The 72,089-nt window shown below is 38.3% G+C and overlaps 1 long non-coding RNA gene across 1 annotated transcript; it reads left to right on the forward strand.

Moving 5' to 3' along the window:
* The first annotated feature begins 30,460 nt into the window (after positions 1 to 30,460).
* Positions 30,461 to 42,627, forward strand: LOC112647588 (uncharacterized). The gene is made up of 3 exons (XR_003128359.3): positions 30,461 to 30,568; positions 30,881 to 30,979; positions 39,632 to 42,627. It is a non-coding gene; the product is annotated as an uncharacterized LOC112647588 (long non-coding RNA).
* The last annotated feature ends 29,462 nt before the right edge of the window (positions 42,628 to 72,089 follow it).

Below are 72,089 nucleotides of genomic sequence, written 5' to 3' on the forward strand. Positions count from 1 at the left end.
AAAAGGGTACCATGCACTGAAATGAAAATACTGAGTAAAAAGTAATTATCACTTTTTTAAAAAGTGACTTGAGTATCAACACTTCTGTTCAATTCTATGGGGGAGGAGGCTATAGCTAAGGAAATAAGGCAAAAAAAAAAAAAAAAAAAACCTCAAAAGGCATAAGGACTGGAAATGATAAAATAAAACTGTCACTTTTCACAAATACCATATATAATTTGTGTGTATATAACATATATATTTGTTTCACAAATAACGCCTATAATTTATGGGAGAAATATAAGTGAATGTTACAAAATTAGTGAATGTTAAAAAATAAAGTGGATGTAGCAAAATGGTGGTTAATAAGGTCAATACATAAAAATCAGACAGTAACAAAAATAGAAAAATGAATTTGTACAATGATATGATTTATAATTGCTTCAAAAATAATAAATACCTAAAGATAAATCTAACAAAAGATGTATAAGATCATCACACTAAAATATTATTGAGAGAAATTAGAGAAAATATAAAGAAATTGCAGATAAGCAATGTTCAGGGACTAGAGTTTTCAATACTATTAAGACAAAATTCTCCCCAGATAAATTTATGAATTGATTCTAATCCCAAATAAAATTCAAGGTGTGTTTGTATGTGTGTATGAAAGAGAGAGAGAGGGAGGATGTGCGTGGAAATTGACAAAGGACAGTGCTGGAGGATTTATCAATTTACCAGAACGGAGAGGTTTTGCATATCAAAATCTATGATATAGTCATTAAAACAATGCTGTACTGGTACAAAATTAGACAAATTAACCAATGGAATAGAATATCAAAAAACAGACCTACACATCATCATTTGTTTTCTGGGCATGTTTATATAATACAGTGGGAAAAGAAGAGCCAATGATTCATGCTGGACCACTTAGATATCCATAAAGGAAAAAAATTAACTTTAGCTCCTACCTCATACCATAACAAAAGCTGATTCCAACTAGAGTGTAGGCATCCATATACATGAAAAAAAAATCAATAAACCTTTAGTAAAAAAATACAAGGAAAACTTCATTACTTTGGGAAAAGCATGTATTTCTTTAAAAAAAAAAAACCCATATTCCTCATCATAAAGGGAAAAAAAGACATTAAATTAAAATTAAGAAGTTTGGTTCACCAAGAGACACCACATGAATGTAACAAGGCAAGCCACAGACTGAATAAAATATTTATAATACATACATGATAGATTGAACAATATGCCTCAAAAAATATGTACAAATTCTTACCCCTGATACTATGAATATAATGTTATTTGGAAATAGAATATTTGATGATAAAATTACATTAAGGATCTTGAGATGAGATCATCCTGAATTTAGAGTCCAGCATCCAAAGCCCCGTACTAGATCTATGACCAGTGTCCACGTACGAGAAGTGAGAGGGAGATTCCAGACAAAGACACTCAGGGGAGAAGCCCATGTGAAGTGTTACGTGCAGATGGAGCCAGAGATTGGAGTCGTGGAGCCCTAGGCCAAGGAATGCCCCCGGCCACCAGAAACTGCAAGAGGCAAGGAAGGAACCTCCACCTAGAGCCTCCAGAGGGAGCACAGGTCTGCCGATACAGATGCCCGCCCTCTACTACTGAGAGAAAAATTTTCTGTTGTTTTAAGATATAGAGTTTGTGTGATTTGTTACAGCAGCCCTGTAACAATATGACTTGCAAAGGACTTCTATTCAAAGTATATGTTCTGTTAGATGTATCCTTAAGAGGCAAAGAACCAATAAAAAAAAAAAAATGGGCAAAATACTTGAACAAGAAATTCACCTAAGATGGTATTCAAGTGGCCAGTAAACATATAAAAAGATGCTCAACTGGGACGCCTGGTTGCCTCACTCAGTTAAGCATTTGACTTTTGATTTTGGCCCAGGTCAGGATCTCAGGGTTGTGAGGTGAGACAGAGCTCAGGGAATCTGCTTGGGATTCCCTCTCTCTATCCCTCTGCCCCTCCCCCGGCTCATGCCTTCGAGCTCACTCCCCCTCTCAAATAAAGAAATAGATCTTAAAAAAAAAAAAAAAAAAAAAAAAGATGCTTAAGTTCTTTTGTCAAAGGAAAAATTAAAATTACAATTGAAATGTGATAAAACTACACTGGACCAGAATGGCACAAATTAAAATGGCAGGCAATAGAAATGCTCAATACGTACCTACTCTATCACTTGGCAATCCCACTCTACTGGGCATTTCACATCACTTCTCTATCCTCGTGGTAATCCTGTGAGGTATGTGCATCCACTTTGCATATATAGATAAAGGGGGTTCAGATGATGTGAAGGCCTAGGACCCATGCCCATGTCCTTCTCACTTGACCAGGCCTGTACTGTACACAAGATTCTTTCTCAGAGAACACACGAGACGTTTGGGACCACAGATCTGGAGAAAGTAAAAAGTCCCAGAGGTGGAAGAAATAAAGCCAGAAAAATACACAGTGTATGAAGTGAGAATAAAAATCATAAAAATTCTTTTTTCCTGGAGGAAATCTCTAGAATTACATTGCCCATGCCCCTACTTCACAAAACACTCACATCACTCACGTGGCTAACTAGCAGAAAAGCCAGGCTAAATTCCAGATTCTCTGGTTCCCACCCCATGCGTTTGCTTTCAGTCTATATGCTCTTCCAATCCTCTTTCTCCCCAACATCTGTACCTTGATTAAGTACCTACTTACACAGAATTGTCATAAAAATTTCCCCGTGCATTTGTCAAGATGGACGCTGACAGGAAGCCAGTGTTCTAATTCCATCAGCCACTCAGCAATCAAATTTGATAGATTATATGTGGAGGTGATTGTTTGCTAGTTACTCAGTAGTGGTTATAGTATAATGATTCCATCTGACCAAAGGGCTTTGTTCTTCCCTGCCTGGGATGCCTCTCTGTCTTGTACACTTTTCCTATAACAAGTAGTATCACCGGATCTCGGAGTGCTTTTAAAACATCACACTACTCTGAGGCATTTTCATTGCATTTCTGTGGACTATTTAAATCTCTTCTAAGTTTGTCATAAATTGAGGTGATCCAACAGTTCCAACTAGAAGGATAAAGTCTAGCCCAGTGGGGGAGCCATTAAACCTCCTTGCAAGTCAGCAAAAGCAAAAGTGACAGACTGGTAGCAATTTAAAATTACTCTGAGACCACAACTGCCAATTAAAATAGACTTTCATGGTAACAGATGAACATCTGGTATCTTCCATTTGGAAAGAAAAATTAAAAAGAGTTTACATTTCTTAGTAGTGAGAAACCGAGATATAAGCCCGCAATGTTTTAGTTTGGGCTTTGCTTAAATTATATATTCTTTCATTATGACTGCCAACAGTACAATGTTTCCTTTTTTGTTGTTTTTTTTTTTTAATAGCCACAAAACATTCATAACAAAACAAACTAGGCAAAAGTCAGAATCCATGATTCATTCATAGTCATTCTAAAAGCTGCACATTATCCTCCTCTCATCCCCTGCAAAAATAGATTTGGAGGAGATTATCCGAAAGATGCTATTTTGATGGAATGTATGTGATCTGAATTCTACAAAGGCATTCCTGGAAAAGGACTCTCAGATAGGAGATGAAAAGAAAGAGAGAGAGAGAGAGGAGGGGAAGTAGGGAGGGAAGAAGAGGAAGGAGAGTTGGAGGAAGGGAGGAGAAGGCAGAGAGCGAGGAGAAGACACACTTGTGTAAGCACACGTGCACACACACACCTAGACTCCTCATGATTGGAGCTTGACCCTTACTTTATGCTCGTAACTCCTTATACGCGACCAAACTTTTATCAACATGGAGATTCTTTAGTAAGTTGTACTTGATTAGAGGAAACCACACCAAGAATTATCTTACCTTTTCAGCTGAGGATTCCAGGATAACTAATAACCCACTTAGAGAAGTATGTCTATGTTCAAATGTTACATCTTTTGAGAAATCTGCTGTTACTGCCTCAATTCACCCATGGCATCCATGCAGGAAGTACCACTCACCCATGCCTCCAGTGTAGTAATTCGTACTGAATCATATAACTTATTGTCATGTGTTCCCAAACAAGCTTTGACGTATTTCTACTTCTTATCCATGACCCCAACTAGTACCCAAGACAGAAATGACACCAAATAAAATTTCAATGACCGAATGAATAAATGCTATCATGAAAATCCAGTGGAAATATTACCCGGAAGTGAACTTCGGTCATTTCTGCCAATCAGTTACTAGTTGATTTCTCTGATTTTACACGTAAAACTCAATTTCTCCTCATGCTCAAAAACCTCTATTTTCCAGATTGTAATAATGTCGCTCTGCGACAGATGGTGACTACACCTATTGTGGTGAGTACTGAGTAATATACAGAATCGTCGAATCACTGTTATAACACCCAAAACTAATATAACCCTGTATGTTAGTTATAGTTCAATAAGTAAGTAATAACCTATTTCCTATTTTTCCACTTCTTTAATGACGTGTGGCCTAGGTAAGTTCGGTAGTACTCGTAGGAAGCATTACTGACACGTCCTCGTCACACGTGTAATTTACGATGGACTCCTCTCCTCCAGAGAAGCTAGACTTCACCCATCTTAGGGAGAGACAATCTCCCCTACACCTTTTGCTCACCCTCTGGTCCACAACACTTTCTGATGTCATTTCCTTCCCAGACACACAATCCACCTGTCTTTATTTTGCTCCGTAGGCTCACACTGGTTTGCAAGCCCGTGTTGAGATGAGGAGACAAGCTCTGTGAACTAGAGGAAGGAAAAGCAGAACTTCTGTGATGTGAAAGTCCGTGTGGCTGGCCCCGTGCAGCCAGTCTATGAAGTTAAATTACATCCCATCACTCTTATCTTTGTGTATGGTGATATGAAAATGTGGAGAGTGTAGGTAATTTTTCTACACATGAAGGTCTTGAAGATCTGTCTTTTAGTGAAGAGAAAATAGGTACGAAAACTATCTGCCTCTATCCAGACCGTAAGCTTATTTACTTCATATCAAATCACATCAGATTGTCCGCTCATGATTGTTATGTGCCCAGTACAGGATTTTTCTAAGCTGACCCACCTATAAACTTTACCTTCCCATCACCTCCTTCAAGAAAAACACAAAATTATGATGTCAATAGGTATGATCATATATTATCAATTTCTCCATTTTTTTTTTTTTTTTTTTTTTAGGTAAGAAAGCTGAAGACCAGAGAACGTCTGCAACTTGCCTGGTGTCACACAGCTAGTAAATGGCCAAGAGATGACTCAATCACCAGTTCCATCTGAGCTCCATAAGACACGCTCTAACCATTACGCCTTTTCTCTTTATTATCTGAACCACTCATGCAAGATATTTTTTATTTTTTTAATAAATTCATTTTTTATTGGTGTTCAATTTGCCAACATATAGAATAACACCCAGTACTCATCCCGTCAAGTGCCCCCCTCACTGCCCGTCACCCAGTCACCCCCACCCCCCGCCCACCTCCCCTTCCACCACCCCTAGTTTGTTTCCATGCAAGATATTTATAGCGCCAAAAATTGCCCAACACGGACAGACCCTACCTTCAGGAATATACTGTAGGGATCTGTTATACAAAACACACACAGTTAAAGGTTTAGCCATTCTACATCACTAATTGGTAGGTAGCCAACAAAACACTGGAGGTAAAACTAGTCCAATCTCTTGGTTTTACCCAAAAAGAAATCAGGGTCCTGAAAGAGCGAGTGATTTCCTCGTCTTTCCAGCAAGTGGTGCTAGAAACAAAACACAGCCTGGTGTCTGTCAACAGGTCCGGTCCTCATGCTGCCACCCTACTCTGCCTCTCAATAATTGCTGCCCCTATCATTATTTTGTCGATATCAGAATGGCCTTCATTTAATCATTTGACAAAGCTTCTATGGTGCCTTATATGCCAGGCCTTGGGATCACTTCTAGGGGAGGCAGACATAAGACACGTTCCCAATTCATATTCAACAACACCCACCCCTCTCCCCCCCCGCCCCACAAACGGAGAAGAGGTCAGCCTTTGTGAATTAGGCAAACGATACGCACACTCACTTCTTGGTTGTTAAAGAGACTTCCCATTTTTGATTTGGCCTCTTGCCTCCTGCCTATTGCCTTCCTTTTCATTCTCTCTGGCCAGCGTGATTAGGTTATATGAAGCTGAGCTAATCCTGTTAGTGCTGGGATGACTTTTCTCACACTTACGTGTCCCATAGCTCTTAGAAAGTCAAAAGGAATTACTGGGCATTGAATTCACCTTGCCAGAAAGATGACAAACGGGGGGAGGGAGGAAATGGAAGCGTGGATGCCCAGCTGACCTGTTCTTTAACCTCCCCCCCTGGAAGCCATTCGTCCCTCTGTGTGTGTCGGTGAAGGCCAGAGGCTTATGCCCTTGAGACACAAAGAGAGCAAAGTTGACGTCAGCTGTTTCTTCCTGAGCAAACATTCCACTAATTCCACAGCCAGACAGCTTGCAAAATTGCCTTTGTAGGACTGCTGAGGTCTCCTTTCCCGTCAAGTTCACTTTGTATTCATTCAGCAAAGATGCACCTACCACAGAGTGCACCGGGAGACACGGTGTCAGAGTCGTGGTGAGCCCACTTCATGGATGATTAGCATTCTCTGACCCAGCCACCATTTTCAATCACTTGCAACTACAGACTTCTGGCTGCAGCAATTACTTCTATCCTTCAAAACCTTCTCCTTCTCAACAACATCAGAGTAACTTTGTTAAAGCGTCTGCTTCAGAGGGCGCCTTGCCTGGAGCAGCTCTCTTTGACCATGGTCTAATCGAAATATGCATATCCTACATACAGTCCCCAGAAATCTGGATTCTGCACCTACCAGCATCTGTCCAATTAAGAATCGCTGAATGAGATGAGTGCCCTTGTCTGTTTGATTCCCAATCTAAAGTAGAATTCAACAAATTAATTCATTTGATTTTTATTGAGCATCTACCATGTCCCAGGCGTTGTGTTAGACCAGGGCTCCTCAAAGCAGAGTCAACAACACCTGACACTTGCTAGAAATGTAAGCTCTCAGACATCGCCCCAGACCTACTGAATCAGAGCCTCCTGGAGCAGACATCCAGGATTCTGTGGTTTAATGGGCCCTGCAGGTGATTCACGTCAACAGTCGAGGCGTAATGCGGTAAACTACATGTAGCCCAATGCCAGTGGGAAGGCTGTGTGGCCCCTGAGATGTCAATACAACTGTTGAAGCCTGGAGTCCATGGCACGCATATGCTAGCTTGCTAGAGTTGCCGGGATTATCAGACTAAGTGGCTTAAACAACACAAGTTTACTGTCTTGAAGTTCCCGAGGCTGGAATCCCGAGATCAAAATGTCACCAAGGTTGCCTCCTGATAACTTCACGGGAAAGCTCCGTTCTCATCCTCACTCCTTGGTTTGTAGATGACTGTCTTCTTCCCATATCTCTCCAGATCCCCTTCCCTCTCTGCATATCACTACCTAAATTTCCCCTTTCCATAAGGACACCCGTCACATCCGATTAGGGCCCACTTACCCTAATGACTCCATTTTACTTGAATACCTCTGTGAAGACCCTAGTTCCAGGTAAGGTCACTTTCTGAATTACTAGAAGTTATAGGACCTCAACATATGAATCTGGGGAGCAGGAGGTAGGGTGCAATTCAACCCATAGCACTGGGGCATTCCTGTATTATTTTACGGATAGTCAGCTTTGGGGTAACACTGGCTTTTGCTATCACACACAGCCCCGTCATGCTGGGCATGATACTAATCCATCTCTCTGGGTCCCATGTGAACTCTAACAACGCCAAGTTTTCAGTGGGTTTTGGTAGATTTTACTGTATCCTCAAGGTCATTGTCATGGGGAGAGAAGTGTTACTCGTGGCTGATCATCTGCCCCTACTTTCCTCTTCTCACTCCCTCTTCCATTCTTGACCCAATTCTTTACGCACAAACTCTTTGCCAGCTGCTGTACTAACTACGGATGATGGTAGAGAGGGAAGAGAAACTGCCGTGTCCCCTCTCATGTGCGTTGAAAGGCTGTGCTCTAATGATATCTGCCCCCCAGTTTAAGATAATATGGTTATAATCAGTATAACATTTGCTTCTGATTTCCTTTAAAATTCTTGGTGCAGACGTTGTTCATTATGTCACTCATTCCAAAAACCACATTGTTCCTGATGCAATTGGTTTGTGGGCTTCTGACTTTTAGAGGCTCAAATGTTGTGAATGATCATGAGTTTCTTTATGAGTAGCTGAGATGTAAATCACATAATCTATCACAGCTCTATTAATCTCTATTGTCAGGGGCTGACTTTCATCTTTTTTGGACATTGATCTTTTATTACTAGTTCATTAGATGCATTGCCAATGTTAATATCAGCTTTTGGGGAGGCAGGGATTGTGATATAAGAAAATACATAGAGCACACTAAACACTCATTCATTTACTAATCAAGCAGCATCTTGTATCAAGCATAACACCTCGAACTTTAAATGCCCCAACAAGACTCAAGTCACCCCTTTGAACCCTACCCTCATCCTTGCCTTTCCCAATAAATGGCACCACCAACCTGCAGGCATTAGTACAAGTTTCTCACCTTCGCTGCCCACATCCAATCCATCAGCACACGTGTCCAATATTACCTCAAAAATAGATCCTAAATCAAGTCACTCTCTCAGCCTGCGTATTCTTGGCAGCCACATTTATTGACCAAGTATCTGAAACATCTCCTGGCTGTTCCAACTCAACTTGCAATCCTCATCTTATTTTATTTTTTAAATATTTTATTTATTTATTAATGAGAGAGAGAGGGAGGCAGAGACACAGGCAGAGGGAGAAACAGGCTCCGTGCCGGGAGCCCGATGCGGGACTTGATCCCGGGACTCCAGGATCACGCCCTGGGCCAAAGGCAGGCGCCAATCCACTGAGCCACCCAGGGATCCCCTCATCTTTCCATTGTCAAGCACAACTGCTAAAGTAGACTTTTTAAAGTTTAAAACACGTCACTTTTCTAGGTAAAGTCTTCCAATGCTTTCTTAGTGTATTTCAAATAAAATCCAAACTCTGTACCTTAATTTACAAAACTACACACATTTTTTCGCATCCTGACTTCATCTTGGGCAATGTTCATTAGGCCAGATACAGTGTCCAATTCCTCAACAAGGAATGTCACCTCTGCTCGTCATATTAGTGCTTTGGCATAGTGGTTGATAGACAAAACACTAGGGATGAGGATTTAATAAAATGAAAGAATTTTCCCAAGAGCACGTAGCTGGCAAATTCTACAACTGGGACTCATACCCGGTTTATGGTACATACTACATTCCAGACGCTGGACCGAGTCCTTAGACATATTTACTTATTTGGTATTGATATTAGCTCTGTGGGGTAAGTATTACCACCTTCATTGGTGAGTAAGGAAACTGAGACTCAAAGAAGTTTAGTAACTAGCTTATGGCCACACAGCCAGTAAATGGCGGGGATTTGAACCTAAGCAGGTGGCCCCTAGTTCATGCTGTTAGAACTTTACATACTGTCACTGTCTCACTACCACTTGGATTCTCTACACTCCAGCCTCCTTATCTTTAAAATGAAGTCAAGCTACCTCCCTTACAAAGTTGTTTAAGGATTAAAGGAAAGATGTATACATGAAATTCAAAAAAATTAAAAACAAGTTCCATTTAATCACTATAGTGAGAGGGAGTCTGGCCCAGGGCTCAAGTGTGTGAGATAAAATAAGAAATAGAAGCTTCCATGCTTGACAGTAGATTAAGACGGGGTGAAGGAAATAGAAATAACATCATCAAGAAGATAAATACAGATTCATGAAAAATGCATTTGCATCAATAACCCTGGGGATCAGGGTAGTCAAACTGAAGACACAGATGACGTAAAGTCCAATTTCTTAAATATACTGAGCCCAAAACAATTTGGTGGAAGTGAGATCATAATTCCACAATGTTCATTTTCACCCCTTCTGTGTCCTTTTCCACTGCATTCAAAACCCAGCCTTCTCAACACAAGCCTAGCAGCCAGAAGAGTGGTGTGATCCCCAGAGGAGGCCACTTGGCATCTGACTCCGAACGGTGCAAAGTCCATGTCCTGCTGTCTTTCACAGTTTTATTTGGAGATGATTCACAGGATGGCTCCTGTGGTTCCTGGTGCAGCCAGGGGACACAAAAGTGGCAATCTGACTTACGAGAAAATTAATTTTTCTAAGTCGGCAACTCCCATGACCAGTCAGGGTTCTACACCCCCATCCTCAGCTGCACTCCATGAACTACAGACCGGAAAAGACAAAACTATTTTAACGATTTCTGTTCCTCAAAACGTCCTGCAGCAGGTGTTAGTAGCAAAAATGAATGAAGTATTCGTGTCAATGTTTTTGTAGTTGCCAAAGGGTCCCCCCCTCTCTTGGTCTCCCTTGCCCACTCTATACCGACCTTCCATTTCTCTAACTCTCCAGGTTCCATTCTAGCCTAGGGACTTGAACACGTGTTTCTCCTCCCTGGAATGATGCCTGTCTTGCTTGTTAGGGGGTGAATTGTGCCCCCCTCCTTCCCAGGCAAATTCATATATTGAAGTCCTAACCCCACTCCTTGAGAATGCAACCTCATTGGAGAGAAGGCCATCGCAGAGGTAATCAAATTAACAGGAGGTCATTAGGTGGCTCCTAATCCCAAATGACTAATGTCTATATAAAAGAAGGAAATGTGGGCAGAGGCAGACACACACACAGAAGACAAGGTGAAGAGACACAGGACGAAGTGGCCATCCACAAACCAAGGAATGCCGGCAGCTGCCAAAAGCTAGGAAGCCCGGAACAGATCCTTCTCCAGGGCCTTCAGACGGAGTGAGGCCCAGCCGACACCTTGATCATAGACGCCTGGCCTTCAGAACTATGACACAATAAAGTCCAGTTGTTCTAAGCCACCCCGTTGGGGGTACTTTGTTACAGCAGCCCTAGCCAACCCATTTACTGATCTTTAAATAGCTGCCTTCTTCTAATCCGTCAGCCTAAGTGTGGCATCCTCTGGCCGTCCTCCCCGAGGTACCTCTGATGTTCTTACGCCTCCACCTCTTTGTCTACTTCAAAGTGCTGAGCACAGTGGATACCTATTCAACCTCCCTCAGGTGCTCTCTCCCTCTCCGTGTGTGTATCTGCGTCTGTGTGCGTCTTCCACGTGTAATATAAATCTCATCAGAGAAGGAACCATAATTACCCTGTTAACATTTATATTCCAACCATCTGGCATAGGGTCTGGCACATAGTAGTTGCTAAAGAAATAAACATAAATATGTTTCTTAAATATTAAATATTTCCATAAATAAAATAAATGGAGAAGAACCTGGAAACAAAAACTCAATCTAAAAAAAATAAAAGCGTAAATGCAAGTCATACCTTGTAAGACATGCCCTACAAGGTTGGTGAGTTTGTCCCATCAGAATGTTATTTAAAAATATGGCGCCTGCAGAAAGCCGCCCCAAACTCTTGGTAAGATATAAGATCCTTCCTCTTCTCTTGCCATTAAGCATTTCAGGACTTTTTGACTCCTGTTACATTTTACCAGACTAGCAAGTTTGTAGGGAGCCGCTCAATATTCATTTGGAGCCTCTGGGAAGCCTTGCTAAGGCAGGCCCCATAGGCTTCTTCCTTCCTAGGTGGAAAAGAATTGATCAAACAGGAGAGTGCTTCATGAGATGTCCAGGAGGTGAAGGGAATAGGAGAAAAGCTTGGCTGTGTTATTTGCCAGCCCCTGCTGGCACCTTCATGCCTGGAAAATCACCATTAGGGAAGAAAAACTTATAAAAACGGCCTCTCGTTGCCTATAGCTCAAAGGTCAGAATTGAATAAATGTTAATACCGCACAGAAAATTGCCTCTGAAAACTTCTCTCCTCCCAGATCTATATCCAACATGCAAATGCACTAGTGCCTTATTTTTCCATCTTAGCTCCTGAGGGTTATAGATGTCTCACTTTCGTGCCAACAATGGTGAGAATCTTGATCTTAGACTACAACTCTGGATCCCACAGTTTAAAAGGCACGTGACCCAAACGGGACGCAATCAGAGGAAGGGCATAGGTAAGGTTACAGAAGCAAAGGTAGGGAAACGAACTAGGGGTGGGAGAGGGGAGGGGGGTGGGGGTGACTGGATGAGGGGCACTGAGGGGGGCACTTGACGGGATGAGCCCTGGGTGTTATTCTATAAGTTGGCAAATTGAACACCAATAAAAAATAAATTTACAAAAAAAAAAAAGAAACAAAGGTAGAAGGAAGATATAAAACCATGAAATGCCATTAGGTTGAAGGACCTAGTGGTACTTATCCAGGAAAATGCAATGCATTGGGATCTGTGGGGTTTGGGAGGAAAGGACTAGGACAATTACATTAGACAATTATATTAGACAGAACTTTGGCTCACCCTTAGAACTTTCTAAATTCTAAAAAGATCTTATACTGGATGTACTGGATGTAAAAACAGCTGAGCTACGTGTGTAGGAAGAGCCCACGCCTTGGCCTGTTTATAGACGCGTCTTACAGAGGAGTTGCACAGAGCAGGCTCAGGTTCCTTCAGTGCTAATAGTGGTGATTTCATAAAACTTGCCCCTAAGTCCATCCTGTGTCACTTAATCAGTTTTGACCTGGGAGGAGCCACCAATATCTGTGGACCTTCTTGTTTGTAGAATCCCAAAGAGGTCGATCTGAATTAATGAGGGAAATTCGAGGTCTGGGCATCTCATTCTTTTCACATTAAGATTCACTTTGCCCCAAAGACTTGCCAATTAGCATAAAGAAGTAGCTGCTTCATCAAGTTTTCCTTTGTCTCTCCTGTAATTACCAATCTCTAGGCAGCCGATGAGGCTCCAAGCAATTTGGTCACCTCTTCTCTGGCTCCTCATCATCTGCAGCGTAAAGCCCAAGCTTGGTACATGGAATCTTCCGTGATCTGGCATCTGCCTCCCTCTTGAGGCACATCCACTTTTCTTTCTCCCTTCTCTACACTCTATTACCACACTACCAAGATGTCATTTCCTCTCTAAAGCTCCTGGGATACTCCTGAAGAGTCTCCTCTGAGGTTTTTGCACAATATACAGGCTTGTACAATAGAAATCTGTATAAATCTACTTATCACACTATGCCCTGAATATCCTATTCCACCGTGTCCTTCTGGGGACCAGAGCTTGAATTGTTCACAGCTAAATGTCCACTATCTAATATATTACCATGCACAGAGCAGACCTTCAATAGATATTTTAAGTGAATTATATCTACCGATTGTATCAAGAAATTGAACTCACAGCCAGTGAAAACGGTTGTTCTATAAATTTTACTACAATATACCAAGTAGATTTTTTCTAAGTACTGTTTGTAATTTAGTAAATGAATATACTGTCCCTGGCATAAATACTTAGTTCTTCTCAAAATATATTAATACATTTAACTGGAACAATAGTGTTCAGTCAACAATAACAATATTATTTCTATTCACATATTTTGTCTTTCAGCTTTTCTTCTCCTCTCTCCTTGATTTTTTTTAATCAAGATTTTATTTATTTATTTATTTATTTATTTATTTATTTATTTATTTATGAGAGACACAGAGAGAGATGGAGACATAGGCAGAGAGAGAAGCAGGCTCCCTGCGGGGAGCCCAAAGCAGGACTCGATCCCAAGACCTTGAGATCACAACCTGAGCCAAAGGCAGATACTCAACCACTGAACCACCCAGCCATCCCTCCTCTCCTTGATTTTTGCTCTTTCTTCAACCTTCACTTTCAATACACTGCCCATCTCTAATAACGAAGCTAAGCTGTTCACCTCTTCAAGTCTTCCTTTCTCTTCTAAGACAATTTTAAAGTATATATTATATATTGGAAATTGTGGCTTTTGTGCTGGAAACCCAGAAATTAAGGAAACATACTTTTCATGTAATGATTTTATTGTCTGGTGGAAAGAACAGACAAGTGGAACAATACTAAAATAAAGCATGTTAAGTGTGACAGTAAGGAGTGGTAAGGACAGACAGCTACAGGAGCTCAGATATGGGGTACCTTACTTAATTAACAAAGATCGCTTGGAATGCTTCCCAGAGGAGGTGATGCTCAATTCTGTTTTAATATCCTACCATAAAATTTTTTTTAAATTTAAAAAAATATCCTACCATAAATGGACTTGCCCAACACCCAAAACTGGAATCAATATATTCTATAAGCAGAAGACTAGGGAAAAGTCACCTTTTATGTTTTGAATTGAAAAAACCCTAAAACATTGGTTATCAAAGTCCTAATTAATTTCTATTTCTATAATAGTTGTCTTTTCTTTCAAGTCATCTTCATAATGGGTACTAATTGCTGAAGGGCCATATTGATCTTCTGGGATTCATATCAGCTGTTAGGAATGGCTGCAGAGAGTGAGAGTAGATAAAAACCACAGACCGATTTCCATAACTTAAATGTTCAATAATTGACAAATGGCCTAACTAAATAGCAATGTATCCATATGATGAAATATTCAAAATTCAATAAAAATAATGGCATAGATCTATGTTTATTGACTTGGAAATAGGCCCATGACATATATCTGAGTGGAAAGGCAGTACACTCTACATACTGTTTTATTTGGGTAAAATATTCACAATCATTGATGTCCATAAAGAGACATAGAAAGGTATACAAGTGAAATATTAATCAAAATGCATCACTTTTTTTGCACACCCTGAATGAGGAATTTGTGTTGATTTTTATCTTTCTTCTTTGTATAGTTGTAGGTTTATTTATTTTTTTAAAAGATCAGCATGTCATGGGAAGAGCAGCAAGAGCATTTAAGAGCAGGACTGCAGAAGACATCCAGACGGCTAAAATGACACATGAAAAGATGCTCAACATCACTCAGCATCAGGGAAATACAAATCAAAAATCACAATGAGACACCACCTTATACCTGTCAGAATGGCTAAAATTAACAACTCAGGAAACAACAGGTGTTGGCAAGGGTATGGAAAAAGGGGAACCTTTTGCACTGTTGGTGGGAGTACAAACCAGTGCAGCAGCTCTGGAAAACACTATGGAGGTTCCTCAAAAACTTAAAAGTAGAACTACCCTATGACCCAGAAATTACACTAGTAGGTATTTATCCGAAGGATATAAACATAGCAATTCAAAGGAGCAGATGCACCCCCAAAGTGTATGGCAGCAATACCCATAATAGCCAAAATATGGAAAGAGCCCAAATGTCCACTGACTGATGAGTGGATAAAGAAGATGTGGTGTATATATACATATACATGTGAACACACACACACACACACACACACACACACACTGGAATATTACTCTGTGATCAAAAAGAATGAAATCTTGCCCTTTGCAACAACATGAATGGAACCGGAATCTGACTATTGATTCTTTTGCTTACTGACTTAAAGACCACAGGCAAGCAGCCGATCCTGCTTTGTGCTTCAATTTCTTATCTGCGAATGGAAGAGTAAGATGAGTACCTAACTCAAATAGGTTGTCTGAGGACTGAGAAATAGGCACAAAATCCTTGGTCATTTTGGTCATTTTGGGCCACAGAATAGAATGGTCCCTGGAACATTCACTTTTAATGAATTTTAATAATTATTGCAAAGATTAACAAAAGCAATACAAATATAGTTTAAATTATAGGGCCGACTCCTTTACCTTCTTCAGATCTTGAGTCAAGTTTCATCTCACAGAGCACTTGTCTGGCCAACCGAAAAAAATGACAAAAACCCCCTCCTCCTTCACTGCCAACACAGGGACTCTCTCTCCCTCTTTTTTTTTTTTTTTCTCCATAATGTCTTTCCCTATCTTATTTTTCTCATTGGCACTTATTATCCGACATGCTATGTTATTCATCTAACACACTTTGTTATTCATTCAATCATTCTGTTTACTGTTAATATCTGCCCAACAGATAACAGTGCCCAGGAAGAGAAGGATCCTTGTCTAGTTTGTTTATCAATGTATCCTCAGCACCTACAGCAGTGTTGGCACATGGTAGACCATAAATATCTGTTGAATGAATGAATGTTAATAAAGAGTTTACATCGACATGGTAAATGGTATACGCTGGGCATTTCTATTCAACTTGTCCTTTCAGTAGAAAGTAATTTGCCCAGAAATGCCAACTTAGTGAAATCAAGTAAGGCTGTTGTACATACACTGCACTGAACAAACTAGAGGTGGAACCCGATCCAAGAGGGGCTCATGAGCCAGCTAAGGAGTGAAAGACAACTGATCTCTCTCTTATTCAATAACGGTAATGGTAAACAATTATGCCAAATTAAACTGGCTTCTTCTGGAGCTTCTTCTAGAAGCTACAGCAAGGATGAGCCAGATGATGAAGGAAAGAGAGAAGATTTACAGAAGGAAGGAGAGAGTCCATAAAGCAGTCGAGAGGGAGAGAGAAAAGCAGACCGGAGCTACCTCCCCCTCCAACAGTTCTCAGTTCCTAATCCAGGTCAGCGCTGCCATTCAAGAATACACAGCCTCCTGTGGTTTTTTTCGTTGGTTGGTTTATTTCCCTTAAGTGAACTAAAATAGTTTGTCTTTATAATCCAAAGATCTAAGGTAGCAACTGAAAACTGGTTAACTAGAGTAAGCAATATACAAATTATGCACTGAGGTAAATCACTATTATTTTTTTAACATGTTCACCAAAACAAGACTAAAAGGAAATGTTCATTATGTCATGTCACAAATGTTTTCTTCTGATAGTGGGATTAAATTATTAAATTATTAAATTATTTTTGTTTTATAATATATTTATATATTATATTAAATATTATTATTAAATATATTAAAATATATTATGAATTATATATTTATATAATATATTTAGATACTATTTATTTAATATTTAATATAATATTTATATTATATATTTATATATTTTATATATTATACATATTATATTATATATTTATTATATATTTATTATATATTTTAATATTTACCTTCCAAATTTGCTATAAACAGTATGCTAAGAGCAAACATTTTAGGTACTTAAATACCACTATTAGTAAATATTCAATATTTATATCATTTTTCCATTTATTCATCAAGAAAACTCAAATGAAGTACCTATTATTTGCCACCTATCTCTATGGAATAGTAAGTAGGATAATGTCATTGGTTAAGTTTCAAATGTTATTTTAAATCATTGGCTAGAATATCCCTGCAAATTAATATTATAGTTTAAAACTATTTGAATTCTAATAACACTTTCTTATGTGGAAATTAATTGCTTTTGAGAACGACAGCAATTCGTCGTAGAAAAGCCTTTTCTCAGCTACACTTTCAGGGATGATGCTCAGATTTTGATGTTTTTACCTGTGGAAGAAGATGAAGGTCAAAGTGTTAATTCCACTATCATTAATATTATGATTCTAATTATTATCATTATACGTTTTTATAGCACCTTTCATCTTAGAGATTTGCAGTAACTAACTGCTTTGTCTATGAGATGATTAACTCTTCACTGTGTCTGATGAAAATTTCTAGATGAAAAATAAAGTAGATCGTCATAATGGGGTTCAGATATCTCCCCATGAAGTGGAATGAAACTACTGTGGTTGGTTTCACCTTCTTTTAAATCTTATATAATTTGAGTTGAACAGAGACTAACTGAAAAGTCCTGAAATTATCTTCCCCAGAATGTGAGGAGTGACAGTATCTGATCCGGCGGTTCCAGCAAGCGCATCCAATTTTGAGAGGCCAGTTTGATAAAAGAATATTGGCACAACTCTCCAGATATCTGTTCCCCCAATTAACAATGTAATTTTCTGTTTTTTTTTTTTTTTTTTAATGGAGTCTGGGAAATTTGTCTTGGCAATACCAGTCTCTGCCTGGAACTTATACTTGTCACAGATGATGACTGCTCCAATTCCACAGCGGGTGTAGGTGATGGAAGGTGATGGAGAAAATGAGAATAATAATATATAAACTCCAGAGCCATACTTCCCCTTCATGCCCTCTTGTAGCCAGGTTTCTACGTTACAGAAACCCATATTTTTGCAAGAAGACAGACCCCTGTCTAGACACCCTAATAGAAGTTAGCTACATGGGTTTGACTTTGCATGGCACAATGAATGGACATCTGAGGAAACAAAGAGATAATGGATCAAAAACAAACTGTTTCTATTGAGGAATTTTAGATTTGGGACAGACTTCAGCAATCCTGTTGCTCACTTCACTGTGGTGGATCACAGATGTGTTCAGATACTTGGCAAATTTTGAACTTAACATTTGTTTATCCGTGTGTGGTACAGGAAATATATGGATATATGTGCTGCACACTTACACGTGTAAAGAATTTAGGACGGCATATCCGCCCTACTCTTTTTCCCAACCAACTTATTTATAACCATGGGTAGGAATGAGTTCCTAGTGTGGAAGATATTTGAGAAATACCTCAAGAAAAAAAAAAATGAAAACAAGGGAAGGTCATTCCTGCAGGTGATACCTTAATATTAAATCCCAATTATCTGCTTTCTTGTTTCACCAATCAATAGTTCAGACATGTGCCTACCTCAAAGCTTACCAGCCATTTGAATTCTAGCCAAGAGTCTACTTTTCCATTCCCTCTTTTCCTAGTATTTATTGGAGGAATGATTGTATTTTGCACCTAGACTGATCTACGAGTACATGGCCAGCGGCCATTTTTGGTGACACAGGTTTTCTATTCTGTAGTAAGCCTTGAACAAAGCAACTGTTGCGAGGGCCCATTGCCAGAAACTCTGGCACCAATTTGCATGTACCCATCGGACACCAGCCACTGAGCCTACTTGTGGCTCTTCCAAGAAGGTCAAATACAGAGCCATCGATACCTGGCAAGACTGACAAAGAGACAGAGCTATCAAACAAGGACTCAGGAGAACTAGTCACAGAAAAGAGCTTATCTCTGCTCAACACATGCAGTATTTCTCTTGTAAAATATGCCTTTTGAGTGAAAAGTAACCATGTCCACTTGTTTAATTGATGGAGGGTCCATGTATTCAAACTTTATCTGGACAAACATAAAAAAAAGGAAAATACATGGTCTGTATGTTTGTATGGCAACGAGGATGGGGGTAAATATGTCTAATATCAAACTGAACAAACTTTTAGAAGCTGGACAAAAGTAAATTGAGGAGGCACTTAATGACTTGCACAGAAATACTCAGAACAGTTTTATCCACAACAGCTAAGAAGTGGGAGCAGCCCAAATGCTCATCAAGAGGAGTATGGCATATTCATTCATACACGAATACACATTGTATGAATTACTTATTGATTCGTACATTGTATGAATGGTATATTCCTACAGCATGATATATTTGGAGTCTATTAATACAGAATAAGACACTGTTCTGCAATTTAGGAAGTAGCAAACCATCAATGTAACAGCAACACAGATGAATCTCAAAAATTTTATTTTGAGAAAAAAAGTCAGAACCGAAGGAATACAGACTGTATTTACACTGAGCTCCAAGAATAGGCAAAACTAAGGCAAGAAAATTGTGAGTAGTGATTTTACTTGGGGCACACAGCGGTGCCCCCTCATTCTACACATGACGAAAACCGAAGCTGCCAGAGCAGATTGGCAAGGTTATGAGAATAATTAGCAACAAAACTGAGATATAAATTCCCAGACATAGGCTGTCTCCTCTTGGCTCATATTTATTCAGTCAACACATGCTTATGCACCCTACCTTTTGTTCCAGGTGCTAGGCTAGGCATGAAAATCAAATGATAAAAATAAACTTGGTCTATGCCCTAAGTGGCAATAAAGCATAGAGGATAGGAATGCGTTTATTGCAAACCGAATATTTTGGATTCATAGTGCATAGAAGAAAACTTCTTAATAGAATATAGGTTGTTCATCTCACACTTCCAAGCTCTCATCCTTACCCTACCTGGGAAGAGAGGAATCTGCTAAGCAACAACGTCAGTCCTTGGGTCCCAATCTTCTCTAAGGAGGATACAGAGGCTGCAGCTCTGTTCTTAAATGCAGCCATGTGAAAGGATCCTGCCATTTTCTGCCACATTTCCAAATACTTCCTCTATTCCTCGAAGTAAAGGCCCCTCTCCTTTACTACTATACTAAAGCTATAGCTATTTTAGATCTACTTGCTTCCTTCACAATGTTGTGAATTCCTTAAAAGTACAATATTATTACATTCATCTCAATATCCACTGAGCATACACCCCCATAGGCCAATTGTCTGCCTAGCAGTCTGGACCCTTTCCATCATCCACTGCCCTATTCCTACTCCAGGGACTGTGGGTCTATCTAATATATAGGTTGTACGGCCCCATGTCACCTATGCTCTGGAAGGAAAATGGCTCCACCAAAGGCCTTTAAGCTCTAACGTAGGACATGTATATATCGATCTTGAATTAGAACAGAATCCCCAAACTTCGGATGTTTTCCCATGACCTCAGCATCATTCATTCTAGCTTATCATCAGCCCCACCTCATCCAACCAAAAGGTCCAGTCAAGCCTCGGGCTTTGAAATAAGGAGGCAGGGCACCCCAGGTGGCTTAGGGGTTAGTGCCTGCCTTCAGCCCAGGGCATGATCCTGGAGACCCGGGATTGAGCCCCACGTTGGGTTCCCTGTGTGGAGCCTGCTTCTCCCTCTGCCTGTGTCTCTGCCTCTCTCTCTCTCTCTCTCTGTCTCTCATGAATAAATAAATTAATTAAATTTAAAAAAATAAATAAAATAACATAAAAGTAAGGGCAGCCCGGGTGGCTCAGTGGTTTAGCACCTGCCTTCAGCCCAGGCCCTGATCCTGGAGACCTGGGATCAAGTCTCAGGTTGGACTCCCTGTGTGGAGCCTGCTTCTCCCTCTGCCTGTGTCTCTGCCTCTCTCTCTGTGTGTCTCTCATTTTAAATAAATCGAATTTTAAAAACAAACAAAAAAATGAAATGAGGTAACACGGGAAGGATAAAACTTTATCCGATTCAGCACATTGCCCTTGGCCTCCTGGAACCCCAAACCTGAACAAACAAGGAAGTGAGTACCTGTCAGGGCTAAATTCTAAAGTTCTCATGTGAAACAGCAAAATAAAAATGGAAGATAATTCTTAGAGCATAGAACTTGGAAGATAATTCTCATACAAGATGCCAAGCACTGAATACACAACGACAAAATACCCAATGGAGAAATAGACAACTCAAACTGGCTGCTATCAGAAAGACAAAGAAAAGCCTCATACTTATTTTTTTTTTTCTGTTCAACAATGTTGAATGTGTAAATATTAGTTCAGATAGAAAGAAGAGAAAGAGCGTATCTACCTACCTAGCACCACCAACTTCATTTGATGGGAAAGAATATCTGACAAGTTGACCCAAGCCCTGCCTGGCTAGAGACCCTCCTCCCATCTACATCCCCGCTTCTATGATTATTTAACCAAAACTTTGGATGCCACATAGACAACCTACATTGGAGCCTCAAGCATGATAAAAATAAATAAGGTTTTGGGACACGTGGGTGCCTCAGTGGTTGAGCGTCTGCCTTGGGCTCAGGGCGTGATCCCTGGGCCGGGGGATCGAGTCCCACATCAGGCTCCCTGCATGGAGCCTGCTTCTCCCTCTGCCTGTGTCTCTGCCTCTCTCACTGTGTCTCTCATGAATAAATAAATAAAATCTTTAAAAAAAATAAAAGCAAAAAATAAATAAGCTTTTAATATCTTCTTCTTATTTATTTTTTGTTTGTAATTTCTTCAAAAGCATATCATTGAGAGTCTATATGGGTTCCAGGATAACAGTTGAGACAAACTTTTAAACCAAAATGTATTATTGCTCTTTTGCCATGAGCACGTATTCAGTTTAAGAATATTTATTCAGGACCCAAGAAATAGCTCTAGGCTTTTCTTTTTTTCAAGTTCAGTCACGAGTTACAAAGAGCCTTCATTATGAAAATTTAATTGAGCCACGTGGTTTTGTGTCAATGCGCACTGTGAAATATTTTGCTTCTGCCGGTGGGAAAGATATTATTCTTAGTTAGGTTTGTAAAATCCTACAGCTTTAATTCTTCTCTACCATTCTGAAATAGATCTGGTTTCTGGCAAATTGAGTCAGTAAGTAGAATTTATTTTTTTTCCTTATAATTGCTTTATTTTCCTAAAAAAAAAATATGTGCAACATGAAAAATGAAGCAGGACCGGAATAAATGGCTGTCAACTCAACAAACCTTAAGTAAATTTTATGCCTGGTGCTGCCATTGGTATTCAATATCACTAGATATTTTACCTTGAATAATCACTGATGGACATTGATTTTGTCTTTGCTCTTCACAGCACAGCAAAATTAATGTGAAAGTCAGACTCAAATGAGTCCCAATGGTGTCCTCCGATCTCTGCTGAGAAGCACATTTCAAATACAGAAGAAATGGCAACCAGCTGAGACCCGGCGTATCTTGTATTGTAACAATTAATGGATATGAATAGCCCTCACGGGAGAGCTCGGGTTACCTTTATATCAACTTTGGAGGTGAGCGTCTGAAACAGTTCATCGAGGTTAATATGTAGTGGTTTTATGATTTGATTAATCCTCACCAATTAAAATGATGATGTTTCTCTTTTTTTTTTCACATTATAGTTTTGTAATTATTCTTTGGGGCATGTGGATAGAATAGTGAAATGCCAACAAGGGGGTAATAATTTCATAGGGGTTTAGAGTCAGGGAAAAAATGCTTTCCTGAATGTAGGGGTTTTTTGTTTTGTTTTGTTTTGTTTTAAGAGAAGAAGAGAAAGATAAGAGCGTAACGTAGTAGTGTTAAGTGGGAAAGTAGCTATGAACATAGGGCGTAGAGTATAGGTCTCTACCCGTGATTCAAGGTGTGTGGTGATCTGTCGATGGTGCCGAACCCTCCACCCTCCCATTTGTCTGCCCCAGACTAATTCGGATTACGTGATAGAAGACTGAAGGAAACACAAGCAGCTGCCTTCGGTGAGCTTGGGTCTATAAAGATGGTGAATCCTCATAAATAGAGGATGCTTGTTCCTTGCTTTTACATCTCTCAGCACCTAACTCGGTTCACAGGGCAGAGAAGGTAAGCAGGTGCTTAGAAAATGTCGAAGTGTAACAAATAAAAGACCGCCTGATAGTCTCTTTGTGTAGCAGCTACACCTGGCGCTCCATTCCTCAATGCTTGGCTCTCACTGCTGAGCTTGTACTCACCGACCGCATTTTATGGCAAAAACAGTCAACTCTCTGCCTAAAGATTGTTCTCATTAGCCAAGCATTCGCAGCCCACGAAGGGCAAGCCCTTGGGGCGAGGTATTAAGCAGCACTAGAAACAGCCCTCCAGGAACAAGAGCAGGAGCTGGGGACACATCATCTTCAGATCTTGGGTAGAACAACCCAGGGATATTCCTCAATGTCTCCCAGAGTTCCTTAGTGGGATTGACTCCAGGGCTCACAGAAGTCATTGTCTGATTCATGCACCCTATATTTTCTGCCTTTCCTTCCCCATCTTGCTTTTGCCACACACACCCCCTTCTAGCACTTCTTTAAATCACTTTCCAGGTGCTCCATCTTGCCATAAGTCTACTTCTAGGGAAATTCAAATCAAGACACTTTGTTTGGCAACATTCCTCAGCATGTTAAAAAAAAAAATAGATGATAGCACATGGCATCCTTTGCCACAAAGTGTTTTAAAAGGCAATGCAAAGAGGCAGCTGTCAAGCTCAATTCCAGTAGCTGCAACTTAACACCTTTTCGTTACACTGACACGCTTCAAGCATGTATGTTAACTGCACAGCGTTTGTAGGTGTCGGCATTATACCTCGAGCACCTACTCTGATATTAAGGCAGTGATCACAGAAGCAAAAACATTCTACACAGTTAATCAGATCCCTTCGTGGACAAGAAAAAAAATCCAATCATTTCTCTTCAGTGCTTTTCTAGTTCAACGTTACCCTTGCAGCTGTCTGTGCAACATACACTGAAGAGAAGATTTGGCAATTATTTGGTATAATTTAATCAAAATAGACAGCAAATCAGATAATGCAAGGCAGAGTTACCTGGGGACTAGATTTCATCTGTGTTGATGATACAACTGCCAAATTACCATTTTAATCTCTCCTGAATCTTTACCTCCCTTAATGGAACCAGTTGTAATATCATTGGATTTTCGTTTTACCATTTTCACATTCAACAGTTTTGATCAATTGGATTGATTTTCTCGTTCTCAGTCTATCTCAACATTTTGAAATATTTTACGTCAAATATTAAGACTAGATTATCTCTATGTTCAAAGTGAGTGTTCCCCTTGATAACCAAGCACAGGAGATAGTAAAGAATCCTCAAAGCTATATACTGCTAATTAAATTTATTATCAATTATGTGACCTTGAACAAAGTTCTTGATCCCTCTAGGCCATTTATCATTTATATGATAAGAATAACAATGCCTAATTTTCAGGGACTTTATGAAAATTAACAATAACATATTTGATGCTGCTAGCACAATGCAAGTGCTCAGAGCTATCATTTTTGTTTTGGTATTGCTCAATTTTTTCCAGGCTAATTTCTTGTCCAATTGTATTAATTGCCTCTGAAATTGATTATGCTTCTTTGGAAAGCTCTGCATTTCATGTTTCCCACAATTCACATAGGACCAGTTTTAGCCAAGGCTTTCATATGCTTACAATTTCAATCAAGTCAACAAATAAAACTTTGCATGGACAGCTCATGAGCTAGAATTAGAAGTGCCTGTTTAGATAGTTTCCATGGAAAGGAAATACAATTTTAAGATAAGCCTAACAATGTAATTAAGTGTAATGTGTCCCTAAGCTAGGAAGAAAAGTAAATTTGAAATTATTACTTTGGAGTTAACGTTTTAGAATTTAGCCTGCTGAATTGCCAGCTATAACAAATAGCAATTACAGGATGGCAAAGATTAAATGAGATAACGTAATCAGATCACCTAGCACAGTAGTCGGCACAAAAGGTTAACAAAAGAAAAACGTGAAATTGCATTACCCTTCTTGCTATATCATGGTCCAAGATCATGTGGTTTGGGATATACTACTTTATCTTAATGTCAGACATCAGAGATGTTAAATATGTAACATTTCCTTATGCATTTAAGACCCAGAGACATCATTTATAATGAAGCAGAATTTTAAATGACTTCTTCACTTTTTTGCCCATAAACTGCACTTCCTTTCTGTCTTGAAACTAAACAGCTGGGAAATATTCCCAAACACTCATTTGCAGTGATTTAAATTTAAGATTTTTGGTTTTAGGAAGAATAAAATATGCCGGTCTTGGGCTTGTTTCTTCCTCTGAACTCAGATTGTTAGGATATGATGCATCCTATGGCACAGGGCCCAATTTGTAAAAATGATCCAGGTTTACAAAAAAAAGTTTATGTCTAGAAAGCATTCTTAAACTTTCCATTTGGGATCTGTATTCTCAAGAGGGATGTAATCCGACTAAGGTAAGAGATTCATTCTATCCTATGAAATATCCAAAAGATCATGATATTTTAGATGTATGCCACAACAATGCAATGCACACGCCAGGTGGATAGCCAGCACTTTCGTTAATATGCCTTTCATTTCATTTTAATTTTCAAGCTTTCTACCAAACAACCAATTAGAAAGTTAGTTCTATGTACAAAGAACCTTTTCTTTCTTTCTTTTTTAAAGTAAAACATATGCATCTTTCTTTGGATCTTTTCATGCACACTCTTGAACTGCTTCTGCAAAACAACAGAAAATTGGGTGCAGTGTGATGGCACCACTAAAGTCTCTTTAGTTTCTGTAAGCATACATTGCTCACGAAGCGAACCAATTAAATCAGGTAAGTTCTGCCGCAATTTTGTAAAGAGAGGTCTATAAGCTATGAAAAATTTTCACTATGTTGAGCCTGACAACTAACGAGGAAAAGCAGAGCTTGCATAAGAGTTTCCTGAATATCTATGTATTTGCATGGTTTGTTTAAAACTTTACCCACATGGTTATTTTTCAAAACATAATTTTCTCTTCTTCAGGCCTCCCCCTTTTCAGTTTTAGTGTAACTGGACATTTATGCATATTACAATAGTGATGCTGTCCTAATACACACTGTTGATAACAGTCGAGAACCTTTACATGGAGAACTTTTTATTTTCAGTAAGGCAGGCCCATTAAATAAATGAATGTGAAGGTCTGAGTCCTCCCCACCTTCAAATTAGCAGATATGTTAACTAAATTTGGATGGTAAGCCATTGAATAATTCATAAGAAAATAAATATGACATAAAAGATCATTGCAAATTTGTACTGTTTGCTTTCCTCTTAATTATAACTGAAGAAGAGAGCTGGCCCTGTGGGCTGCTAATTGGGGTGGAAATGGGAGTGGGGAGCTCATTTTCTGGAAGCATAATTCCCAGACTTGGTCAGCTTGAACTTCAACACTGGAAATAATCCCAACAATCATGATCCTAAAATGCTCCATCCTGGAACCGGGGTAACAGTCAGGACTCCTTTCCTATTACAGTAATAACCTATTGCCTGGCACAAACCAATAGGCACCAAAGCCAAGTTCTTTGCAAGAAAATGTATATTAGCTCTCACTGCTTGAATAATAATTAAATTTGGACAGTTAACTACACTAGATATGACAGTCTGTTAGGGAATGTTCCATTAGAGAACTAGAGTATTTGGATATATTACAGTCACAATGGATTTGAAAGCCCTTTCTATATGAAAATGCAGAAACAATCTCAGAATTATCTTTGCAAAGACAGGCTTCATGGACATGCCTAAAGGTCCAAAGTGCCTGCAAATAAAATGGATTTTGTGATCCCAAATAATTGTATCAATGGTCCAACTTTTCAGAGAAAAATGTTTAGCAAACATGTACCTATCTATTGGATTGCCATGAAATTCCCTACAAATTATCACCATTCTAGGGATGAGGAAACTGAGACTCAAAATGCATCAGCACTTTAATCAAAGTCATAGGGTATGGCATATTGCATTTTCTAAAGATAGTCACAACAACGCCTCCATATGTTTTTCTACAATGAAACCTTGAGGTGGAGTCTATGTTTCCTCCTCTTTTTTTCTGAGAAATCTTTTACCAGCTCTACCCAACAGAGGATGACAGAAGTGATGCTATTGGACTTACAATGGTAGGTTCCATGCACCTTCTGACTTGCTCTCTTGCGACACTAACCTTGGGGATACAATGTAAGAGTTCCAACCTCGCCAGGACTGCCACACTGGAGAGGTCACACATAGGTGCTCCTTGGATATGCTGAGCTGAGCTTCCAGCCAGCAGCCAACATCCACTGTCAGTCATGCGAGTGCACCATCCAGAACATCCAGCCCAGCTGAGCCTTCAGATGACCATGGCCCCCAACAACATCCAACTGCAACTGCATGAGGGATCCCAGGTGAGAACCTCTCAGCCAGACCCTACTTAAATTTCTGATCCACAGAATCAAGAGCAAAATGAAATAGTGGTTTTAAGCCACTAAGGTTTGGGGCAATAATAACTGATACATGCATCATCAAGCTAGGCTTTGAAGCTGAATGTATCTGATCCAGGGGCACTATTTTTCCCAATTATATATTCTCAGGGGTATATAATTCCCATTATTTTTCATAATAAGGGTGTAGGGTTTCAGTGAAGAGAACATAGGGCTTTCAGATCTACCTTTAATGAATTGAGTGGTCAGATAGGTAGATTCAATAAAGACTGAGTTACAACAAAGATAAAAGAAAATATGAGGTAGGATGCTGACATTCATTAAGCCATTAAGCTAAACCAAAAGCATAAAAGTCTCTAAGGCACTGGAATCTAGCTCAGTTCTTGTGGTTTAGTGGTTAGTTAGGAGACAAAAAAAATGTACCAGAATAAAGGTCTCTATCTTATCCCCACCCTCAAAAACATCCTCTGTTCTATCTCTCAGAAATCAAATACAGCAACTATTAAGAGTTTAGCTTCAACACAACTCACAGAAGGGAAGGGACAGCTAATGGATGCAGAATTCCAGTGGAGGCAAGCATCTTTCATAAAGGTGAAGCGGAGCAATTGAATTTGTTCTTGTCAATCACCATCAAACAAGATATATTGAGTATCTGCGCAGTGCAAAGAATCCTGAGATAGAAAAAAAAAAAAAAAAGGAACAGAACATAATTTCCATCCCCAGAGAGCTTCGGCAAGCTCCCTAGGGATAAGACAAGCATATGTGAAATGATGGCACAATTTACTTACTTTTTGCTTAAACACATGTAATACTTTCACAAAGGCCCTGAGGGCATTATGGAAACAAGAAGAGAAGAATTCTGATAAAAGAGAAGTAACCTAACATTTGAGGGTCTGAAGTGAAACTGTAAGATAATTCATATTTTTCTCATTTGGAAATAAAAGGATAGGATTAGAGGAGGTAGGTGATTTGCCCAAAGTCATCCAACAGAGTCAAGTTTATTTTTGGAGCCTGTTAATTTAGAAGCCTGCTTTCTGCTCATTGTGCAATGAAGGTGAAGGGTAGAGTACAAACAGAATGCTAGGCTCAGGACAGCTCTCAAAATGCGCAATTAAAGAGAATAATAAACAAACAAAAACATGCATCCGTGTTAGTCCATCTCCTTATTTCCTGCATCACTTGATTTGCTGCATTCTTTAGTTTTTTTCTTGCCTTTGTGTTGGGTTGAAACCAGAATCTCAGCAACTCGCCTCCTGATTCCTGGAAGCATTGTTATACATGCTACCCTTTTGGTCTCTAACTTGCCTCCAACACCCACGTATAACCAAATCAACTGCATTTTTGAAAACTTCTTGCAACTGTTTGTCTTAACTCCTTGATGACAGCCAAGCCCTCTATTTCATATTTGCATTTGTTTATGCTTCACAGCAGCTTCCCCCGTTAAATGGAGACATGCAGGCCTAAAATGGAGTCAGTGGTGCTAAACCCAGAGTCAACAAACCAAGACTGAATACCGACCTGAACTGCGGTTTCTACCCCTAGGAATATTTTAACCAGTCAACATGGAATCACCTGGTCAGCACTAGTGAAGATATCCCACCCAAAAGACCCCCCTATTGCCCTTAGGAAGGGGATCTTGCCCAAAACAATGCATTCCTTGCTGATAATTTCCCTCTTTTTCATACTCTTTGGATCCCTTTCTGCAACTCGGAAGAGCTCATGAATCATTTAGTAAAACCAATTTGATCTTTTCTTTTTTTTTTAAGATTTTATTTATTTATTCATGAGAGACACAGAGAGAGAGAGAGGCAGAGACACAGGCAGAGGGAGAAGCAGGCTCCATGCAGGGAGCCTGATGTGGGACTCGATCCCAAGTCTCCAGGATCAGGCCCTGGGCTGAAGGCAGGTGCTAAGCCACTGAGCCACCCAGGCTGCCCGAAACCAATTTGATCTTCAAATTTACTCGGATAAATTATGTTTTTTAGCACTCCCCATTAGACTTGCTCATCTGGTTGTTAAGAAATCTAGACAATCATACAAAAAGAGTTCAAAGAAGAAACTGTACCTGGACCTGAGCTTGTTGGGGATGTTTTCCTTGACTAAGCCAGTTTTAAGCGTGACATATAAAATGATGGAGTGATAAATATGCAATAAATATGAAGACGCTGGTGCAAAGTAAAGGTATGGGATGGTGGGGAAAGGAAATTAAGTCATACTACAATAAAATTTATTTCTAGTTTTTTTAAAATAATGGAATAACTTACATTGGCAGGGAAGATGGGAAGAACATAATTTTGGAAATGGATTTAAATACAACTATTATAAAATGTGATGGCTTTGTCTTTCACTAAAATGTTATTTTTATCTAGAATTTGCCTAAAATAAAAATATAAGATAAACTTATATCAAGCACCTAATCCACCCCAGGCATTCTGCTGTGTATGTGTATGTGATTCACATTGATAAATATTAAGGTTTGCACAGAAATAAAAGATGGAGACTCCATTGTGGGCTAAATCCCATCTTTGCAGTTTGGAGGCTTTTTTCATCACAGGCAGATGATGTCACCAGTACAGATGAAGCAAGAAGACAATTGTGTATTGAAAACCTTTTCTCAGATGCAAATTGACGTCTGGGCATTTACCTTAATGGCCTCCTCAATTCTCACAGGGTAGTTAGTGCTTTCTGGAGAGGTTTTCTACCCTTTTAAAAATAACATTATTGGGATTTTATTTTAACTGTCTTTCAGAGGCACTGAAGAAAGAGCCTAGATGTTTATGGCTCTTTCGTTTTTTTAAAGCCAAGTACTCTCTAGCCATCTTGATTATAAGGGCTTTTTTCTTCTTTCAATTCTCTATTCAGTTACCCTTTGGTATCAAATTGATGACGGTCAACATTAGTTAAGCAAAAAGCTGTCCTATTTTCCCCCTTATTTGCCTTTTCAGCAAATCTCACTACCTGAAACTCATTTACATAGAATAAGAGCATAAAAGCATGGCTCTGGAACCAAACTGCCTGAGTTAAATTCTCAACTGTCACTCACTGCAACACAAAAGGATCTTGGACACAATGCCTGGTCTCTTTGTGCTTCGGTTTCTCTATTTGTAAAAACGGGGATAACAATATAATCTCCTTCATAATGAGGTGACTTTTTTGATTGGATATATTTGACATGCAGTTTTTCTTGGGTAAATTTGTAATATTGTGTATATGTAAGGTATATCTCCTGTTTCTTGATACATTTATATATTGTAATATGGTTATTCTTGTAATGATATTAAAAACACATACTTAAAGTACAATATTTTTGTCTATGTTCAATAAACTGTACTTTAAATATTTATGGCTATTTTAGTATTTGTTACAGGTTTGTGCTCTTAAACTCAATCTTATCCCCCATTCCTATCCCCTGACATTTTACTCCAGTGTTTTATTAATGTTTCTTTTTTTTTTTAGATTCCATATATAAGTGGTATCATAAATGAAGTGATATCTATAAAGAGCTCTGGGAAATTCCTGGCAGGTGAGATAAGCCCTTTATACATGTTAGCTCCGGTAAGTACTGGATGTAAGATCCAAGAGGGCAGGAGTTTTTGTCTATATTGTTCACCATTGTATCTTAGGTAAACTACCTAGTGTCTCCTACATAATAGATGAATTATATGAATAAGTACATAATTTCATTCATTTATTTTATTTTCATAATAATAAGGGAGACACCGCTAGAATTTTATTATTCCAGACAAATATAAATACAAAATTTAACAAAAAGAAAACATTAAATCCTGCTGCTAACCAAAAAATTAGACTCAAACGTAATGAATTTTACCATAGAAGAGCCTCTAATCGATCAAAAGTGTGAACAAATAGTCCAGAGAATTTCAAGATGAGTTGCAATAATAGATGTTGAGTTGCAGGTATTTATTAAGCATTTACTATAAGCCAGGCATTTGACACATATAATCATTGTATTGCATGCTAGCATAGCCTTATGCTTATAAAATGGTGATTTTTATCCTGATTTTACAGATGAGGCCCTTGAAGCTCAGAAAAGCTAAATAACTTGCCGAGGTTACTAACTAGTAGCTGACATGTAATGGAGTCAGGTATAGAACCCGAGGATTTCAGACTCCAGAGAACATTTAAATACTACACTAAGTGCTAACATATTCATTTAATAATGCATTGAGAGTCTAAAATATGTCAGGCTCTATGTCGAGTATCCTGCACATGAAACTGTGCTAGAAGATGGGACGCCTGGGTGGCTCAGCGGTTGAGCACCTGCCTTCAGTTCAGGGTGTGACCCGGGATCCTGGTCCTGGGATCGAGTCCCACATGGGGCTCCCTGCGTGGAGCCTGCTTCTCCCTCTGCCTGTGTCTCTGCCTCTCTCTCTGTCTGTGTGTCTCTCATGAATAAATAAATAACATCTTTAAAACAAAAATTAAAGAAAATGTGTTAGAGGAAGAGTTGGAATAAAAAAAAAAAGAGTTGCAACAGGAAAGTTAAAGAGAAGATGAGTATCTGAGGTACTGACTAATATAAAGGGATACACGTGCTAAACAGCATGAGGAATATTGAGATTGTTCTGCAAAAGCTGGACTATCAAACCAGTGATTGGAGAGAAGGGGAGAAAGTCAGTCATAGGTCTGGTGAACAAACAAAAAGTGGTCCTGAGTGAATCCTGTGGTTTGTCTTTGGCTTATTCCTTACTCTCTGACTTGCTAGAGATGAAAGGAAGACACAACTCCACAACGACACTAGACTGCCCTGGAGCCTGAGCACACTGTGTCTTCCCCTGCATGTGCTGTGGTCCCTCACGGTGATGCATTGTTCTAGCTTGTTTACCTGTTGCTCTCTCCCACTGAATATCAACTCTTCCTGGACAAGGACCATGTCCCGGCTGATTTTAGTATCTCAGCTTCCTTAGTTAGCACAGTTTACATAGTAAACGTACAAAACTCAACTCAATGAAACAAAACTTGCTTATTACAAGTCTGGTGAACTCTAGAACATGGGACCGATCAACCCAAGATGAGGGATATGGTCTGGGGTTGAGGTGGTGTCCTGGCAAAGGAAAGCAATCTTGAAAATCCTTCAACTGTTGAAAAAGCTCATGTGGGCACTGGACAACCAGACAAATGGGTCAAGGCAAATGGCAGCTGAGGGAAGAACATGTTTGTGAACTTTTAAGGATATTTTCCATGAAGTGATTGAGCATTCCTTATCTGAGCATCCACATATTGTACTCCTCTCAGAGTGTAGGCCAAGCAACATAAACTCTTTGATCTCATCAGATGGCAGAGGTATGACTCCCTTGTCACACTGTCTTCCAAGAAGCTCAAACTACAATTACAAGTCTTAGCCTCAGCTGCAATATCTATGTTTATCTTGAATTTCTGTCATATTGAATTTCTCTTATCTTTTATTCTCCAGTGTCCATTAGTTATTTATCTCTTTACTCTTTATTACTCTAGTGAGGAAAATGTATTTTTTTTATGTTTGTTTAAAATTAGCATCTCCCTCTATATATATTAGAAATATAATAAAATACTGTTGTTGGATGGGCACAGGTGCTATGAAAAAAGAAAACTCCCTAATTGTATCCAAGATCACATGAAAATTAATGCTTTTAGTTTTTGATCTATGTGGGAAAGTTTGACTTCTTTAACTCTATTAAAGCATGAAAGTACATACCACAACATAGATGAACTGTAAAAACATGCTAGGTAAAAGAAACCAAACACAAAAGGCCTTATATTGTATAATTCCATATATAAATTCCATATATGAATAATCTTAAGTAAGCAAATTCACAGAGACAGCAAACTGATGGTCCCCATGGGCTGGGGGTGGGAGAGAGAATGGGGAATGACTGCTTAATAGGTATTGCAGTTTCTTTTTTAGGAACATGAAAATTTTCTGAAAGTAGGTGGTAATGGCGGTTTTACAACATTGTAAATATTGTATTTACAATACAATATTTTTAATTGTATTTAAATTAAATTATTTAATTTAATTTATTATAATTCATTGGCTTTATTAAAAGCCAATGAATTATATACTTTACAGCGGTTAGAATCATGGATTTTATGTTATGTGAATTCTACCTCAATTTAAAAAAAAAACACAGAAAAAATCAAGATCTTTTGTCCACAAGAATATTTTTTTATCTTCAATTCCAAAGCTTCAGGATATTCATCTGAAATCAAACACACTCTGAAAGTTGACAACATTTACTCTTACAGAGATTGAGAAATTGAAAGACTGAATGGTTTGCTTCTAAAATAAGAAGTTAACCTCTTCCCAAAAAATAATCACAATAAAGAAACAAATCCTAAGCCACTTTTCCCCCCAAATCACTCCCAGCAGAGCTACCCAGTCATACAGTATGTCTTCACTTCCATAATAAAATCTTTTTTTTCATGTTCATAATAAAATCTTTAAAAGTGCTCTAGGAAAAATAATTTCAGATGGCACAACAATATTGAGTTATTATCAAACCCCTAAAAGAACCAATATTTATTTAAACAATATTTATTTATTTACAGCAAGTAAAAAAAGCAAAGAAATTTGTTACTTAAGATATTTTGGTTCTCTTTATCCTTCTTTAGTCATTAAATAGTTCAATCTTCCCCCTACTGCTAAATAAATCAAGCTCTTGCCAGTTTTCTCACACCCCACTGACGTTCTTCAATCCAACATATCATACAACACTTTACTTAGCAATGTCCTCCTCCTGCTCCAAGTATTCTTGTCCTCCTTCCCCATTTTCATGTAAGACAATGAAGTAAGACACCAAACAAAGGAAGAAAAAGTGAAGCTCACAGAAAAAAGAGAGACAAGAGGTAACATGAAGGAGATCGTGAAGCTAAGAGATTAGATCTTGCTGCCTAAGGAGGACTAGTCGCACAGCCTTGCTAGTTATGGTGATACAAGGGTCACCATTCCATAGCGGCATCACAACACGGGTTAAGGTGATAGGCTTGGGGTCAGACACCCCTGGGTATGATTCCAACTCTTTACAAGTGTAGTCAAGTTTTTATCTACTCTGAGCCTCAGTTAACTCATATGTAAAGTGGGATCAATAATACCTATCTCATGAAATCATGATGGGTAAATAAGGTTATGTTAGCACAACACAGAGTTCCTACTGTACTTTGAGTGCTACTGAGGTGCCTGGGTGGCTCAGTTGGTTAAGCATCTGCCTTCAGCTCAGGTCCTGATACCTGGGTCCTGGGATCCAGCCCTATGTTGGGCTCACTGCTCAGCAGGGAGTCTGCTTCTCCCTCTCCCTCTGCCCCTCCCCCTTGCTCATGTGCTCTCTCTCCCACTCCATCTCTTTCAATAAATAAATAAATAAATAATCTTTTAGAAAATAAATAAATAAACTTTAAGCATTACCAACAGGAAAATGAACATCTTATCACTACTATCAACCTTATGGCCTTCCTTATCTATAAACATGGTCCAAAGATATGTTAAATTGTTTGGTTTTATATTAATATATTTTTTTAGCATTCCAGCAAGTATGATGATGGCTTATTTTTCCCATTTATAAATTTTATTTCCCCATCCTAATTATTTATTATTTACTTATTTGAAGGACTTTTACATTTTTTCCCTGTTCATCTTGTGTAGTATCCTTGACCCTTGACCCTTTTGGGACCTTCCAATATCCTACCCTTTGCTGTGAGTAGTCTATTTTCAGCTTCTCTTGGTTGCCACCCTGCAATTCCAAATCACTACTGAGACAAACACTAGTCAATTGAATAACTGAAGAGGACAGTCCTTCCACTTGCATTTGCCTTTTAGGAAAGACTAATAAGTTGATTCACAGTCTACAGCTCAGGGATGAATCTGGAGAGTCAGTTCCCGGCAGGCAGGGCATATGCCTTCTGTGTAACAGCTGTCTCTTTGTGCTGCAACTTCAAACACAGTATTGTGCTAAAACAGCAAGTAATGTAATAAAAAGTGGGACGATTCAGCTTCCCCTCTACATGCTGGGGCATGTGAATAGGAAAAATAAAGAAAAAAAAATCTGACGTTTCATTAGCGAAATGGAGGAACTGCCCAAAAAACAGCTGGGATAGAGAAAAGGGCTGGGAGATGATCTTTCCACATCTTCTTTGCTAAAGAGAAACCCCAGTTATTCTCTGGCTCACCTCTAATGTCTTGCCAGTAGCATCGGATTCACTGAAATGAAGGCAAAGAGATGCCGACATCTGTGCCCAGCATGAAAACCACCAAACTGAAGCAGATCTGATAGCCTGTCGCGTGGCATCAAGCCAGAGGAAGATATCAATGATGTACTTAATAAAATCCAAAAACAACTTGCAGGTATCAGAGTATTTAAGAGAAATAGAAGAAAGAGCATTTGGAAGCACCATGGACTCTACAGTATATTTCTTTTCTGAAAATATAAGAATCATAGGATTTCCATGAATGTGCTAGGTGAATGAATGCAGTAAAAGAGCCTATCATGATGCATAGTATCAGAGGAAATTCAAGGGAAAAAAATAGTATCTTTTAAGTAATCATAGTGCCATACTATTTCACATGTATCATTCAAATGATCTTCATGCTAACCTTTTGAATTAGGGAGAACTTTTTTAGTTGATAGAAACCAATTTCAAACTAGCTTACACGATGAAGAGAATTTATTAGCTAGTCTGGATTCATGAATATCACATACCTTGGAGGATACTCCTGTCAAACTTATATTATGTTGTCCTTGGACAGAACTCCTCCTCTTAGAAAGTGGAGTTGATTAAAAGAGAAGGAAAGTTTTGAGCTTTCTCTGTAGTCAATGCTCTCCATTTGTGAGCAAGCAATCACTATTTCTTCCATATGTCCTCAAGATTTCCTACCTCCACACTGCTAAACGAGTATCAAAGATCTTGCAGAGAGGGAAGGAGAGAAGAACAATGGAAGAGAAGAAAGAAGAAATGATGGAAATGCTATAGAAAAAGGGGGAGACTATCAATGGAATATGAAAATAAATTAATGTTCCAGTGTGTTCCATTTTCTCTCGAAACATAATAATAAATTAGGACCTCATTAATCAACAAGGATATGCTAAATATGTCCTGTCCAATATGGTCGTCACCAGCCACATGGAGTTACTTCCATTTAAATTAATTAAAATTAAACAAAGTTAAAAATCTGGTTCTTCGGTTGCATGAGCCACATTTCAAGGGCTCAACAGTCACACGTGGTTAGTGGCTACCATATTGGACAGCGTGAATATTAGAACATTTCCACCACTGCAGAAAGTTCTATTGGGCAGCACTGATCTATACAAAAGAGAAGCCAACGTAAGCTTTTTTAAGGCTTAATTTGGTGGACAAAATAATGAGAAACACAATTCATACTGGGAGAAACATAGAATTGAAAAACAAAAGAAGATAAACTTTCTGGTGGGGGCAGGACAGATCAGCCTATAGTGGGTAAATCTCAATCAGCCTATAGTGGGTAAATCTCAATCAAAGATAAGGTTTGAGCTGGGAAGTAAGAAAATGGGATCTGTAATATGGGGCCCAAGGACAAAATATAGAATGAGATTTCACCTCAAACTTGTGGATCAGAGATATGCCACTCAAGGGGAGGGATTTACATCTGACTAAAATAGGTAGTTTATTTTTTTTCTTTCAATGGAGCTGCAATAAAATATACTGTAAATTGGCTAACTGATCAGGTTGCTCCAGCAGTTTCATTTCTTAGGGTAAATGCCAGAGCTTGTAAGTTTTATTATGAATTAAATACAGAATAGTGCATTCTTTCTTAGCTTTCTTAGGTGAGAATTATACTCAAATGGTGATATTTAAGTAAACAGATCACAGATACAAATAGCCATGATCTTAAAATGGAAATGATAAAGTATTTCTTAAACCCTAGGTTTAGCATGAAGTGTGACACCAGATGTCACTAAGTGTACATAACCTGAAATTTTTGTAAATCTAAACCTCTGTAATCTGAGGCAGTTTGTTCTTTCTCTAACCTTCCAGATAGATTAGTACATTGACCCTGGTATCAAAAAGTCCTATGATTCTTGATATACCAACTGAAAATGAAGATGAAAGTCAATATTTTCTCTTTTTTTGCAAGTATGGAGTGACCTATAAATGAAAGTAGGGGATTTTCAACTTAAAAAAGATAAAAAACATATTTCCAATGTCCTTGATGGGTATTTTTTAAATGTCAATTTTTAAAAATATATTTATCATTTCTATAATAACATACTCATTATAACAGAAAATATAGAAAAAATGGAATAAAGATAGTCAAACATATTCGCACAACTTAAATACAATCCATATTGACATTTTTTAAATTTAATTTAATTTATTTATTTATTTGCTATATGTAGCTTAAAAAAAAGGTTTTTATCCTACATTTACATTTAGGATTATTTTTAAAGCTGCCAATATACAAACTTTGTTTATATAATTTTACATAAACATAATTTACTTAACCATTCTATTTATTTATTTTTTGACTTTTGGATCACCATAAATACAATGGTAACACATATTTTAGGAGATAAAATGCTGTACAACATCCAATGATTTTGGTGTTCAAACACTGACAGTAGTTAGATCCCCAAGGTTGAAGACCTGATTCTTTATTTCCTATCTGTGGGATACTGGACAGCTGCCAAAACTCTGTGCCTCAATGTCCTCATTTGTAATATTGAATTAATAGGGTTATTTTAAGAATTAAAAGATTCCAAAAAATAAAAAATAAAAAATAAATAATAATAAAATAAAATAAAATAAAAATAAAAATAAAAAAAGATTCCAGCACCAGGTAGCCCATTCTCTTCACAAACAAAATATCTGCATAGGGTAGATTCCCAGAACTGAAATTACTAGATCAAAGCTATAAAAGCTTTAAGTCTCTGGAGAATGTTCACCAAGTTTGCTTTTTAAAGATTCATGTCCAAGGTTCTGCCACCAGTTGTTTTTGGGCATGACTTTACATTATCCAGGCACCAGTCCTGTTTCCAATGGCTTTCTAACTTTTAGCAAGTAATCATGTAAACAACAGCCTTTTTCAGCCAAAATATAAAATAAACTAAAATTCCACACACACACACACACACACACACACACACACAAAATCAAAGCATCTTACTCTAAAACACCTGGAAGGAAATAATCTAGACATTTATTTTAAAATATTTACCACATCTTTCTCAGGAGACCTTTATTCCTTTATTTACATTCTCAGTGGGGAACACAATGTCCTACCAGCAAATGGAATATCACTGTTTATAAGTAAAAGCAACAGTATTCAAGGAATTTAGAAAGGATGAATGGAAATGATAAACATCCAAATGATAATAAGAGTTTCATCATTTTCCCTTTTTGCAGCTAAATAAAGCTTTACAGTAGATCCCAGTTGAGGGAATCTACTGGCAGATTTTGACTACCCAGATTTTCTATCGCATTTCCCAAGGTTAAATGTGTTGCCTTGAGGCAGCTGCTCGAAATGATAAAGGGGACACTGTAGGACAGTGGTGCTCTTTGTAATGTTAATAATCCTGATATCTGATGCAACTCTGGGGAAATCTGCCAGTTCTGGACTTGAAAATCTAACTCAGTTAAATGCACATTATTGCAAAAAAAATATAATAATAATAATAATACGATTTTTTTTAATTTGGCAGAAGCAGGAAGATAATTTGAGCATTCCTCATACTTAGATACTTTATTTCTGTCACTGAATTGAATTTGCAAAGGATAACATGTTGTGATATAAAATTAATGTGTTTTTTTCCTACAAAAGCAGATGGTATTTTATTTCAGAATTCACATATATTTATACGCTTATTGGATTCATTTTATGGTATAAACTAACCAGGATAGTGATCTTTTATCATACTTTTTACTCGTTTATTTATTTAAGATTTATGCCCCATCTGGCTTCAAAGGGGCATGAGAATTCTGTAGATGAAAGCATAGGTAAAATGAGACATAAACCTGTGGTAAGTTAATAAAAAAAAAAAAAAAAAAAAAACACAGAAGGAATGAACACATTCAGAACCAGAATTAATACAGGTACTGCTTTGGGTTAAAAAAAATATACATATCCTCTATATTTTCTAATTGCTAATTCAAAAAAAAAAAAAGAAAAAGAAAAAAACACAAATATTTTGACTCATCATATAAATCTCTACCCACTACCTTTTTTTTTTTTTTTGATAGGAAATATCCAATAAATCTATCTAAAGAAGAAATGATTGGGATGAAGATATGGAGCATTACAGGAGCCAAGAACAAAGAAGGAAAAGAAAAGGGAAAAGATAGTAGAGGGGATGATTCTAGAAGGAAAGGAAAAGGGCCTTCATGGATATGACATGATCTTGGGTTGGTTCAAGGAAGGCAATAATGAATACAATGAGGTTACTATCACAGGACAAGGTTTGGCAAATAGCAATTGCTCAGTAAATGTTGAAAGCAAATGAAAGTAGGCACTTTCACATGTTCTTTTTTCTTTGGACTTCCTTTTGAAGACATCAAGTCAACCAAGAAATAACATACTTAATTGCAGTTTTATGAAAGGCATTTTCACATTATTCAATTCATTATCACCTTAACTCTCAGTAAATGTTGAGGACGAAAGGAGCAATATAGTTTGTATTCTGATGGTCTGACTTTTAGGAATCTGGAAAAAGCTGGAGAAATTGATATAAATTGGAAAAAGAAATAACAATATTGACCTTCTCATACATATATCCTCAGTCATCACTGTCTCCTAGCTATCAACTCCCCACTTGTGTGAATTTAGAGTTTAATTTTTATTTGCAAACTCTAGACATTATGGGTATGTTAGCTGAGCTTTCAGTAGTCAAATAAAATGACATCAGAATATTTCAAGCATAAATAGCTACTGAGGCAGAAAAAAAAGATGTCAAGACTAGAATACCTATTATCCAGCAAGAACAAAATTACAGGGCATATTTTAAAAAATAAGTCATAGCTGGTAGAAACCATAAATTTAACTTGGTTGCATTTATCCCTCTTCCAGAGATTACTGGACAGGGAGAATGATTGGCTGAAAGTCATAAAACAAGAAACGAGAAATGCTGGATTTACAATTGGGTTAGGCGTTATATCTGCCCGCAATTTTGACCTTTGTGATTTGCCTTTCTTCAATTCTAGAATTCTTTGGGGTCTAAAATAAGGGATCCAATGGATAAACACTGGGATCTGCAGCTAGGCAGTCTTCCCTTTCAGAGTATGACAAAGACAGAAACAGTTGCCTCTGAGGCACCTTATCATGATACTTGAAAGATGCCCCATAAATTTCTGCTCCTAATGTTCCAAGAATTCTCCCGGCTGTTGACCTTCCAGAGATAAAAATTTTAGCATTGTGGCACCCTATCTCTTTTCTATAAATTCCCTTTGGACTTCAGAGAGCCAGAGTTGCTTTTCCATCTTGCAAACAAAAAACATTAGATAAGCCTAAATTTGCCAATTCCTGATTATCTTTCTCACAAAATGCCAGGATACTGAACATGAGGTAGGTCAAGCAAATCCACTACAGTATTTTGATTGAATCTAAGGACTCCTTTCTTAGCTTCCACGTAGGGTTTGGGAAAGGAGCTTGTGTACAAGTGGCTTATCTGGGAGGTGATCTTGGGAAGCAGGAGCCAGGACTAGAAGAGAATAAAATAAAAGAGGGAAGGAAACCAAGGAAAAAAGTACCTTATCCAGTTGGCCATAACAGTCCCACTGGAACTTTAAAGACTATATAGAATTATTTCCTGGAGGCATGAAAGGAAAAGATAACCCATAACCCCGTTCCTCTCTTGTTGAGGGTTGCCTATGGGCATTTACTACTTTTTCTACAATTCCATGTCTTCCCAACAGACTCTTGCAGGTATCCTCTGCTAAGGGAAAGCAATGAGAGGAAATAATGGCTAAGGCAAGAACTAAAAAATAAAAGAAATTGATTAAGTGCAATGGCTGTAGGGTAGATAAATATAGCAAAATATTACAGATCTACACATTATCTTACTTAATATTGAGATGTATATTATTTCCATTTACTGATGAAATAATTCACATTCTGAAAAATTTAAATGATTCTCTCATAACCACAAGGTCAGTAACCAATGAAGCAATCACTTTATTATTAACTTTGGAAAGTCAATCTGTTTCCTCACTGGCTCTTGAAAAATACTTTAAATATCTTAAATATATACTCTCCACCTTTGCCTCTGATCTTATTGAAGGTATGTGTGTTATGTTTTTTCTCCAATATCTTCAGGGAGGTGTTTTGTTTTATCTAACATGGCTTATTTCACTGTATTAGCTGGGAAATAAGGGGGCAAATAATAATAAATGAAAAATATTAATTAAGCTTTTATTAGATCTAGGCAATGCTCTAGTTTAAGTTGTTTACATGCATTTGCTAATTTAATTTTCACTGCAACTCCATACCATAGCTCTATCATGATATTTATTTATTTTCTTTGAAAGGTTTGTTTTATTAAGACTTTTTTTATTAAATCACATAATAGGCATTTTGTGCAGTCTTATTCATTATTAGTTTATCATGATATTTACTTCATATATTAGAAAAAATGAGGCAGAGAGTAGTTAAGTGATCTGCCCAAGATTACCCAAGAAATCCCATTCTAAAGTGGTGCCTCGCCCACTGTCATACACGGCCTAATATCTTGCATGTGTCTGTGCCATTCAAAGCAATCTAATCATGAGAAGTTCAGTTAGAGACTGGGGGAAAGCTCGGGTATCTTCTGAGTTCGTTTGCAAAGTTATTTAATTTTTGACCTCTGCATGATTATTAATATTAAAAATTCATACTAGAAATAGAAAGTTTCAACACTATTTTTTTGATCTCTCGTTATGTGCTAAATGCTTTACGTAGTGACTTATTTCATCTTCTCTGTAGTCTTAGGAGGTAGGATTTAGGGGATGAAGACCGAGTCTCAGAGACATTCAATAACTTACCAAAGGTCACTCAGTTGCAATGATAGACATAATTAAATTAGCATTCTGGCTGAGACTTCAAAGCCCTGCTCTGTAATCTAAATGTGTAAGGATATTTATGGGAAGGATGGTTCTATTCAAACATCAAATGTGGAGTTGAACTCTATAAAGTACAATGGCTTACAATTTTTTTTTTTTTTGGTCTTTCCAATCATATCTAGTACTAGTACTTTTTAAATTTTTTTTAACAGTGACAGCTTTTGAGCAAAAGCTACCTATATATTAAATCATTATGTTGTATATCTACTAATACAATATCATATGTAAGTTATATATCAATTTTGTAAAAGCTACCTGTATAAATATCTGCATTGGTATTTAAATAATTTTATTTAATTTTAATAAATTGAAACACTACCTCCACTCTCTTAAAAGGTGTTTTAATTTGTTTCTTGGCCAATCTACATCAACAAGATCTTCCTAGTGGCTCACTGAAGCCTGAGGAAGGCAATTATCCAGGGACTAAGAAGAGAGTTTCTAGGAAAGACAGACAGAAATTCACTTGATACTGAAAAGAATAAGAGCTAAATGGAGTAGTGCTAAGGTGTGGGAGAGGATAACAAAATAGGAAGTTTGTGGAACCTTATATGAAAAATGGCCTTAGCAATATGTCATACATTCACTGTAAAAAATTAAATAAGATAAGCCACATACTTAGCTCAGCATATGCTTTATAAATTTTAAGTTTTCTAACCTTTATCGTCATCACCACCACCAGTATTGTCATCATTATCATGATCACCATCCCCTTTATCATAATTAGGCCCCTGTCTACTTCCCAATATCAGCTCCATTGCCTTCAAATTTTCCATAGCCTTATATGCAACATCATTCCTATTATGAGCAGAAATTGATACAAATATCATGGACTTTGTAGATCTTAGTAAAATTGCATAGATTCTAATAAGGAAGTTATTATTTCTTATCAAAATGTTAAAAGGGAAAATTTACATAGTACTTGAATTGGCTGACACATAATAAATGTTCAATAAACAACTGCTTAACATGGACATAGTACTATAAGGTAATATGGAGTATACGTAAAGTAGAAAGTGGTAATATGGAGTATATGTAAAGTAGAAAGTCTATATCAAGCAGAAAATATGACACTTTGAGGAGACTTTAGTAAGGAGGCTATTTTAAAATGTGAGAATGAGAATATAGAACCCATGAAAGATATTACAGTGCCCTGGAGCTCTATTTCGACCCCTAGTACTGACTGGGTAAGAAGAGAAGAAGTTTTGTTAAAAAATGGACAGGACTGTGCAGAGAGCCATTGTGTGCCAGCTGAGAACATTGGTTGAAAGAGGGAACAAGCCTGCAGTGAGTCACGGAAAGGATCCAGGAGATTAAATATCTCAAACACTCTCTACTCTCCTTTCCATGGGTATAATCTATACAGGTCAGTGTCTTATGGCACAAAACAGAGAGGTAAAGGGTAGAAAGTGGATCTGAAAAGGCAAGCAGACAATGGTTCACTAAAGGTCTATTTAAATAATTAGCTTCTGGGGTGCCCAGGTGGCTCAGTCTGAGCATCCCTTGATTTCAGCTCAGGTCATGATCTCACCATTGTGAGATCAAGCCCTGCAGCAAGCTCCACATTGAGCATGGAGTCTGCTTAAGGTTCTCTCTCACTCTCCCTTTCTCCCTCCCCTGCTCATACTCTCATAAATAAGTAAGTAAGTAAGTAAATAAATAAATAAATAAATAAGCAAGCAAGCAAGCTTCTGCACATATGTATAAAACATATAAACACATATATATACATACTCACCAGGGAATGAGGCATAAAGTTTTCTTCTATTACGTCAAATGTCATGATAACAGGTTTTCTTTAGCTTAACAGTCAAGTAAGAGTTCATTTATTTGTTTTTCTTGTTATTTCCTTAATGGCAAAGATTTATTCCCTTTTGTATCTCAGTTTTCACTGCCAGTCACTATATACTTAGGTCAGTGTAGTTACTCAATAAATTGGTTATTGTATGGACTTGAATCAAATATCTGTTGGAAGCCACCCTTCCCTTAAATGAGGAATCTCATATTGGACTTCAACTTTACATTGGAAAATAACCTTATTGAAAAAGTTAAAGGTTTTAATCAAAGTCACAGAACTGATGATCCATAATACTGGATCAAAGCCAGGGTCCCAATTTTTAATCCCGTTCTTTTCCAATATGCCATTCTTCTCTACATACAAATTCTCCTTCCTGTGAGCTTGGCAACTACATCCACTCAGGACCCAGGACATGTGCTCAGGATATAGAAATAGAGTTTTTTTTGTATGTGTGCTTTATTTTCCCTTTCATAGTCATACTCTCTGATCCTAGAACAGTCCTGGGAACCAGGTGGGCGCTCCATAATGATTTGCTGAAGAACTAAAAGAGTTGATTACTAGATAGAAAGAGAGAAAGGAAGAAAGAATAAATTTTGTTCTGAGAGAACAGCACATTAATTCTTCCTATTTATGAGTCTTTTCCCCTAGGTACTTTGTTGGGGTACCTTGCACATTTGTGCAAATCAAACACGTTACATCAGCAGCTGTGTGCCTGAGAACTAGGAATTGTTAGGGATATTCTCCATCAGCTGATTTCATGGATAGAAAACCAAAGGACAACCAAAGTAGAATTTTATGTAAAGAGAGCAGTCATTTTTCTATGTTCTCTTTCACAGCCATTAAAATGCTATTCCTTATTTAAATACCAAAAAAAAGTATTTTATGTGCAGAGCTCACTCTAGACTAATCTCTCAATCTATGGGTGGAATGACTGAAATCTGGCTTTTCTCTCAATGAAAAATTATTAACGGAAGAGCTTTCGAAATCATTTCCTTGTGAAATATAAATCTGTCTTGTTGAATAAAGCATTCTGACAGGCAGACCAAAAAGTATTAATACAAGGTAACAATCTATCTATACTACTGAACTTTATTTGACTGTGAGAAAAACAGTATAAAATTCTATTATGGCACATCAGGAAGGTCTGGCTTTACCCAGGCCTTTGTATTTCTTTTACAGAAATCCTCATAAATCATTTAAGATCATTGACCATATCTTATACCTCCCTTTCAGCCATAGTTCAGATGGAAGCTCTGTCGTACTCTAAATGGCTTTGCTTCTCAAATGTAAAACAGAATTTATGTTTACTATTCTTCTTCAGACGCCCACACTTTCCTTCTGCAAGATAAACCTTATAACTGCTTTAAATCATCCATTTTCTTCATGTGATTACGGACAGACTGGCAGATTTACAGGCCTAAGACCATCTGTGCCAAGAAAGAGGATGATTTTTTTTTCTTAATCAAAAAGATGGCATTGTTTTATTGTCACTTTTACAATCTTGCTTATCTTCACACAAGAATCCTCCATGTTTGACCTGTAGGTATTCACTTTGCTGACAGTCCTCTCTGCTCTCCTACTCTCCCATATGAAACCAATGAAATATAGCCAGCTTTATGCTAAAGCAGGGTTTCCCACCCTCAACACTATTGACATTTAGGTAATGAACAATTTGATAATTCTCTGTTGTGTGGGGGAACATCCTGTGCATTTTAGGGTGTCTAGCCATGTCCCTGGCTTTTACCCACTAGGTGCAGTAGAACACCCATCCCCTAGTTGTGAAAACAAAAATGCCAGATGTCATCTTGCAAAAAAGTCTCCCAGGAGACAAAATCACCCCTGGTTTGAGAACCACTATAAAAGTATTTCACACCTGTTTAGTAAATTGTGGGGAAAAAATTAAAAGTAAGATGTATCTACTAAGAGTCTAAAAGAACTCTTCACATCCATTCATAAACCTATTCATTCATTTGCCAAATTCTTTCTTTCATTGACTCTTTCTTTCCTGGACACTTGGGGGCTACAGAGATGTCATCCCCAAGAAAATACCATTCTCTTGGAGAATGGGTTTTACAGTTATTTGAAGGCTATAAATATGCAGACAGCTCTGGAAAGGACTTGGTTGGCAGGTCCAGGAGAGAATAAAACTGAATAAATGTGAAGCCTGACTTAAAACTCACGAGCTCTGGCAATAGCAGTCATAGCACTCTCACACACCGAGATTCTACTTTGTGTATTGGAGTCAGAAGAAAACATAATACAAGGTGCTAATGCTCCTTAATATACGTAATGCTTCATGTGCTCCATCTCCTAAGAAAACACTACGTTTTAGTAAACATTTAAGAGACAAACTTCAAAATATTTCTTAAGAAACTTGGAGTGAATTATGCAATGAATATAAAACAAAACTTGGATTACAGATTTTTTTCATTTGTTTGATACTTGTCTAGAATTTGAAGTTTTTTTTTTTACAATGAGTGTGCATTTCTTTTATAATTAGAAAAAAATCAATAAACTTTATAAATGAAAATTCAACAAAAATTCTGGCTTCTATACGTTTGAAGTTAAGCTCAGTGCAGTGAACACCTTACAGTGATTTTTAGTCTCAGAGGGGATTATTTATGGGCAACCACTGAGTACCCCTAGAGAGCAAGGAAATAAAGTTGACACGACGGCATTTTCCAAATTGCTTCTGAACGTACAAAACAGCAGCAGGCCTTTGAAGGCCAGGCTGCCCAGGGAACAATGGTCCATGTAACAAAGTCATCTCTCTCCAGTCCTCCTCACTTCTCCCCCCAAGTGATTTCTGCTATGGCAGCTAAAGCTCCAACACCCCCACACCCAGGGCTCTGGAAGGTCACATTTGCATTGGCTAGAAGGACGGTCCAGGTGGTGCTGCTCGTGGATACTGTCTGCTATTGCTCGTTTGCTTAATTACAGATTCTTCCCTTGCCAGCCTTTCCTTCCTGATCACCTCCTGCTGTGTGTTGTTTGGACATTTAGCTGGAGATAGGAGGAAAGGAAGCATAAAGCTGGGGATCGAGCTATGAATCTGTGAGAAAGACAATCTGCAAGTTGCATGCAGGTACAAATGGGGGAAAAATCCACTTGATGAGAAAGGATTCCCTTGAGGACAAGAATAAAATCTTTGCCGAGGTCGTTGGAAACACTGGCTTGAATGCCAGGCACACCTGGTTTCAATCCCTGCTCTTTCAGTTATTAGCAACGGGAACTCTGTTAAGCTCCTCGAATCTACTTTTCTTCTCCTGAAAAATAGACTTAATAATACCTGTCACAGTCTGAAAATTAAATAACTACTATAAGCTGTCTTTACTTTTACGAGTCACTCGTAAATTCATTGAAGTAGTTGGGTACAGAGTACGTATCAGAAACTACTACATACTAAGACATAGTCAAAAAAGGAAACACAGTCAGCCTCTCTGCTCAGAGAGCATCTTGTCTAATTAGGAATCCACATATCCAGGAAACAGACACGTAAGTAAGTATATGATTCTAACGGTGATGTATTCCGCAAGGCAGAAGTTCGCGGGGCCAGTGGAGGGTCTGGAAGGCTTTGTTGAGGATTATCAATATACAAGATAGAGAATTTACCAGATAAAGGAAAGAAAAGTATTCGATATTGGCCGGACAGTATGGAAAAGTATCTTATGATATTATGGAACCTAGGAGGCTCAAATAACAACTCCTTTGTACACTCTGTACATGACACAGTACTTAGCACATAGAGGCCAATAAATATATATTGAACGAATAAATAAGATTTCTAAGAAGTATTTTGTGAATGTTGACTCAGTTGCTAGAAGTACAATTGTTGTCAAATCATTTACTACTCTAAGCCTTAGTTTCCTTCTTTGTTGGACCACGATTCATATAAATACACTATCTCTAGATTATTTTTAGGATCACATGAAAGAGTGAACAGGAAAGGACCCGCTTGGTAAAGTACTGCACAAACTTCACTTAAATCTCCCACGAATTAGGATTTTTGTCCAGAAATATCACTAGATGGCAACCCCCTTGAACCAGGAGCCAAATCTACTTTGTTTATCCCTGTATTCGTGGCATCAATCAGGGTATCTGGACTGAAGCAGATACTCACTAAATATCTGTTACTAAAATATCCATTGGTAATAATTACGGTTTTATTTTTCAATATGTCTACAACTATGTGTACACATATATCACTTTATTATTAGGATCCTGCATTGCTTCTGTCTAAGGCATCAAAACCAAGATGTCAATAGCATATCAAACCAACTATGATTCCATGATCTCTCTCTTGTGCTTCTTGCACTATTCACCAAGTCTGTGCCTATTAACCAGCCTGGATAGGCCCTGAAATATTTCTAAGGAGAAGCAACCTGGGGCAATGAGGTAATGTCTCTTCCCGCTACTCCCTACCCCCAACAAAAGCAAACTTGCAGGGAGCCTGGGCTGGGCTCCCTGCTCAGCAGAGAGCCAGGTTCTCTCTCTCCCTCTGCCACTATTCCTACTAGTGCTCTCTCATTCTCTCTTTCTACCAAATAAATAAATAAAATCTTTTTAAAAAATGCAAACTGGCTTCCACTTACTATGAAAGTGGTAAATCCCATAATCTAGAGTATCTGTCCTATAATGCACTCCTTGGAATTGGCAAGAGGGGAACCAACACAAACAAACATAAAGCTCTGGTTACTGCTTTTACTGTGAGTAATAACATCCTTTGTCTCTGAGCCAGGAGTCTCATGTCTTCACCCGGTATCCATAATACAGTAGCAGACTAACCTGTTGCCTTGTAAGTGGAGTAAAATCACAAACTTTTCACCTTCTGGACATCGAATAATAATTTTGGCATTAAGAACTGATATATCTGGGTCTACCTTTCCATTTAACTTTTTTGAGCTCTAGTTTTATCTGCTGAGCCTAAGATTGGGACCCCAACCACAAGTATTGAGCCGGAATTATATTCTTTCACTTGCAACCAAATAGGTCTAACTACAGCATTGTAGTAATAACAAAACCATACAAAATAAAATAGCCATAAACTTATTTGAAATATGCGGAGGAATTTCTAGAGTCTTAGAAATAGTTAAATAATCAGGTTATAAGAAAATCACAAATAGTTCTGGGTATCTCAGACATGGGAACTCATGGCCATCTCTAGGGTAATTCTTAATGACACAACTCCAATTACCTTCTATTTTTATGTTCAAGATTCAAATGCTTAGAAGAGAAATATTGATTATTTGAGCTTGGGCCAAGTATTTTCCTTGTGGCCAACATAGTTTGAAAGAGAACGAAGAGAGAAAGGCATCTTACTAAATATTTGGACTGACTAGAGTAGCAAATACCCAATGAAAAAAGCAAAAACCACAGATATTCTTCAAATATCACTCAGACATATGTCAATGCTCAGTACATGTTGTGTTTTTATCTTATTTTTTAATATTGCTGTTGTCACCATTATTAATAATAAAAATCATGTTACAAAGCTGTCAGTTACTGATGACATAAGCTCATTAAAAAAAATGTCTTCTACTGTTAGAAAATTCATTCTCTACAGAGAAGGTCATAGATGCAAATTTAAGAAATACCAAAATTTTTTCAATGTTAAGTTTACACTGGTCTGGCAACCAGTGGGTGTGAAAGCCTAAACTAGCAAATTGTCTTTAAGTTGATAAGAAAATGAATTCTATTACTGTTGATGTCAATTCTAGGGGTGCCTGAGTGGCTCAGTTGCTTGAGCATCTGACTCTTTATCTTGGCTCAGGTTTTTTTTTTTTTTTTCAAGGATTTTATTTATTTCTTCATGAGAGACACAGAGAGAGGCAGAGACACAGGCAGAGGGAGAAGCAGCCTCCACGGAGAAAGCCCAATGTGGGACTCGATCCTGGGACCCCGGGGTCATGCCCTGTTGGCTCAGGTTTGGATCTCAGGGTCATGAGTTCAAACCCCTTGCCTGGCTCCATACTTGGTATCAAACTTAAAAAAAAAAAAAAGTAAACAAATAAATAAATAAATAAATAATAAATAGGAGTGTAGATTCTAGCTGTTTTGAATCTTAGCCTACTCCCTTCCTAATTATTTGATTCTGGGAAATTAAATTAAACTCTCCACATTTCAGTTTTCTCACATTTAATTCATAGAGTTAATTGAAGCAGACAATCCACTTAAAGCATTAACACAGTCCCTGACACTTAGAAAATGCTCAATAAATGTTAACTATAGCTATTATTCAGTGAGCTATAGAAGTCCATGTCTTCACTCTTTCACCTGTCTGCCCGCTCCATATAAATAATAAGTAGATCTGCAAACTCAAGTATGGCCCCTATTGGACATGTTTATAAATGAAAGTAAACAAACAACTGTGACAACTCTGTACATAGATGATAAAGACTTAATCTGACAACATATTTTTCTGATGGAAAATAAAAGACCCAATAAGATTTTTAAATTTACCTGTACAGAAAAAAAGTACACTTAAAGAGAGAGTTAATTATTTGGCAATAAAATATTCCTCTTTTACTGTGATATCTGTGAGCAATTTAACCACACTTTTTGATCTTGTGTGATCTACATTTTAACCATTCAACTGTCTTAATTTAGCCATTTGTCTCCTTTGTCTTAGAAGTTGTTTTATTTTTTTGCACTGAACCAAACTTTCAAAAATTACTGTAAATATTTGTTTTATATAATCACTTTTAAGGAAAAAAGAAAGCCCCTTCAGCTCCATTTAACTCTAAAAGGTACAGAAAACACGATATTTTACTCTTTGCATGGTCAGTCTATAGTTGTATAAATTGGACCCCTGAACAACTGAGCTTGCATTCACTAAACACTTTGTCAAAGTAGGACCCAGGAATTATAAAATGTGTTTGCTTCTTGATCTGTGGCATCTTTCCCCCACTTAATCTATGCCTTTTAAAAAATGTGTTAAGTATCTAACTAGGGATTTACCAAAATGTTAGTTACGTAATAACTGTTGATCTCAACTGTTATTGATGACTCCTGAAGAAAAGGGAAAAATCATCATATTTGAATTTCTCACAACTGGGCTCATGCTTTGGAAATATTGACTCTTACTGGACCTTGATCCAGACAAATCTAGGCCCAAAGTCTATTGTTGCCATTTACTCCCTGCCAAACATCACACTTCAGGAAACTGTTCAGCTCTAGTTCATAGGGATCCTGGTCTTTTATATTATTGAGTCTGTGGGAAATATCATAAAATAATTTTTCTGAGTTCGTGTTTGTGATCCCAGTTGTATCAGAGTAGTCCTCTCTCTCAGAAATGACTTTATTTTTACCAATCCCCTTAGCTTTTGTCTTCTTCAACCTTGACACCTATAACCAAAAACTAGGTTTCCATAACAAATTCCTGTCCTGCTTTTCCTCCTGCCTCTTTAATCTTTCTTTGGCCCACCTACATCTCTTATTTTTCCTCTTACCCCATGCATGAAGAGGCCAATAACACAACTGAATCCTTAGCTATATACATCTTCATTCCTAGAAACAACTTCAAAAAATTCTTATCCCACCAATCAGTACCAGGCATCCTTATTCTTGGAACAATTATACAAGTTAGTTCTAATACTTGTCCCTTACATACTGCTTTTGTTCCTAGCCTTAAAAAATAAACACTTTAAAACCAAATTTGTCTGACTCTAATGACCATACTCTTTCAGGTACACACTGCTTCTTTATTACACCTTTTCCTTGGAGAAGGAAAGTGCACTGGTAGGATTCTTCTGTATCACTCCCATGGGATGAAATTCTTAGTGAATACCACTTTGAGGTAAGAATTTCTATCTTCAGTTACCAGATTGTCTCCTGAAGTAATTGAAACCTTTAAGCCTTAGAGAGAACTTCGTGCCATTAATTAGAGCAATTTCAGTTGGGGCAACAATACTGTTTTCGAAGTGGGAGGGTTAGTTTAGCCTATATAAAATATAGAAATACATATTTATTTAAATATATATATTGTAAAGGATTTGTGTCTGAATGATGCTGCTCCCGAAACTGAGTACATTTAATATATAGTAAGGGAGCCTAACCATTTCTTCCTGATCCTTCCAATAAAAACCAAAATAATATTCTGTGAGCTTCAGAAGGGAAAGCCCAATGACCAGGTGTCTCTCTGGAGAATCCTAAGACAGAAGAGCCTGAACTTGGTCCATGCTACTGCTGATTCGACAGTTTCTTGCTGGCCACTATTCGAACGGATGAGAAAGTAACCATTAAATTCCTTCACCTTGTATCTTATTGGGATCTGGAGAATAAAAGTAAAGCTTACTTCTACTTACTTCTACTTTTGCCTCTGAGATCATCAGAAAACTGATTCCTATTCAAAATAGTCCAGAAGCGGAAGTACATGGACAGACAAGAGACCACATGCCTCTTATTAACTTCACTGTCACTTGATGAAGGCATCAGTGTCCAGCAGTCATGTGAAAGTCAAGGGAGATAGTCCTTTCATACAGAGGCACAGTGATGGAGTACAGTGGCATTCCAAAGAAAGACAAGTGAAGAAACATTTGAAATAGAATTGCTTGTGTTTAAATCCTGCCTATACCATATTTACCAGTTATGGGGCCTTCCACAAATGATTTTAACATTTTGAATTCCAATTGGCTCATTTGCACGATGGAGATAATACTTACATTAGACAACTGTTGATAGAACTAAAGATGATATACACAAATAGTGTGGCATTAAATCAATATCCAGTCAATTATGATTGCCTTTTTTATGTTTCCTACCAACTCCATCTCCTCCAATAATACATTTAAAAGCCAAACATTAATGATATAAAAATCAAACAATCAAGAAAGGTAAGTTATTTTCTGATTAAAAATAGAGAAGAGTATAATCCAAGAAGCTGAGAAAATATTTTTTAATCTTGTATTAAAAAATATTCTGAGGTCAAGTTAATACCTATGTAGTTAGAGTATTCTTATTGGTTGACAATATCTACATAACCAAAGGAGGAGATAGTAACTAGTTACACATTATGCAGTTACAGTCTCTGAATTAACATGTTTCAGAAATATATGCAGCATAATATACCAAAAACATAAAATGGGAGAGGAGTGTAAAAATGTAGAGCTTTCATATGCATTTGAAGTCATCAGCTTAAAGTAGACTGTTATAAGATGTATTATGTAAGCCTCATGGTAAACAAAAATCAAAAACCTATAGTATATACAAACTGATAAAGAGAAGTAAATAAAAGTATGCCATTATAGAAAAAAATCATCAAATCACAAAGAAAGAGAGCAAGAGAAGAAGAAAGGAACAAAGCAATTATAAAGTGGCCAGGAAACAATTAACAAAATGGCAATAATAAGTCCATATCTATTGATAATTACTTTAAATGTAAATGGACTAAACTTTCCAATCAAAGTACCTAGAGTGGCTGAATAGATTTTATAGACCCAACTACATGCTACCTACAAGAGACTTATTTCAGATTTTTTTAAAAGATTTTATTTATTTATTCATGAGAGACACACAGAGAGAGGTGGAGACATAGGCAGAGGGAGAAGCAGACTCCCTGCAAAGACCCTGATGTGGGACCCAGTCCCAGGACTCCGGGATCATGCCCTGAGCAGACGGCAAATGCTCAAGCTGAGTCACCCAGGAGTCCCTAGACTTACTTCAGATTTAAGGACACAAATAGGAAGTGAAAAGATGGGAAAAGGTATCATATGCAAATGGAAACAAAAAAAGGGCAAGGAAAGCTATATTTATATCCCATAAAATAAACTTTAAGCCAAAAACTGTTACAAGAGACAAAGGACAAAGAAGGTCATCATATAATAATAAAGAGGTCATTCATCAAGAAGATATAATAGTTCTAAATATTTTTGCACCCAATATAGGAACACCTAAATATATGAAGCAAGATTAACAGATATGAAGGGAGAAATAGACAGCAATACAACTATAAGGGGGGCTTGAATACCCTACTTTCAACAATGGATAATCATCCAGACAGAAAGTCAATAAGAACTTAAGTGACATGTTAGACTAGATGAACCTAAAAGACACATACGGAACATTCTATTCAACTGCAGCAGGATATACATATTTTTTTCTGAAGTACATGGAAAATTTTTCAGGATGGATCATATATGTCAGGATACAAAACAAGTCTTAGAAGTTTAAGAACACTGAAATCATATCAAGAATCTTTTTCTCACTTTTTCTACTAATGATATGAAACTAGAAATTAATTATAAGACTAAAACTTCAAAGTTCAAAGTACATGAAAATCAACACAATCTTGAACAATCAATAGATCAAAGGGGAAATCAAAAGTGAAATCAAAAAGTATCTTGAGACTAAAAAAATAGAAACATAAAGTATCAACACTTATAAGAACAGTAAAGCAATTCTAAGGAGGAAATTGAGGACCACATTAACAAAACAGAAAAAGCTCAAATAAACAACCTAGCTTTACATCTAAAGAACAAACTCAGTGCAAAGTTAGTAGAAGAAAGCAGTAAATGAAATAAAGACTAAAAGGCAATAGAAAAGATCAAATGAAACTAAAATTTGGTTCTTTGAAAAGATAAACAAAATTCACAAACCTTTAGCTAGACTCACAAAGAAAAAGAGAGAAGAGTCAAATAAATAAAATAAGAGGAGATGTTACAACTGATACCACAGAAATACAGAGGATAAGAGACTACAATGAACAAATACAGACCAGTAAATTGGACAACCTAGAAAAACATGGTTAAATTTCAAGAGTCATACAACCTTCTAATACTGGATCACGAAGAAAAAGAAATCTGAAAAAAAAAACAAACAAACAAACAATCTCTAGTAGGGAGATTGAATGAGTAACCAAAAGCCTCTCAACAAACAAAATTCCAGGATCAGACAGCATTCCTGGTAAATCCTACCAAACATTCAAAGGAGAATTAATACAGGTCCTTCTCAAACTCTTCCAAAAAAAAAAACAAAAAAGAAAAGAAAAGAAAGGAAGATTTCTAAATGTATTTTTAAGGCCAGGATTATCCTCATATCAAAGCCAGACAAGGACACTACAAGAGAAGAAAATTACAGGCCAATACTCCTGATGAATATAGATTAAAATATCCTTAACAAAATACTTGTAAACCAAATTCAACAGAACAGTAAAAGCATCATATGTCAAGACCAAGTGGAATTATTTCTGAAACAAAAGTATATTTAACATTGCAAATCAACAAACAGGCTACATAGCATTAGCATGATGAGGATAAAAAAATATATGATGATCTCAATAGATATAGTATAAGTGTTTGACAAAATTCAACATCCTTTCATGCTAACAACTTTCAATGAACTATGTATAGATGAAATGTACCTCAACATAATAAAAACCATTTATAAGAAGCCCACAGCTAACATCATACTCAATGGTGTAAAGCTAAAAGCTCTTCCTCTAAGATCAGAATAAAACAAGTGTCCACTCATCACTTTTAATTAACATAATACTAAAATTAGGCAAGAAAAATTAAAAAAAAGGCACCCAAATCAGAAAGAAGGAATAAAACTGTCACTAATTTCAGATTACATGATGTGTATATAGAAAACTCTAAAGATGCCACCAAAAAACTCTTAGAACTAATCAACAAATTCAGTTAAGTTTCAGGGTACAAAATCAGAACACAAAAGTCTGTTGCATTTCTGTGTACCAGTAACAAACTATCAAAAGAGACATTAAGAAAATAATCCCACTTACAATTGCATCAATAAAAATAAAATTCCTAGGAATAAATTTAACCAAGGAACTGAAAAATCTATAGAAAGGAAACTGTAAGACATTGATGAAAAAAATTTAAGAAGAGATACAAATAAATGGAAAGATACTCCATGCTCATGGACTGGAGGAATTAATATTGTTAAATGTGCATACCACCCAAAGCAACCTACAAATTCAATGCAATCTCTATAAAAATTCCAAAGACATTTTTCACAAAATAGAACAATTCTAAAATTTGACAGACAACCCTGACCTGCCAAAGCAATGTTAAGAACGAAGAACAGAGATGGAGGCACCGTGCTTCCTGATTGCTTTCTGATTTCAAAGTATATTACAAAGCTACAGTAATCAAAATAGTCTGGTATTGGCATAGAATACAATCAATAGAACAGAATAGAGTCCAGAAATAAACACATACATCTATGGTCAATTAATTTAAAACAAAGGAGTAAAGAATATACAATGGGGAAATTGTGGTCTCTTCAATAAAATGGTGCTCAAAAAATGGATAGTCACTCGCAAAATAATGAAACTGGACCATTATCTTATACAATACACAAGAGTCAACTCAAAATGGATTAAAGACTTGAATATAATACGTGAAACCATAAAACTCCTAGAAAACACATGGGTAAGCTCTTTGGCACTGCCCTTAGCTATGATTTTAACTTGACACAAAAACAACAAAAGTAAAAGAAAACAAGTGAGACTATATCAAACTAAAAAGCTTTTGCACATCAAAGGAAATCATCAACAAAATGAAAAGGCAACCTATACGATGGAGAAAATTTTTGCAAGTCACATATCTGATAAGGAGTTAATATTCAAAATATACCTGAAACTCCTACAACTCCGTAACAAGAAAAACAAATAATCTGATTTAAAAATGGGCAAAGGATCTCAATAGACAGCCAAAGAAGACATAAAAATGACTCAACACCACTAATATCAGAGAAGTGCAAATCTAAACCACAACTGAGATCACCTCATACCTGTTGTGATGACTATCATCAAAATCACAAGAGATAACAAACACTGGCGAGAATGTAGAGAAAAGGGAACCTTTGCGTACTGTTGGTGGAAATGTAAACTGGTGCAGCCACTGTGGAAAACAGTCTGGAGGTTCCTCAAGAGATTAAAAATAGAAATACCACAGGATCCAGCAATCCCACTTCTGGGAATACACCTAAAGGAAAACAAAATGACTACCTCAAAGAGATACTCCAATGTTCATTGCAGTATTATTCATGATAGCCAAGGCATGGAAACAACCTAAATGTGTATCAACAGGTGAATGGATAAAGAAAATGTGAGGTCACACACCCACACCCACACACCCCCCCCCCCCACACACACAGAGGAATACTATTCAGCCTTGAAAAAGAAAGGAAATTGTGCCATTTGCAACAACACGGATGAACCTGGAGGGCATCATACCAAGTGACGTAAGCCAAACAGAGAGAAACAAATATTGTATGGTATCATTTATATATAGAATTTTTTTTTTTTAAGTAGAACTCACAGAAAGTAGAACGGTAGCTACCAGGGGATGGAGGAAATAGGAAGAGGCTGATGGGGTATAAACATCCAATTATAAAATGAATAAGGTCTGAGGAGCATGGGTGGCTCAGGGAGTTAAGTATCTGAATCTTGATCTCAGCTCAGGTGTTCATCTCAGGGTCATGAGTTCAAGCCCTGCATTGAAAAAAGGGAAAAAAGAGGGATGTTTGGGTGACTCAGTGGTTGAGCATCTGCCTTCCACTCAGGTTGTGATCCCGGGGTCCTGGGATCGAGTCCCACATCAGACTCCTGCAGGGAGCCTGCTTCTCGCTCTGCCTATGTCTCTGCCCCCCCTCTGTGTCTCTCGTGAATGAATAAGTGAAAAAAAAGAAAAAAGAAAGAAAAAAGAAAATGAATAAAAATGAATAAGTCTAAAATCTAATGTATATAACATGGTAATAATGCTTTGTTGTATAATTGAAATTTGCTAAAAAAATAGAACTTAACTGTTCTCACCAAAAAAAAAAGGGGGGAGGTATAAATAAATATAGGAAGTAAGGAATGTGTTAATTCCTTACTTGACATCAGGAATACTGATAGCGGGAATCCTCTAATGTGTTTATTCGTTACTTGATATCAGGATACTTGATAGCAGGAATCCTCTCACAATCTATGTGTATATCAAATAATCAGACTGTAAACTTTAAAAATCATAATATAATTTGTCAGTCATACCTCATTATAGCTGGGAAAAAAATAAGATAAGAGGAGTAGTGATACCCCTGTCATCAAGAGGTCTATGTCCCCTACTCTGAATCTGGGTGGGGCTGTGCTTTCCAACATCAATTTTCTAAAACAAACTGGATGTCCTATAATTCAATTAAATTTTAACTACCTAGGGTTAGCACAGACTCCACGGGTTGAGGGGATCAGAGCTATGAGACTGTCCCCCTTCACGCTACGGCCACAAGTCCTGAGGGTTACCACACTTTACCAGATGGACTTGGTGCAAATTCAGAGGTTCCCCTGAACCTCCGCAGGATCAATAATTTAGGACTAGGACAACTCACAGAACTCAGAGAGTGCTATAATGGACGTCACCGTTTTATTATAAAGGATACAACGTACAGCCAGTTGAACAGGCACGTGAAGCAAGGGTCCCACACCCGAGAGTTTCTGTCCCCGTGAAGTCAGAGTACATCACCCTCCTGGTAGCTCAATTTTTCATCAACCAGAAAGCTCACCAGCCCCTCTACCCTCCCCAGAGGTCAGGGGGTAAGACCGAAGATTCCCTTTAACTATATGGTTGGCTTTTCTACCGACCGGCCCCCACGCTGAAGCCAGCTAGAGGCCCCACTGTAATTCACCTCATTGCATAAATTCAGATATGGCTGAGGGGAGTGATTATGGATAACAAAGGACACCCTGATCATTCAGAAGGTCCCAAGGATTTTTGAAGCTGTGCCAGGAACCAGGGATAGAGATCGGATATGTTCTTTATTATACCTCAGCCTGTGATTGCTTCAACAAACAGGAGCTGCCTGAAGTTATTCTGTGGGATTCACAGGGCTTCCACCTTGTGCAGCGAGATACTCGGGCTCAGAGCCCTGAACCGTGCTGTAAGAAGCCCAACCCCATGCGGTCACCGTGCTGCAAACCAACCAAACCAGGCAGGCGCTCTGGTGACTGTCCTAGCTTCCGAGTCAGGCCAATGTAGATGAGCCTTTAGATCACTCTAGTCCCCAGGCCTAGAGCCACTTCAGCCTTTTTTTTTTTAATAAATTTAGTTTTTATTGGTGTTCAATTTGCCAACACACAGAATAACACCCAGTGCTCATCCCATCAAGTGCCCCCCTCAGTGCCCATCACCCAATCACCCCCACCCCCCGCCCACCTCCCCTTCCACCACCCCTAGTTCATTTCCCAGAGTCAGGAGTCTTCCATGTTCTGTCTCCCTCTCTGATATTTCCCACTCATTTTTCTCCTTTCCCCTTTATTCCCTTCCACTAGTTTTTATATTCCCCAAATGAATGAGACCCTATAATGTTTGTCCTTCTCCAACTGACTTATTTCACTCAACATCATACCCTCCAGTTCCATCCACGTCGAAGCAAATGGTGGGTATTTGTCATTTCTAATGGCTGAGGAATATTCCATTGTATACATAAACCACATCTTCTTTATCCATTCATCCTTCGATGGACACCGAGGTTCCTTGCACAGTTTGGCTACTGTGGACATTGCTGCTAGAAACATCGGGGTGCAGGTGTCCCGGCGTTTCCCTGCATCTGTATCTTTGGGGTAAATCCCCAGCAGTGCAATTGCTGGGTCGTAGGGCAGGTCTATTTTTAACTCTTTGAGGAATCTCCACACAGTTTCCCAGAGTGGCTGCACCAGTTCAGATTCCCACCAACAGTGTAAGAGGGTTCCCCTTTCTCCACATCCTCTCCAACATTGTGGTTTCCTGTCCTGTTAATTTTCCCCATTCTCACTGGTGTGAGGTGGGATCTCATTGTGGTTTTGCTTTGTATTTCCCCGATGGCAAGCGATGTGAGCATGTTCCCATGTGCTTGTTGGCCATGCCTATGTCTTCCTTCAAGATAAGAAGCTTTTGCACTTCAGCCTTAATTAAGTCTTCCCAACTGAATCCCCAGATGATATGGATCAGAGAAAAGCCATCCTTGCTGGGCCTTATCTGCATTTCTGGCCCATAGAATGTGGAAAAAAAGATACTCTACGTTGCTAAATTACAAGATAACTTGCTGCTGGGACAAGTCAAAGCAAGTACGGCTGGAGAAGTAGACAGGGATCACGTCATGAAGTGTGAAAAGTGTTGGGCTCAATTCAATAGAAAACCAGTCTTTAGAGTGGGGAGGGATGCATCGTAGATTCCTTTTCCAGATAACTCATTCTGGCTGCTATAGAAGGCTACACTTAAAGCAAGCAAGAGTAGAGAAGGGAGGAAGATGTTGACATTTATTAGGACACTAATGATAGAAATAAAGAAAAGAGGACATAAATTAATTAATTAATTAAAATAAAAATAAATAAATGAATGAATGAATGAATAAATAAATAAATAAATAAATAAATAAATAAATGTAAATGGAGAAAAAAAAAACAGCGGACTTAATGGAAAGCCAAATATAGAATTGGAGAACAGGAGGGAAAAGGAAGAATTAATGATACCCCCATGTTTCTGAAATGAATGGCCAGGAAGGTGCTAGAGCTCTTAGTAGACCTAGATATAAAGACACTAGCAGTGGCTAAGGAAAAGACAATAACCATCAAGTTTTTAATGTATTAAATTGAAATTTCTTTGGATTCTAGGTGGGTATAGCCAGAAAACTGCTCACAAGCCCAAAGTTTGAGAAAGAAGGTAGATGGCTGGTGTATAATTGAGAATCAACAGTCTCTACAGTTAATGAGAATAGATTAGATCATATAAAGAAATGATACAAAATAAGTAAAGTGGAGAGTCCAAGATAAATCCCCACAGAACTCCAGTGTTTAAGACTTTAAGCAGAGGGACGTCTGGGTGGCTCAGGGGTTTAGCACCTGCCTTTGGCCCAGGGCGTGACCCCAGGGTCCCGGGATCGAGTCCTACGTCGGGCTCCCTGCATGGAGCCTGCTTCTCCCTCTGCTGTGTCTCTGCCTCTCTTTCTCTGTCTCTTTCTTTCTGTCTCTCATGAATAAATAAATACAATATTTAATAATAATAAAAAAAAGACTTTAAGCAACTTGAATCCATGAATCAGAACTTTTTTCATACTCAAGACCTGAGGGCCCCTACTTGGGGTTCAGGGGGCTCATCTGCATGATGGGCCTGAAATTCTGCAACTTCTGGGAAAGGCACACAGGCTGAGATGGGTAACTAGCATTAATTTGTGTTTTTTTTTTTTTTTTTTTTTTCTAAATCCCACTCAGAGAAGCAAGGGGACTGCCATTCACACCAGTCTGCAGGGGAAGCCAGACCCTTGTCGCTCAGCATCAGTACAACTAATGGGTAAACTGCCTCTCTGCACAGAGGACCTCTCTGCTATTGTTCTGACCCTGCACCATTACGCAGAGTGGAGAGCAATTGAAAGAAGCTTTTATTACTCCTGGAATTGAAATCCAGAAGCCAGGATTGTTTGGGAGCTAAAAGCAATTTATTCTTAAGCTTTCATTTTTATAAAGTTGAGATGATTCTCACATCCTGTCCCCCCGCTCCTCCTGCACTTTCCATCTGCAAGCTCCAGGGCAGGTATGTCACATTTGGGGAGTCGGTTCAACTCCAGACGGTTCTGAGGTTTTCTGCAAGGCCTACACATTTGCAGAACCCCAAGTTTTGTCTTTAGAGAAACAGCAAGCGGTGTATTTTCAGATGTGAAAGAATTTCCTCCATAGTCAAGCACAGAAAACCATGTAAGTATCATGCATACAACCGGCAATTTTAGTAAGAACTTACGTGTCCCTTCAAAGTGCTATGGGGCGTGTGTGTGGGCACACGCGCGTGAGGAAGAAAGAGAGGGGTGAGGTCAAGGATTTCAAGGAGGGAGGGACCGTTTTACCTTCCGGGAAGCATTTGACAATGTCTGGAGAAGCTTTCGGTTGTCCCAGCTTGTAGGTGTTTCTGGGATCCAGTGGCTAGAGGCCGGGGAGGCTGCGCAGCACCCCGCAGTGCACAGGACAGCCCCCACAGCAGGGAATTTTGCAGCCCAAAATGTCAATAGTCACTAGATTGAGAAAACTTGAGAAAGAAGAGAAATTAAGCAGTTTTTCCAGTGTTGTTGTTGTTCTTTTTCTTCAGAAACATCACATCTCGGGGGTAGGGGGATGTTCCAGGTATCTTGGAGGCTCATGTGCCATAAAATCCGGTGTGAGGAAGGCAAGATTGGTTTGGGCATTATAATTCTATTAGACAGACTTGCTTGGACAAAAGAGAACACATGGACCATAACTGCATGATAAGGCTGCAGAAACGTCACCCTTGTGCTGCGCCCAAAAGCAGATATAACCCCCCAAGCTAGCAACAGAAGGAGACTGGCTGCCTGGACAGACAACGAGACAGAAAATATGCTTGATGTTCCGTTTGGATAGAGGCGCCTGCTAGCTGCAGCTCAGAGCCGGTCTTGGAGATTTAGGAACCAGAAGGGAAAATGGCCTTTGACCTCCAGGGGATGCCGGGAGACAGACGCCTGAAGAGCCCGGGGAAGAATTTCTGACCCCAGAACGGGCTTCTTGCATGTGTCAAATGGTGTTTCTTTTTGTGTGAAAATTTGCTGTTTCCTATTAAAATATGAGAAAACATCCAAATTCTCATGCAGCCTCCCCGAGGCTCCAGCTCCTCTGGCTGGCCGTGCTCCCTGCAGGAATCCCTAATTCCCAGACCCTCCCACTGCCCGTTACTCAAGGATTCGCTCTTCTGGGAGATGGCACGGGGCTGCCCCTTGTCTCATGGCGCACTGGGCGCCTCGGTCTGAGCAGAGACTTCCTGGAAGTTACGTGTAAAAACAGGCGCTCGAGGAACAGAGACGAGACGAGCTTGAGCATGAGTAGCTGAAAGACCATTTGAAGAAAATGGCCTTGAGCTTCTTACTAACCCTGCTGGTGACACAGCGGCAGACACAGGACATACAGCGTGGAGGGAAGGGCGCTAGGAATTTAGATAGAGACAGTTTTCCCGGAAAAGTAAATTCTAGAGTCTGTACATTCAGTCCCTACTCTTCCTGACCTTGACAATAAAGAGGGTGGAATGTGTTTAATTGCAGCAGATGCAGAGAGATGACTCACGAATGTAGAGCCTCTTAAAAGAAAAGTTCTTATGCTCAAGTACACTTAAAACCCAAAGGGCCGCAGTGTGTCCCACCATGCGTCCACCCACCCTGCCACTTAGCAACGACCCCAGCCCAAAGTAAAGTCCAGATCTTCCAGGGACCGTGGAAGGAAATGGATGCACTGCTCTGAAACACGCTGCGTGGAATTTCATGGAGGCAGAGACCTCAAACATGAACTATGGTATTAGGTGTTATGTCCACATGATGACGCTAACTTTTTCAATAGTGAAGCCACTAAAAATACAGAAAATAGTTTTCTTTTAGTCCACGGAGCCACCGGTTCAGTATGAACATCTAAGTATGAAAGCTGGAAGAGCCTCCACCCTCAGGTGTTGCAGAGCTGGAGGAATAAAGGAAACGCCACAGTAGGCCAAGACAGATGTTGGAAGCAATATGCTTGGCCGCGACTCCCGATGTCAGCACCTACTAGCTACGAAAAGTTGGCGAACTAATTGCATTCTTCCGAGTCAACAGTTCTCTCACTTATAGTGACTGTTACCATCCGCCTTATTTATGGGTATTAGGCAGGTAATGCAGATAAAACGTGTGACATGATGATCGCCTTTGCTTTGTTACTAAATTCCCGTTCCATTGTTTCCTAGGAAAGTTGCGTATTGCATCTATGGATCCCTCTTAACTCTATCCGGTCACTTGCTGCCTACTGTCTCTGCTCATTTCCTAAACTGAACCCTTCTTTGCACACTCTCAAGCCAGTAAGAGAAAAGCCGCTTCATTGGACAGATTCCCGGATATGACTACTGCCCTCTAAGACATCGAAGTAAGGCCATCCCAGCCAAGGTCTCATCGACTGTGATAAATCTGCTATGACAATTGCAAAGGCCCCCGACCTTTTCAGAGCACTTTCGATCCTTCATCCAAATGCCCTTCTATGTGTCAGGTTTCTCCAGAAAAACAAAACCAACAGGATGTGTATATACAGAGATTTGTTTTAAGGCATTTTCTCACATGATTATAAAAGCTAGCAAGTTCAAAATCTACAGGGGAGGCAGGATGGAGACTCAGGAAATAGCTATTACTGCAGGCCAAGTCTGAAGGCCTGTCTATGGCAAAATTCCCTCTTGCTCAGAGGTCAGCCTTTTACCTATTCAGGCCCTCAACTGATTGCATGAGGCCCACCCACAGTATGGAAGGCAGTAAAGTCCGTCAATTAAAATGTAAATCCATTCAAAAGCATCCTCACAGAAAAATCTAAAATAACATTTGATGAAATATCTTGATACCATGGACCAGCCAGGTAACACAAAAATTAACCATCACAACCCTCTCTGAATCCTCTCAAATTCCATACAGATTTTCATTTGCTTCCAGTTCTATTTGTCCAGGTTTTGGCAGAGACCTTTCAGTGCTGTGATGCCGGTCCCTAATTCTCAGGTTAGCATAATGTCCACAGTCGTTTCAAGAACTACGATCATGGAAGATATTTGAAAATCATATATCCAATAAGAAGTTGATATCCAAAATATATAAAGAACTTATGCAACTCAACACTGAAAAAACAAATAATCCAATTTAACAGCACGCAGAGGAAAAATAGACATTTTTCCAAATAAGATATATAGATGGCCAACAGACACATAAAAAGATGCTTAACATCACTAATCATCAGGGAAGTACAAGTAAAACCACAACGGGATATCACTTTACACTTGTCAGAATGGCTAAAATCAGAAACTTAAGAAACAGCAAATGTTGCCAAAGATATGGAGAAAAAGGAACTCTCATGCACTGTTGCACTGTTGGTGGGAATTTAAATTGGTGCAGCCACTGTGGAAAAAAGTATGGAGACTCCTCAAAAAAATCTAAAAATAGAATTACCCTGTGATCCAGTAATTCCTACTGAGGGTTAACCCAAAGAAAAAAATACTAATTGAAAAAGACGTCTGCACTTCTGTTTATTACAGCATTATTGACAATAGCCAAGATATGGAAACGATCCAAGTGACCATCGGTAGATGAATGGATAAAGACGATGTGGCGCACACACACACACACACGGGAATATTATACAACCATGAAAAAGAATGAGATCTCACCATTTGCAACAACATGGATGGACCTAGAGGGTTTAACGCTAAATGAAATAAGTCCATCAGAGAAAGACAAATACCATATGATTTCACTCACATATGAAATTTAAGAAACAAAACAAATGAGCAAAGGGGAAAAAGAGACAAATGAGGAAACAGACTCTTAATTATAGAGAACAAACTGATGGTTATTAGAAAGGATGGGGTGGGGGGTGGGTTAAATCAGTGACGGGGATTAAGAAGTGCACGTGTCATGATGAGCACGGGGTGATGTGAGGAACTCCTGAATCACTGCGTTGTATACTGGAAACTAATATAACACTGTTATACCTGTTAACACTGTTATACCTGTTAACACTGTTATACCTGTTATACCTCACAGGAATGAAAAACAAAACAATTAAAAACAAGAAACAAAACACATGAACAAACAAGAAAAGAGACAAATGAAAGCATACTCTTAAATACGGAGGACAAATGGGTAGTTGCCAAAGGGGAGGTGGGTGGGTGAAATAAAGGGGATTAAGAGTACACTTACCTGGATGAACACTAAGAAATGTACAGAATTGTTGAATCATTACACTGTACACCTGAAACTAACATTTTGGTAATTATACTTGAATAAGTATAATAATTGAATAAAAATGAATTTTTTAAAAAAGACCTGTAATCACAAAATCATAAACCTTCTACATTTTAGACCGTCCCATAGTACACAGCCATGTCTTCTTCAGACAGTAGTAGAGATCACAAATATTTATTGAAGACATATCAAATTCTAGGCTTTTACCAATCTTAAATATGGCGACAACAAAAAATAGCCCCCTGCTCACACAAAACTTACTTGCTTACATCATACGTTTAGAAATGAGATGTATGAAGCGAAGATGATCCCTTTCACTGCATTTATCACAAGCTGACATCAACAAGGCACTGTGGTCAAGTTTAGATGCGATCATCTGGGAAGGCCTGCCTGAGGATACCATTCGAGCTCAAACTGAAGGATCAAAAAGAGGGGGGCAGGACAAGAGCTGAGAGCCCCTCCAGGCAAGGGAACAGGAAGGGAAAATGGATCTTGAGAATCCAGAACAGCATGCGTAGAGTACAGAAGGTGAAGGGGCAGCTGGAGGGGAAGGGCCGGGATCCCATGGGGTCTGGTAGGCCACAGAAGAATTTGCTCTGAATTTAAAAGGCCCCAAAGAGACATAGAGGCATTTAATGGGAGAATGTGCAACAGACCAACCCTTATTTTTAAGCCTATTCTTTGGGCTTCTTTAGGGAAAATATGAGAAAGTGACGTACAGTAACTGTCCCTAATTTTATCTACCAATTGTCTACAAGATTGGGCCTTCTCATTTATATTTATCCCAATTGGGAGAGTCGGAAGATTTAGGTAAGTGCTTCCACCATCTTACTTGTCTTGATGGCTTAATTTCTGCCCAAATCCTGTTAGCCCAATAATAGAGGCTTAGTCACAGTTTTGAATAATCCCTGATGCTTGTTGGTTTCCACCTTAATCCAGTCTCACCATTATTTCAAGCAACCAGGGGCTGGTATACTTTATTATAGTTAGGAATAGGTTTTGAAAGGGATATAGACAACGAAGACATTACAGTTCTTCAGAATCCCTTTATTAAAATATATGTATACGCTTAATTAAAATATTTAATGAATGTGCACCATGTGTCAGGCAATGTGCTGGTCATTAGGGTTTAGAGTAATGGATACGATGGGCTGTCCCTGCTTGAATAAAAATAAATGACTTAATGAATGAATCTCAGAATATTCAAGTCAAAGATCATACTAACTAATAGAATTTTTCCCCAAAATAAGAATGTGTCTTCATATGGAAATGGGGATGGTAGGATTGTTGTAAAGATCAAATGCTTTAAATTGTCACAGTGAATAGTACATAGCTAAACACATTTTAAAAAGCCATATTTATAGAGCCCTTGACATGAAAAATGGAAGCGCTTAGAATTACAGCACTACTGTGATTTCCTGCCTATATTCAAAGCTTGTTTGAGCTGTGGATGTCAATGGATTTTAGGAAAGGATTTATATGTGATCCGCTATGGATGAGCAATTTCTCAGCAGATTACCTAAACCAGTTGGGTGCATCCTTCAGTTATACTGAACTCTTGTGTATTAATACATGCTTTGTCTGGGGCCCCTGGGTGGCTCAGTGGTTGAGCGTCTGCCTTCGGCCCAGGGCGTGATCCCTGGGTCCTGGGATCGAGTCCCGCATCGGGCTCCCTGCAAAAAGCCTGCTTGTCCTGCTGCCTGTGTCTCTGTGTCTCTCATGAATAAACAAATAAAATCTTTTTTAAAAAATACATGTTTTATCTATCAAAGGGGCCACCAGCTAGACTCTAGAAACAAAATTAGCTTTAAAAAGCTAATTTTTTTTATTGGTGTTCAATTGGCCAACATATAGAATAACACCCAGTGCTCATCCCGTCAAGTGCCCATCTCAGGGACCATAACCCAGTCAACTGAACACCAGTAAAAAAATAAATTTATAAAATGCAAAAAATAAAAATAGAAATAGAAATACCATATGATCCAGTAATTCCACTACTGGATATTCATCCAAAGGAAACAAAACACTAACTCAAAAACCACCGGGGTGGCTCATTTAGTTGAATGACCAGCTCGTGGTTTTGGCTCAGGGATGATCTCAGTACTGTGGGATCAAGCCCCATCCTGGGATCCCTGATCAGCATGGAATCTGCCTGAGATTCCCTCTCCCTCTCTCTCTGCTCCTTTCCCCACTTGTGTGCACATGCACGCTCTCTGTCTCTAAAATTAATTAATTAATTAATTATTTTAAAGAAGCTAATTTTTTTGTATACAAAAATGAGATAGAAATCTGAATCTTATTGATAGCAGAACAATATCTAGGGACCTACAGAGAGACAGCACTGCTTTCTTCCAGATAGGACAGACATGAGGTATTATAAGTATTAGTAGTAACAATCACATCATTTGTATTGTAAAAAAAAATGTGAACTTTATGAACAAATCCCGCTTACTGAACGTACTAATGATAATGCAATGGCATCTGCTGACACTTACTATGTGTCTGTCCTGAGTACTCTGTATCTGAGTTACCCTCTAGCCAATCCAAAGAAGTGATCTGTTATCCCACACATAGTAAAGTCAGGGCTTGGGGAGGTCACGCGAGTTACTGGTGGACTTGAGACATAAGCCACGGCGCGCTGAGTCCAGGGCTGTGCTTGTGCTGCGCACACTGTCTCAGTACGGAGGTGTGATGTGCCCACCCCCGGGTGCGGTTTCACACCCCCTCTCTGGAAGGGCAAAGGCTGCTCAGCAGCTCTCATGCTGGAGACGAGCAGCCTGCAGATGCCAGGCGCAGGGGCGCTTGAACCAAGCCCACTGGTGGTAAAGAGGAGCCTTTTGTAGCAGCAGGCACGGGCTGCCTGGCGTTTGCCAGAGGTGTAGTGGCATCACCCTGCCTGAGAAAGCCACGTTCTCTGTGAAATCTGTGGTTCTGCACACTCCTGTTGTCCTGCATTACTTCCGAGCATGCTAGATTTCAGAGCATTCTCTAAGAGGAAGGGGGAAAAGCAAGCTCAGTAAATCGCAGTATTTTTACTGCCTTTGCCAAATTTGACATCTTTCAAAGTAACTGTGAGAAGCACGCGCAATCTCTGCCAACTGCATGATTTAGCAGCTATAAAATCCCTCTGAATCAAACCCATTTTGAAATAAAAAGGAACCTACTTGAGAATTTCATCGCACTGCTGGATACCTACTCAAAGATCAATCACCTCTCTTCATTCTGTATTCCTGGTATATTTTTAAGTTTAATCTTTTTTTCAGCTTACCCATTTAGTTAAGGGTAGAATTTTAAAAGACTAAAGATCGAGCAAGGAGGAGGAGGACATGAGATCTGAACAAAGAGTTTCTTTGTAATCTGCACAATAGAATTGAAAAAGATGGTCTATTTTCTTTTCAGCTCTTCCCCCAATGGTGCAGTACCTAGAGTCTCAAAACTTGAGTGTCCTTTCCCCTAAGGAAAATAGTATCTCTCTGCAGGCTGTCTAGTAGGATGAAACAGCTGTGTTTCCTACTCCACAGGGAATTTCTTTAGATGAAAGTCTGTTTTTTAGGCTGACTATGATTGGGTGAGGAGAAGACTAAACACGTTGCTTATGGTTTGGCCTCCAATGACAACCGGAAAAAACGTGCTCATAAAATGTATTACAAAAGGAATTAAATTAACTATCTTAAAACTGAAATATACATTGTAAAGAAAACACTCGTATAGAGAACTATAGAGGTGTGAATATCACCAACCCTCAAAAGAATAAAAATAAAATTGTTTGAATTTGGTTTTCTATAAAGGTTTGGTGTGTAAAGAGCAGGAAAGAAATCTTGGCTTACACTTTGAGTCTTCATGCAAATATTTCAATTATGACATATGTACAGATACTTCGCTTCTGTAGATGCATACACACTGTATGTTTAAAGGTGACAGCAACAGAGGAACACTTTTTCACAGTAAATATTCTTTTTCACAATAAGGATGTTTATAAAGGACTAGTACGTGTTGTTCTATAAAACTACTAAGAAAATTCTAAATTCTCCTTCAAGGGAAAAAGTATATGTTAGTATTACCACCTAGCCTCTATCTTCCTCTCTCTCTCGGAACAAGTCCCCCCAAAAATCACACCGAAAAGCCATTCATAAACTATAAATGATTATGAGACCATATTTTTCTTGTTTGGACAACCAATAACATTTTATTAACAGACCAAATTGATTTCAACAGTGACCAACGTCAGGGTGCATCCACTCACATGGAATTGGTGTGGAGCTCATAGGTTTGCAATTGTGTCTGTGCAAGACAGGATTTTTGAATTAGTGTGTGTTCACTTTGCATAAGCCATCAAGTTACCAAACTGCAATTTATATCTTGAATGCAAAGTGCATTAAATTATTTTATCGCATGGCATCTACAACTTTCTTGTAAAATACACCATAAACTCTGCAGTGTGTGTGTGTGTGTGTGTGTGTGTGTGAGAGAGAGAGAGAGAGAGAGAGAGAGAGAGAGATAAGTTGGGCCACAGGAAAATTTAGAACTGGAAATGATAACCTACCACCAAAACATAAATAAAATGTGAGTTATTAGGACAATCACATAATTTATTATCTAAAATGGATAATCGTGGGAGGCCATAAGCTAGGACATATGGCCACACTAGCAAAATATTCTCTTCCTAACCAGAGCATGAAATAACAGCGGCGTAAGGGCAGGGTGGGGTGGGGGCAGTTGTTACTTTATGCTCTTAGGAAGGGGCTAGGCTTACATTTTAATCTAAGCAAAAAAAATAAATAAATAAAAAATAAAACAAAATTTAATCTAAGCTCTGATAGGTATTAGTTGTGTGCATGTGTTTCTATGCATCTCCATTTCTGCGTTTGTAAAGTAACAGGGAGTACGTCTAATTTTGATTTAGGGTTTTTTAATGCAAAAATGTATATATCAAGGCATAAAATATCAAACAACCAAATCATGGTGTCACTATTTTCCCTATTTTATGCATGAAACAATGTATTAAGTGAAGTTAAGTGGTTTGCTCATTGTCATTCGGCAAGTAAGTGGTAGAGCTGAAATAAGAACGCTCGCAGTTGGTTTCAGTATTCATACTCTCACACATTGTGATATCCTGAGGATGATTATACCAACCTTTTAGAGTTTTTGTTAGGGCTAAATGAGATACTGGATGCCAGACACTTATCACAATGCCCCAAAACACAGTAGAATTTAAAAGTTACTAATAATGGAATTTTTAAAAATAGCTGTAGGGCCGCCTGGGTGGCTCGGTCAGTGAAGCATCCAACTCTTGGTGTCAGATCAGGTCATGATCTCAGGGTCCTGGAATCAAGCCCCATGAGGGGCTCTGCCCTCAGCAGGGAATCTGCTTGAAGATTCTCTCTCTCTCTCTCTCTCTCTCCCTGCCCCCCACTGCTCCTCCTCCTGCTCTGTCTTTCTCTTTCTATCTCTCAAATAAATAAATAAATCTTTCTGAAAATAGCTGTAAATATTTTTTTTGAGGTCACCCATATGGGACCACTTTAGAAGTGAGAGCCCTTTGATGATTCTGTACCTAAGTCTCTCACTTGATTAGAAACCTCTACTAACCTGATCTATAGTGAATAATAGCTTGTAAATCAGAGAGTGAGAATTAGGGAACAGTGCATTCATTTTATACTCCTTATAATCTGGGACTACAGCCATTATTGATTTTTTTTTTTATTCAAGGCACTCAATAATTTTCGTATAAGGAGTATTTCTTCTCAAGAAGTAGGAAGAATCAACCCGGTTGAAAAGCATTTGATAAAATTCAACATGCATTCATAGTAAATAACTATCAGCAAACTAGGAATGGCAGAAACTTCCTTAAACCTGATAAAGGGCATTTAAAAAAAATCTGTCAACTAACATGATACATCATAGTGAAAGGCTGAATGCTTTCCTCCAGAGTGAACAAGAAAAGTTCATCGTGCCACTGCTATTCCACATTATATTGAAGGTCCTAGCCAATAAAATTAGTTTTTTTAATTGAACAAATATATAAAAGGTGTCTATATTGAAAATTAAGAATTAAAATTATCTCTATTTTCCATTTTAAAATTATAAAATTATCTACATAGAAAATCC

This window comes from Canis lupus, chromosome 5 (genome assembly GCF_003254725.2).
Source record: "Canis lupus dingo isolate Sandy chromosome 5, ASM325472v2, whole genome shotgun sequence".
Lineage (NCBI taxonomy): Eukaryota > Metazoa > Chordata > Mammalia > Carnivora > Canidae > Canis > Canis lupus.